Below are 72,089 nucleotides of genomic sequence, written 5' to 3' on the forward strand. Positions count from 1 at the left end.
TTATCCTCTTGTAAGTTGTGCTAGACTTAATATAAGTTTACTATTTTAAGGGAAATAGATTCATAAATTGCTAAGAGAAGGTTGAATTGCAATAAAACAAATTGGCTAGGAGATTTTAAAAAATGTAGAAATTTTCATAGGTTTATTTTTAAATTTCTTTGTTGGAGAGAGCGACAAGACGTGTTGAGGATTGGAGCGACAAGATGTATTGAGGATTGGATCAAGAAGAGGGGAAACAAGGAACACAAGATTTGATAAGAAAAAAGCATGAAGGCTCATGAAAGAAAGCAAGAAGGGAAGGTAGGCTCTATGTCCTTTCACCGAATATATTTAATGTTCCTACCATACTAACTTGTTGCATGCAAGTTACCATTAGACATACCCATCTTCAAACCACCTATGTAAAGTACACACGAGGAGAAGGCATAAAATGCAAATGTCTTGGTTTATTTTAACTTAAGATATAAATTTTCTCTTACAATGTATTATGTAAATTTTCCATTCAAATTATTGCGATCTAAAATGTTATCATTTCAAGGAGCAAATGCATATCTAAGGAATAGATCATTGGCGGTGCAAATCTCCCATGAGTAATGGGGGTTGCAAGATGGGAAAAGGAATGTCAAGTAATCCCACATGCGAAAGACAATGTGGAAGATAAAAGAGCATTTAAGTCCAAATGGACCTCAACTCCCCCAAGCTAGACTTTTCTGGAAGATTATAAGGCCGTTTAGCTTTAGCATACCAACGCTCCACATGCCCCTAGAGACTCGTGTGTCTAGCTACCCTAGATGGGAGCAACTACCAATCTCTTCCGTGGTGTGGTATCATGGGCGGCCTAGTAACTCTTGGCTCCCCAAGATAGTATCAAAGTCATGTTTCATGATCTTGGGGCACTGGTGTAAATCTTGTATGAGTGGTATCAAAAGAGAGTGGAATTGCCATACTAACTCACATGCAAGGAAGTGTGGAAAATGAAATGACACTGCTGATCCAAAGTCCTATCTTTATTTCTCTCAAGCTCATCTTTTGTGGGAGGGAGGGTTGGCTAGATAGAGTGGGGACCTGTCTAGCAAAGCTAGTGTCTCGCGCTAGTCCATGTCAGGTTTGTGCACCTTGTGGGTGCTAGCAACCCTTGTAGAGTTGGGGCACACAAGCCACATCTGGCCGGCTGCTGTTCAACGCATGGTGTGGCAAATCTTGCTTTCCCAAGAATGAATGACAAGATTGGACACGCAAGGCAAATCTGGGCGATTTCCACTCAATGCAACATGCAAGCAAATCTTCGCTACCCCATAATTAGTGACAAGATGCCAAAGCACAATTCAAAGTAAACCATTACATTGTCACTAATTTGGCCAACGAAACTAATGAGCATGGTGCAACAAGAGACCATGACTACAGGTGGCTTGGAAGAGGCTATTATCATAAGATGATAGGTATACAAATGATGATAACACCAGCATCTTTTACTGTTGATGACATTTGGCCTCCAAAGTGTCAATCCTTCGCCACTAGTGTTTGGCCAAACCAATAAAACCAAGAAATCTAGGCTCCTTACAGCTAGTAGAAAAAAGGATAAACCCCATCCTATAGGTAGCCTAGGCAGGACAACCAGGCAAGCACCAACATTAATGTGACTAACATTGATTTAGGTATCCGATACAAACCCTACAGCCATGTTATCCATACAACCCACAGCTGCAAAAAGGAACAAAATTTCCAATCATTGAGAGGAAATTGAGATAGCACCTCAAAGTTCTCCTTTGGGTACAATGTCCATCTCACTCTCTCAATTAGAAGCAGGGACACTACAGCCACAACATGCATAGCCTTGCCATGATGTTTGCACACCCACGCACACCGTGCGCGTGTGCGTACACGCGCATGGCTACGCACGTGTGTGTGTGTGTGTGTGTGTGTGTGTGTGTGTGTGTGTGTGTGTGTGAGAGAGAGAGAGAGAGAGAGAGAGAGAGAGAGAGAGAGAGCCAACTAGAGCTTCAGAAAAAGATTATGACTATGATCAATTAATGTTTAAATGAAACTCCCTCCCCCCCGCTCGCACTCTCACACACACTACGGATTGACCAAAAATTTAATCTTGATTCATAAGGAGTGCTTGGTTGCAAAGTTAAAAAGGGCATGACAGCCAGACAAAATTGGAGAATCCCCACATGTGCTCGCCCTTCTATTGTTTCACATTTCCCATATTGTACAGACATTCCTTTGAAAGCATCCTCTACAAATTTACAATTCAGCCTACCTCCCAACAATGTATGAAAAGAACGGACTTAAGAAGTTGGTTTCACTTTATATATACTATTTTTTTTGCATGCATACAGAAATCTGGGCTCCCTTTGGTCGTGTGCCGTGTCCCTATCTAGACATAGTAAATCATGCCCACTTCAATTAGACTGGTGTGGGGAATGTTCAGCGCTGCAGAAGGACCCCGACAGTTTTTCCTAAGAAAATTGAATGCTAAGTTGATCGCGAGCTTCTTTACCAGCGATGAGCTCCCACTCGCTTTCACATATGAATGCCCCAATATGTAGGCGACACCTGCCTCCTTCGCCTGGATAAGCTCCTTCAGCTCGTCTGTGACTGCTTGGTCCATGTGTGGACTCTCCTCGGGAAGCTCAAACCTGACTTGCTTTCGCCGCCCAGAATTCTGCGTCTGAAGATGGTGGCGGCCCCCGCTAAGGGACGAGGAAACTGAATGGTTGCTTTCATCACCTCCATGGCTCCCACCCACAAGTGGAATCAATTTCATTGCTGGATGGCTCGACGTTCTCACCACTGTCATCTTCTCATCCAAAAGAACCTCACCAGCAGCAGGTGAGGTTGCCACACTCTTCACTTCACTCTTTATGAATTCCCCCATGTTGAGCACAAGCTGATCTTCAAAGTTTACATCATCTTCGTGGACATCCTTGTAGCCATACCTTACCACACACCTGTATATCCTGTACTCTTTGGGCCCGATGCGGCCAAGTAAAAACCTCTCATTTGGAGGAACGTGTGGAACCGGGACTGCCTTTATGCACACAAACACGACAATCTGATGGAATGCTGGGAGATTTGTCACAAAATGTGAAAAAACGGCTGGAACCCCGGAGACCAATTCTGTATAGATAAGACCCATGCCTCGAACCCGCACAATTCCAAGGCTTGGGCCTAGTGTGAGTAGCCATTTCATGGAGACCTTGTTCTGCATATCGAATTCGTACTTCTTTCTGATACCATAGTGCCATATGTACATGACCGCCATGAAGACCAGGGCGAGGACAAGAGGGACCCAGCCACCTTGGTGTACCTTAATCAGGCAGGACGAAGCATACACAGCTTCTATGGATCCAAAAAGAAAGAAGAACCCAAGAGCTATAAATACATTCTTCTGCCAAACGATCATGATGACCAGTGTCATAAGACACGTGGTCACCAACATGACTGTAACAACCGCAAGACCTGCAAAAATTGGAAGACCCGGAAATCAGACATCCAAGGATCCTTATGGAGCTCAAAATGTAAGAGTGCTTGGTTTGAAAGCAGACCATAAGCGTTTCCAATCAGAGTTGTGTTCCGGAAACCAATTGTGATGGACAAACAAAGGATCATCAGCAACCAATTGATCTCTGGCACATAGATTTGTCCCATTATGTTGTTGGATGTATGGACAATCTTCACGCGAGGAAAGCAACCCAAAGCCGAGCATTGCTTGATAATAGAAAAAGTTGCAGAGATGATTGCCTGACTCCCGACAATGGATGCAAGTGTAGCCACCACAAACACTGGCCAGAACACGGGCTCTGCAATCGATATCAATCATTTTTCCTGCCCTTTAGCTAATGTAATACTGCTAAGACCGCTCACCCTTTCTGTATCTAAGAACAGAATCACACTTACTTGGAATTGCTTTGTAAAAGTTCCATTCAACCTCCTCTCTATTTCTCGAAAGAAAAGCCGCCTGTCCCATGTAGGTTAGGATTAAACATGGGTACACAGCAAATATGAAAGCAAGCTGCAAAAAAAGGGGGGAAGTTTAGAATTGCATTTCTAAAAAATTTCTTACATGTACGTCTTAATCTACCAGAAAAAATATATTGAATAATTTTTGGGGAAGAAGCAAAAAAAGGTCAACCTTAATTGATCGTTGTGAGAAATGTCCCAAATCTGCAAACATCGCCTCCACTCCTACATAAGAAACCTTGAGGTTTGTCAAAATTGGTAATTATATCTCTAAAAGGTGTATGTGTGCTGTATTTGGAGTCCGGGTGAAGTCCAGGTCCATGGCTTTCCACCCCAACCCCCACATCCTAATGCTTATAAAATTATACCTCATCAAAAGGTGGTAAATAGGATCTCTCTTTGGAAAAAAACAAAAGGTGCATATGCACGTGGGTGTGTATTCACATGTATACCTGTAATGCAAAGTGCCACGCCTCCTAGAGACATCCATCCATCTTTCCCAGTTTCTCGAAAAAACTTGTACATGTAATACGGTGACAGTCCTTTGTAGATACTCGGATTCCAATGACAGATGTTGTAGATGCCAATACTGCTAATGCAGAAGAGCCATGCAATTACAATGGGCGCAAACATGAATGCAACCCTGTGGGTACCGCATTTTTGTAATGCAAATAGACCAACCAGGATTACGCAAGCAATCAGAACGACCAAATCTGCCAAGAAAAGCACATAGATGAGTAAGTCAAGCAGCAGTGTCTAGATTAACCAATATGTGGCAAGAAAGCGAATACAACTACTCTCAATTTTAAAACTCTGTAAGACTATAAAAATATGAATGGATAAAAATGCCATGTAAGCAAATTATCTTTGAAAATGCACATTTTAAGAGTTCCCATCTCGCACACGTGTGTGCACGCGTGTGCTCGCGCACGAGAGAGAGAGAGAGAGAGAGAGAGAGAGAGAGAGAGAGAGAGAGAGAGAGCTGTATTAATGCCTACTAGAGGCCAAACTCGACCTATGAGACAAATCAATGTACAACTGTCAATGTCTTCCGGATGTCCAGAAAAAAAAAAGGACAAAATGAGCATGAAATAAACTATGAAAGTACTGAGCTAGTGGGGGGGTGTGATGGATGGAGCACTACTACTAGAGGCTCAGTATGCAACCTATATGCGTAGGGTATACAAGAATGCAATGCAGATCTGTCTACCTCCAACCAGTACCATAATGGGGGTGTAATATGTGATACATAGGCGATGGCGAGGCAAAAATACCTTGGAGCATGATCTCCGGGTGTGAGTGTAAGTGAGCTATCCGCTCCTGGATATGGTGCTGATGTCGAGCCCGTATCTGTGTGATCTCCCTCTAATGTAGTCTGGGAGTCTGGTAGCCTGGTGCTCTCGGTCTCCGTCTAGCTCGGAGGTCCGCAACGCGCTGAAGTGTAACCCCCTCCTGTGTCAGGGTAGGCACTGGGATAGATCTCTGGAAGAAATCAGTGAGCTGGAGCTGTCGCCCACCTCTCCCTGTGGTATGAGTCCGTAGCAATGTCTCTCTGTGGCGCTGTGTCTCTAGCAAGAACTGGCCAAATCTGTGCTGGCCTGCAGACTCCATGATCTTGCCAGTTCTTGCTAGAGAGAGAGAGAGAGAGAGAGAGAGAGAGAGAGAGAGAGAGTTCTATTAATGTCTACGGAAGGCCAAAATGGCCTATGAGACCAAATACATGAACGAAGACCATGAAGGTCTTATGCCAAATCTCAGGTCTCGGAAAAGAAACATCAAACCAAACTAAGAAAGAAGTCCAGCGTTGTGAAAAATTTGAATAAGAGCTTATATATACCTAGATGAATCCACGAACATGCCCAAATTCGCCTTATAAGAAAGTGCAATTTATGACCTCATGGTAGTCATCCACAAGACGATAAACCATCAACTCCATCATGCATAGTATGGACTAGATACTACGACATCCCCACTAACGTCATCAATGCCCAATAGTGGGTGTAGAACTTGGTATCAATATACGCTCCCACACACACACACACCCCACGCACACACATAGCATACATTCATACAAAGATCTGTGTACTGAGTTTCTGTCATCACAGCTCCAGAGATACAGAGCAAATTCAACCATAATGAAGCCTAGCACCAAGGATCATAACAAATAGAAAGAATTATTACAACAAAAAGGTAGTTGATAGGGCATATGCACCACTAAAGATAGAAAGAATTAACACAATATCAATTGGCTGCAACTTGGACGAAAACTTCACAATGAGAAATTTGCATGTCCGCTAATACAGATGTGAAATTTGAATAAGAGCTTATTCATCGCGGAAAACAGCCCATTTGCCTGCTTTACGTGCTGCTCGTGTAACTCCATGTTGGACAAAAGGGGTTTCACAAAGCACTTGACCATTAGTAAAATTAAACACTTCAATTGGCCACAACCTTAAAACATATGCCACTCAATTCCACAGAACTGTAAAAGAGAGATGTGCACATTTGACACCACATAGAGGTTGGAATGGGCCGAACGCCCCCACCCCCCCCCCCCCCTTCTCTTCATTTTGAGTATTTTATTACCCAAGGAGAAAAAAATCACGTACAAGCTTTGAGGGCCTTACTTTCCCCGCAAGAGATGCCGGATTATCCATACACAACCATCATTTGACCATACACGGGATATCATCAAAGGAAGCCCCAAAATACCATGCATGTGTGTAAACCACCTCTTCTCATGAGGGTACTGATCTTCCCCATCGCTACAGGTCTTCAAGATGCCATATGTGATGAAAAAACTCAACTGAAGCAAATAATACTTCCACATACCATAATACACAAGCATAAATAAGATTAGGGAAACCAAATAAGAGGGGTGTGGGCGAGCTCACCACCCAACCATAGATTTGTGTCCTCAAACGTCCCCCGAGCCAAGGGCTAAGGTTCCACTCCCACGAGTCCATGCCAGTCAGCCTTAGCATCCCATACCACCAATGCTTGCCCACAGGGGCCCTCGGCAAGACTACCCATGATCCACCATGTCCATGGCAGGAGTAAGCCTCTGTCAGAATACGCAACGGAGATGATGACCAGATCTGGGAACACGAGTAAAAAAAACGCATGCAAAAAAACAGCACAAGAGAGAGAGAGAGAGATGTAGGCGTGTAACTCTACTCTAATATACACAAGAAGGTCCCGATATGATACACTGAGTGGTATGGGGCTGGGGGCCTATTTATATGCCCCCGGATGGGCAGTCAGCCTGCTGAAAAGGCCCTCCACCACTGTAGCAACAGTCGGCCAGCAGCACATGAGGCCCACGACTGCATACATCCAGTCGGCCAACAGTGAGACACTCCACGACTGATGTCTGAGCAGTCGGCCAACTACTACTGGGTCCTCCAGCCACCTCAGGGCTGCCTCCCAAGCCACAAAAAAATGGAAAAAATAAGGGAAAAAATACGAAGAGTGGGGAAAAATGATAAAACACCTCATAAGGGCGGGCACACCCACAACAAAGGCCCTGGTGTATAAATCTGGACAGGAGATGACTTCTAACACCCCCTCTCAGCTCCTGGCTGTGAAACCAACAACAGGGAGCTGGGGTGCCGCCTGAGCAAATCCTGAGAGAGCGACTTCGTGAAGAGATCCACCGTACTGTCCTCCGTCGAACAGAACTCTAGCAAGATATCATCAGCAACGATCTGTTCACGAACAAAGTGCCTCTGGATGACCATGGGTTCCTCCAGTGGAAGCCCAAACCTACAATGCAACCTCTGCATCCTCACCACCTCACAAGCAGCATCACAAGCAGCCCTGTACTCTGCCTCTGTACTCGACAAGGCAAAAGATGACTCCTTCTCACTGCTCCATAAAACTGCTCCTCGGCCTGAAGTAGATCTCCTCGTGTCCGGATCTCCTCCCCAAACTGAGTCACTCCAACCGTGGAGTCGGACTCCATCCAACAATCCCCCTCCTGTGTACAAGAGTCCCTGATCCTTCGCATGCCGCAGAAACCACAGGAAACGCAATCCTGCCTCCCAAAGAGTCATCCGCAACCATGAGCTCAACTGCCTCATCAGGAAGCTCCCGTCCAATCTGGTGTCCATCAACCAGATCAATGAACCATACAGCTTTTGAGTCACAGAGACATCACACTGCTCACAAGGATCAACACCTGTTACGGTGCACAAACAAGTCCTGGAAACCTGATGAAACCTGTCAACCACCCCCTCTGAATCCGGAACCACAAAGCCTTGAGAAACCACCTCCTTCTGCAAGTAAGCACCCGCCACCTGCCTGGCTTTCCGAAAGGTCCCCGTGGAAAGAACATCCTCAACTACTGGAGGTTCTTTGTCCCAAATACTACGAGACATCAGAGCATAAGTGACCTGTTCAGCTTCCTCTGACTGACGAACACAAGAACTACCAACATCAGTACTGGAAAGTTCCTGCCAACTGCTGCCATCTACTTGCAAGCTATCCACCATCTGGTCTCGGAAAGCCCGCACCTGCAGCGTATCCACACTTAAGTGGCCATTACCAGACTGCCACTCATCACAAACCTGAGGACCTGGGAGAGAGAGTGCTGAAAGCCTATAAACTCCATTCTCCACTCCGCCTTCCCAAACCACTTGGCCTGTTGCTTTGTCCCGGAGAGCAACAAAATGCTCATCAAACTCCACCCGTACACCAGTCTTGCAAACCTGATGCACTGACAACAGATGAAAACCAAGTGCCAGAACATACAACACCTGGGAGGAATGCTTCCCCCCTTTGCCATCGGGAACTATCTCCATCCTGCCCTCACTGTGAACTGGGATAGTGGATGTATCACCAGTAAGAATATGACCAGAAAACCTGCAGAGATCCTGTAAACCGGAACGGGAAGGAGTCATGTGCCTGGAAGCACCACTATCGAGGATCCACTCCCGAGTATCTGTTGCGGAGAGTCCTCCAACCTCCTCCCTACCTAAAGAAAATGAAACATCGGTGTCCATCACCTCCACGTGCACAAAAGCCGGAGTCTTCATGATTGCTGCGCTGAGAAATCTTCATCTTTCTCGGTCTTCCGCTTGGGACACTGCCTCCAGTAGTGGCCTTTCTCGCCACAATCATTACAGGTCCTCTCTGCCTTTAGTTTCTCGCGGTCAATAACGGACTTCTTCTCAGAAGACTTCTCCGACGAAGCCTTCCCTTTGCCCGTGTTATGGCCTTTCGACCGTTGGCCAGTTAAGGCCTCCGAACCTCCACCCTGAGGAGGGTTCGTGAATCGTTCCTCCTAGTCCATGGACCATGGGCACAAGCTCCTCCCACGTGATGGTGCTGAGCCTGCCACTGGTAATCAACGACGAGTAAAATGCTGAGTACGAAGAGGGCAAGTGCGACAGCAATGTTATGGCCATGTCCTCAGATGATATCTCCTTCCCAGCCTAAAGAACTTCCTGCTGAAGAGCCTGCAGGTTGTTAATATGCTCCCGCATCGTCGACGACTTTGCAGGATTCATAACCCACATCTGTACTTCCAAGGAAATCCTCTTCATGGGCGATACCCTGTTGTAAAGTGAGGCCAAATGCTGCCATATACCTCTGGCCAGCGTCATATGCTTTACATGATTGATTACCGGTGGTGTGCAATTGAGAAAGATAAACGAACGGACCCTGGCGTTGACACGATCCCACATGTGTGTCTGAGCCTCCCGGTCCTTTCGGGTCGACGGTAACTCCCCTTCCTCAACTTCCGGCCATGGAACCCCAACAATGACTAAATCAGCGAGGTCGTAGGACTCCAGAATAGATTCCATCATAACCTTCCATATGCCGTAGTTGCTCCCGTCCAACTGACGGTCCACCGGGAACGTGGGGATTGTTGGGATCTTCACATGTCTCTCAGCCATCTCAAACAGATTTGCCATTGCGGGGATGTACTCTGAAAAGGGTGGGTGGGTGGGAACAAAGAAGAACTAAAACCTGCAAGTGGCTGTCCTGCAAATCAGCCCGCCTTCCTCTTGCTTCTCCTCTTCCTGAACAGTCCAAAACAGTCCACCAATCAGCCACAAAACAGTCCCCCTCTTCCTCACACAAATCCCAAGAACTATCTAGAGCCTAGGGCTCTGATACCATGTCAGAATACGCAGCGGAGATGATGACCAGATCTGGGGACACGAGAGCAAAAAAAACGCATGCAGAAAAACAGCACAAGAGAGAGAGAGAGAGATGTAGGCGTCATAGTTACCACGGAACGTCGTTCCGCCTTCCTGGAACGCCGGAACGCCGTTCCGGGCGAAGGCACGTTCCCGGAATGTCCCGAAACGTTCCGAAATTTATATTTTATTTTTTATTTTTTTTTAAGTTTTGCTTGCAAAAATGTATGTTCATGTCTTGGGGGAGCAAATATTATAAAGCATATTTGGCTATCCGTATACAAAAAGTTACATTTTTTTGTGTCATATGCTGACATGTCATATGACGTGGCGTTCCGCGACGTTCCCGATCCGCTCCCGTTCCCGTTCCCGTTCCTGCTCCCATTCTAGCATCCGACGTTCCCGGAACGTTCCCGTTCCACAGTAACTATGGTAGGCGTGTGACTCTGCTCTAATATACACAAGAAGATCCCGATATGATACACTATAAGTAGCTCACATAATAGAGAAAATTACTATCACACATTACAAATTTTAAGCCGTGAACTGTAACCTGCTTGTTCATGAATCTGCTAGTTCATGGGTTAAACCTTTCACAAATTTGCTAGTTCACGATTTAACCCTTCACAAATCTGCTAGTTCACGGTTTAACCCTTTATGAATGTGCTAGTTCACGGTTTAACCTTTCATGGTTTAAACCTTTCATGCTTTAAGCTTTCACGGTTTAAACCTCTCATGCTTTAAGCTTTCACAGATTAACTTTCACGCTTTAACCTTTCACGTGCTAAGTTGTCACGTCATGAACTACAATCTGTTACTTCACAGCACAAACTAATTACCTTACTAATTCACCACATCACTCCAGTGTTGTTATTACTCACTTTACTAACACTCTTCCCATCATACGTCACCAATTAACTCACCAGTCACACTCCAGTGTTGTTATTACTCACTTTACTAACACTCTTCCCATCATACGTCACCAATTAGCTCACCACTCACACACGAGCTCTACCAGTCACAATGACTGATGCTTTATTGATAATGTTACAGATGGAATCCTCAGAAAACTTTGACTCGGAGTTTGAAGGAAATCCACTCAAGCCCAGCGCCACGGGGTCTCTACGTGAAAAAACTAAGAAAAAGCTCTCAAGAGCTCTCAAGACCTGTCATATGAAACCACTAAGGGAAAGGAACACCTAACCACTCCCAATCCAAGCAAGGAAATCAGGGTTGCCTCGAAGGCATGGTTCCTTTGTGCTTTTTTTAAGCAAGTACATGGAACTGCCTGATTAATGATGGATGTTGCTTGAGTTGTTTGCACAACTTGTTATGAACCATGCACAAGCAAGAGTTGTAAAGCAAGTCAAGCCATTGTCAGCAGAGACGACGTGCCAGTAGTTTGTGGCATCAGCGGGTCCCGTGCCCTGGTCCTCATCATGAGCTAAAGACAGCTCACCAACAGAGGCAGAATAATGTAAGAGGTGTTGTATGTCTCAACAGAACCCCACCAATCCTGCTGAAGCGGCGGCCTTCCCACAGTGGTGCTCGCAGCTACACCAATATGCCACTTAGACTCTTTATCTTGTTGCTGCAAAGGACTGGGGAGAGGTATTGGATTAAAGGAAAGACAGAATAAGTTTCATTACCTTAGAAGGTAGATATTCCCAATTATATTCTTATCATACAAATTGCCACTCTTAAACAAAGATAGAAAAAGACATACTAAAATCTAACAAGTATGTAGAGTGCTAGCTACTCACGCTCGTTGAGATGCTTTGCTGCAACATTGATGCCAGAGACGGCTGATAACACTGCACAAAACAATTGAGAATATAAGCCCAAATACAAACAAACCAAAGTGTCCCTTCTCGGCAGGCCCATGGCCAAGTGGCTATCGTAGCATGCTGCCCGAAGGGAGTATGAGTTCGAACCCCAACCCTTATGATATACTACTAAGCTTATTACAAAATTTAAAGAAAACCAAAGACTTTCTATGACAATTGCATCAAATCTTTCATTATTAGCATGAAAAAGAAAGCACTTTACCAGAGATTGGTGGCGTGAGTACGCCGTCACCGATAACCATGCATGTCCCCAAAAGAACTATGATAAGGAGTACATTGTGTACCAGCTTGTGTTTCTCTAAAAAGCGTATGATGGCATGTTTGCGACTTGTTCTAGAAATGGGCTCAAGGTTGTAAGTCGATAATTCCTCATCCAACTCTTGTTGATTGGGCAAGTGGCTCAACTTTGTGTGCCGGCATAGAAGCGAATACAGAGCAAATGTGCCACCTATGTCGACAAAGGCATACAAAATATCAGCACCCCTCCCTCCCTCTCTCTCTCTCTCTCTCTCTCTCTCTCTCAGTCTCTCTCTCTCTCTCTCTCTCTCTCTCTCTCTCTCAGCACCCCTCCCTCCCTCTCTCTCTCTCTCTCTCTCTCTCTCTCTCTCTCTCTCTCTCTCTCTCTCTCTCTCTCTCTCTCTCTCTCAGTCTCAGTGAAGATGATATGGGGAGTCCTGGAATTGTATGAGTTGGTGACAAGGAAAGTCCCAGTAACAGGCGGCATGTTAGATGTGATCACTAGCACCATGGGGCTAAAGCAGGGATGACCTCTCTCTCACACTCTTTTGCCTTAACATAGGTGAGATCTCTAATTTCATTGACAGTGTGGGCCGGCAGGCTCCACACTGTGATTCGTTGGTACCCATTTTGCTTTATGCAGACAACATAGTGCTGATCTCAGATTCAGCAGAGGGGCTACAGAGCATGCCTTTTGTGAGCAGCGGGACCTCACAGTTAACCTTTGGCAAGACCAAGGTTATGATCTTCAACAGGTGTGGGCCAGACAAGAAGGCAAAAGCGCAGCTTACTCAGCATTTTATGTGAATATTTGTCCACACAACAAGCCGACAGCAGTTGTAGCTGGCTGACTTGCATCCCAAGCATATATAAAAGCAAAAGTCATCATTCAAGTCAGTTCATCAAGTCCTTCATCATTCATCAGTCTCATAAGTTAGTCAGGCATATTTAGGGCCAATATTTAGGGCCAGAGGTCAACCCCTTTGGGGCTGACCAAGGGCCTCAGCCATGTACATTCATAAGCAACCTTTTTGTACCATAATACAAGAAGGCCCTGACACCAACTCTCTCTCTCTCTCTCTCTCTTCTTCTCTCTCCTATGTCTGAATCACGTTTATTTAGCATCTTGTTCTTAATCAAGCTCAGGGCTGTGGATCAACACAGCAAGGCTTCCGCGCATGCAACACAAGTGGAGCCCAGATTATGCTTATTCCCAAGCTCGAACAGAGTGGCGTCACATGGAGGGTAGGATCCGCGCCCACTGGCGCATCTTCGTCCTAGGACTGACTGTGATTACTCATCGAAACCCACGCCCAAGACTCTTGGAGTGGAGGGTAGTTCCAATAGTTTTGCTTCCCTCAAAGATTAGATATGCAGATTGCTTCATGGAACATCCAAGGTTTTCGGGGGCCTCAGTGCTTTCAAAGGCATGACATCCTTAGAGGAGAGCTTCATAGGCAGTATGTCATGATTTGTGACTAATATTATTATTATTCATTAAGTGAAGAGTTGTGCCTTCTCGAGTGGTCACCAATCAAGGGACACATCCTCTCGAAGGGTCACACCACTTCACAAGGGACATGACTATTAGTCTAAAGACACCTATTCATGAAAGGGCATGATCTTGCATAGGGACATGACTCTTCGATTGTAACTCTTCAGCCCCTATTTAAAGAGGGCTCCCATGTGCAATTCAATCGAACTCAAGTTCTTAGGCTTAATCTTGCAAGTCTTGTCTCTCTAGTTCTTAATCATGTGATTAGAATAGGTAATAGAAGGATTAGGAGATAGAAATCCTCACACAGTAGTTGGGGGACCCATTGACATTCTCTTCCTCCAGGAGCACCATCTTTCAGAGGCGCGTACCCGCCACTGTGGGAAGATTCTACTAGGTAGGAGTCACACTTTCTCATCTCCCTCTTTTGGCCCCTCCGGGATGCAAGGGGGAGTTTGTATTTCTATCAGTGAGCAGCTCTTGCCGGAAGTAGTTGGCTCAGGCATCATTGACACTGGTCGGCCTTAGTGGGTGACCATCAAGATCAAGAAGGATTGTGTGGGCTTTTTAAATGTATATGCTCCAAATGCCGCTGCCACAAAGCCACCTTCTAGAGTAGAGTTCGCCAATCCCTTCCATAGGCCGACGTTTGGTGTACGGTGGGGACTTTAACATGATAGAGTCAGCAAAAGATAGACTCTGAGGAGGCATGGCTACAATTTCTGGCTCAGAGTACTCTGCTTGGGAGGAGCTGGATGAGTAGACTTGCGGTCTTGGAGGCATGATCGGTATTTTGGCAGGCACTACTTTCTCCAATCACGCTCCGCTTATTTTGTCTCTGGAGGATCCTTCGAGGCAAAACAGACACTTGAGCACTCAGATCCCTGGCCTCCTCAAGGACTCCGAGATATGCGGCAACATAGAGCACATATCAGAGAGGTTGGATTTTCTCTCAAGATCTGCTGCAAATACAAGCCTAGGTGAGATTAACAGTTTACTGCAAGAGGAAGCTCGAAGCAGATTGGCTGGATTCCATGAGCAGGAGAGGAGCATTCGTCGAGGCCTTGCTTCTCTTCAGCGCCTGCAGGAGAGCTCCCCAGATAGCCCGTGGATTGAGGGTTGGTTGGCTGCCGCCCGTACAAAGCTCAGATCCATAGAGGAGCAGAGGGTGGAGTACAAATACCATGCTAGAGCTTCCTTCTGGACCTAGGCAGGAGACAGGGGCACTAGGGATTCCTTTGAGATTGCAGGCCCCCATAGGCAGAGAGATGGTATCCGCAGGTTGCGAGACCAAGATGGATCTATCATTTCTGACCACCCCACCTCCCCCCAAGCGAGGGCCATAGCCACAGATTTTTTCAAATCCCTTCTCATGGGTGCCCCATATCCGCACAAGTGGTGGATGCGCGAAAGCACACCTAGCAGCACACAAGAGCAATGGTTTCCCCCACTCTCCGGACTTTTCTATTGACTCCCTCCACACCTGAGGAGCTAGTGGAGGCCTTGACGACACTCCCTAGGAGAAAATGCCCGAGAGCAGACGACGTCTAGTCTCCTTTTTTCTTCGTCACTAGGATCTCATATGGAAGGCAGCCTTAGAGTAGCCTTCAACGAGATTATGTGTCACCAGCTTGGACATTTCCCATTATAAAAGGAGTCTGGTGGACTCCAAGGTGTCTAAATATTTGGAAAGTACAAGCTTGGGGTTATCCTGAAATACAAAGGATAACACTCCTTAAATTTAGGAGAGTTGCTATTTTTGGGCCGACTCCAATGAAAATTCTGTTCGCGTCGTTACGTCTGGAATTGAGCAAATGGGGGGACATGTCAAAGCACATTTGGCAGGAGGTCTACCAGTTGGGATATTTTTTAAGGTAAAGATTATGGGAGGACCCATCTCTTAGATTGGGACATGTGGCAAGAAAGTGGATCAAAGTGAGACAAGTGGCCTCACACTTGTCAAAAAGTGGATCAAATTGAGACAAGTAGCCTCACACTTGTCATTTCGGCTATTGTGTGGCTCTCCACTTGTCATTATAGCCTTCTCTTGCTATTTTAGCTCATGGGAGGCCCAAATCTATAAATTGGAGCCCTCTCTCTATGATGGTTGCTTGCATTCTTGTCAAACACTTTATAATGAGTTCCTACACTCCTTCACTCCCCTCAACAGAAGGTTTCTCTATTTCAATAGCCTCTCGATGGCTATACCGGCTCTTGATGGCTGTACCGGCTGATTTGTGTACTATACTGGTTGCATTAAGTGATCTGCTGGCTGATTTGAGGGCTGAACCTACTGTACCAACCACTGTACCTACTGTACCAACCATTGTACCTGCTGTACCAGCCATTGTACCTATTGTACCAGTCCATATACTGACTGTACCGGCTGAATGGAGAGTCGTACCGGCTGTACCAGCTCTATTGCATGAAGACCTCTGGTTTTTGGGGAAGAATCAGCACCCACGTAGAGGTATATGGATTATATTGTTGGCTTGGCATTTCTATAGCCTATGTACTGACTGAATTTTATGGTTGCCTTGTGTTGGGCTGTGTTATGGCATTTGTATATAGATAATCCAGCATCTCCCGTGGGGAGAGTAAGGCCCTTAAAGCTTGTACATGATATTTTCTCCTTGGGTAATAAAATACTCCAAGGAGGGGGGGGCAATTCCAGCCTCTATGCGGTGTCAACTGTGCACCTCTCTCTTTTACAGTTTTGTGGATTAAATGGCATATGTTGAATGCTGTGGCCAATTCCAGTGTCTAATTGCATTAATGGTCAAGTGTTTTGCAAAACCCCCGGGCCCTGCGGAAGTTACATTGGTATGAGAGCATTGGCTCTTTCACACTCTTGTGTGAAGATGATCATGTTGGGGAATAAACATTGACTATTAGTGTAGTTAAATACGGTCAGCCTATCCACTTATGGGAGCAATCATGCAACAAGAGCATGAGCATAAGTCAACATCGTCTATGGATTCGTGGATTCGTGAAATCAATCTTGGCTTTATTATGCCTATTGGGTATTCTCTTCTATATTGATATCATGCATCATTTCATCAAGCTCAAGACAACTTGTAAGGAGATACATCTATTGAGCTTTATGATGAACTGGACAAAAAAAGCTAAGTACTCCTTTCTTTTTCTTGCAAGATTATTACATGGGATTTTTGAGTGCTTTCCCTCGTATCTTTGCAAGGAGAAAATGATATGTTTTCTTGAGTGTGTTTCAAGAAAGCATTGATGAGCTAGGTCTATATGGCTACTATATGGTTTCTTATGACCTTCCACGGATGGGATATGATGCATTACTCTATGAAAGCAATTGTTATTTGAACTGTGGACCACGTTCATGGATTATTTGGATGTTTCTATGGAGATTTCTTTCTTGGACGAGATTTATATAGATATTGGGCTCCGCAAACATTTTCTATGGGCGAACTTGTCCGAGTTTACAAAGAAGAAATATTTGGATATCTCATGGATATGGTAATGGTTTGGTATGACAACTCATTTCCATTGACCATGCCAGTATGGGGATTGCCAACTTTACAAACTAGTATTTTGCATGGTATGGGGCACGCCCAGTAGTGGTCTTACCGCATGGTAGTACTGTGATCGAAAGACTTCATACTTTGGTGAGTTCATTGGAGCTGTGTTGTTGTACATGATTTTCTCACTATGTATATGCATTGGACTGGCGTCCATGGCTATTGGTTTATCCTTATGCATGGGATTGGCGCCTGCCATGTGCTACTGTGGACATGATCTTCCGCTAGGACTTGATGTGTTCATGCCCAGAATGTCATGTTTGGGATTAGACGTTCCGCCGAGATTTTGATGCGTTCATGCTCGTGGACTTGGCTCGCCGTTGGGACTTGTGCCTGTGTGTACATGCCTAGAAACACCTAGGGATTGGCTTTCCATTGGGTCTGGTACCTCGTGTACTTGCCTAGAAACTTCAACGCCTGGAGGAGATTGACTTTCCATTGGGTCTGGTACTTCCTATACTTGACTGGAAACATCCTTTGGTATAGCTTCATGAACAAGGACTTGGTTGGTTAAGTGCATGAGTGTATTCCTATAAGGCCAATTGGCAAGGGATACCATGTCACCTAGTGCAAGATATGTGATGGAAGAAGGATACTTTGGGGACTTGTGCCCAAGCACTCTTTCTATACATTATTTGGTATGCTGTTCTCATATAGTGATTTTATGTGCATACTTGAGTTTGGATATGGAGTTTCCTTGTGGATATCCTTTGGTTATGGGCATCCATCCGTTATGGAGCTTCTTTATGGACAGATGGACTTCCTTTGGATTATGGATCTTCTCCATGCATTGTTGGACTTCCTTATGTAAGTATGGTATACACGTCTATGGATTCTTGGACTTCTTTTCTAGAGATTTGGATCCATCTTCAGGTTTATGGATTATGTTCATGGCTCCCTTTTACATGGATGGATTATTCTTTTTGGCTCCCTTTATTTGGGATGCATTGGACTTATGGAACTCATGGATCGAGGATTTCTCTCTGGATTTCTACTGCTAGCCGAAATGCCTATAAACTATGTATAGCAAAAATGCTTATGGAACACCAAGCTATCTATGCCTACGAGTGATTGTTTATCTTATTACTTGAGCCCACCTCTCATCCAAGATGTGTGGTCAGAGTACCAACACGGAGTGCCAGTGGTAGAGTGGACATGATACTTGGTTGGCAGGAGACTTATGTCTATGCCAAGGGTCATGTGGATTGGCACCTATTTGTGTGCCTTCAGCCTATTGACCATGTCCATGATATATTCATGGATATTGGTTATTGAGACACAGTTGGCTCTTGTGCATGTGTCTTGTGTCTAGCATTATCTTATGGATTCCTAGAATAGGAGTATGGATGATTTGTATTTGTTTATGCTATCTCGACTTGTGGGACTGTTTTTGTCTCGCCCATTTATTTTGGGACGTGATTATGATATTTGGACTTATGGGATTGTTTTGTCTTGCCCATTTATCTCGGACATAATTTTGATATTGATATTATGGAGACTTATTTAATCTCACCCATTTATTTGGGACATGGATTCTTACACTTACATTAGATTTTTGAAACTATTTCGTCTCACCCACTTGATGGAACATGATTATATCTTGGATATATGGCTTGAAGCTTAAAGTTGCCGACAACTTTTAAGAAGCTCGGGAGGATGTCACCAGCTTGGGCATTTGCCAGTATGAAAGGGGTCTAGTGGACTCCAGGACGTCTAAATATTTGCTTTGGGAATGGGGGATTATCCTAGAATACAAAGGATCACACTCCTAAAATTTAGGAAAGTTGCTATTTTTGGGCCGACTCCGATGGGAATTTCGTTCACGGCATTATGTCTAGAATTGAGCAAATGGGGAGACATGTCAAGACACATTTGGTAGACGGTCTACTATATTTTTAAAGCTAAAGATTATGGGAAGACCCATCTCTTAGATTGGGACATGTGACAAGAAAGTGGATCAAAGTGAGACAAGTGACCTCACACTTGTCAAAAAAGTGAGACAAGTGGCCTCACACTTGTCAAAAAAGCTATTGTGTGGCTCTCCACTTGTCATTATAGCCTTCTCTTGCCATTTTAGTTCATGGGAGGCCCAAATCTACAAATTGGAGTCCTCTCTGTTCATTTGGGGGAGGCTCTCTTACTGCAAACTAGCCTCTACTATAATGGTTGATCGCATTCTTGTCTACAACACTTCATGGAGAATTCCTACACTCCTTCACTCCCCTCAATAGAAGGTTTCTCTATTTCTATAGCCTCTTGATGGCTGTACCAGCTGATTTATGTACTATACCGGTTGCATTAAGTGATGTACTTGCTGATTTGAGGGTTGTACCTACTGTACCAACCTTGTACCTGCTGTACCAGCCATAGTACCTCCTGTACCAACCCATGTACTGACTGTACCAGCCCCTATACTTGCTATACCGGCCATTGCACCTACTGTACCAGCCCATGTACTGACTGTACCAGCTGAATGGAGAGTCGTACCGGCTGTACCAGGGTCCAGCTCTATTGCATGAAGACCCATGGTTTTTGGGGAAGAATCAGTACCCACACGGAGGTATATGGATTATATTGTTGACTTGGCATTTCTACAGCCTATGTACCGACTGAGTTTTAAGGTTGCCTCGTGTTAGGCTATGTAATGGCATCTGTATATGGATAATCCAACATCTCCCGTGGGGAGAGTAAGGCCCTTAAAGCTTGTACATGATATTTTCTCCTTGGGTAATAAAATACTCCAGGGGGGGGGGGGGGGTCGGCCACTTCTAGCCTCTATGCGGTGTCAACTCTGCACATCTCTCCGTTATAGTTTTGTGGATTAAATGCATATGTTTAAGGTTGTGGCCAATTCCAATGTTTAATTGCTTAATGGTCAAGTGTTTTGCGAAACCCCAGGCCCTCCGGAAGTTACATTATAACTATGGGTACAATGCCAAAGAGGCTTTCAGAGGGTCTGATACACTTGATTCCTAAGGAGAGTGGTGACAGATTGGAGATTCAACAGTGATGGAGACCCATCACCCTCCTCAAGACGGCCTACAAGTTTTTGGCCATGGCCATCAGTAGCCAGAGACTTCAACCCTTCAGTGGAAGCAGAGGCACTCCGAGGTGGTAGTGGCAACGGAAGATGAGGTGATGCAGGCTCTAGTGACAAGGGTGCTGCTGTACCTGAGGTGGTAGATGAAGAGCAGAGAGGGCTGCCATCCCAAGTGGTGGTGGTGGTGCAAGCTCTGATGACAAGGGTGCTGCAAGACCTGAAGGGTGCAGGCTCTTATGACAAGGGTGCCGCGTACTTGAAGGGTGCAAGCTCTGGTGACAAGGGTGCTTCGTACTTGACAGGTGCAAGCTCCGGTGACACGGGTGCTGCGTACCTGAGGTGTTAAGGAGCAGAGAGGGCTGCCGTCCCAAGTGGTGCAGGCTGAGGAAAAATGCCTAAGTGCTCTACGTATAGCAAAAAGGGCTGCTGTCCCATGAGCTGTGGATAAAACGCTGATATGCTGACGTAAGCGCTGATGTGAACACTGATGATGTGCTGATGTAAAACACTGATGATGTGCTGATGTAAGCACTGAAGTATGCTGATGTAAAACGCTGATGAAGTGCAGATGTAAGCGCTGATGTATACTAATGTAAAACGCTGATGAAGTGCTGATGTATGCTGATGTAAAACGCTGATGTATGCTGATGTAAAACGCTGATGAAGTGCTGATGTAAGCGCTGCTGTATACTGAATGTACTGACTGATGTGAATGCAGAGGTAAAACGCTGATGTAAGCACTGAATGTAGCAGAGAGGGCTGCTGTCCCACGGTGTGGCCTGTAGCAAAGAGTGGGCTGCTGTCCTATGATGAGTGGCTGACCTGAAAAGCCGATGAAGATGAGGCAGATGATGTGCAGTCCCCGGCAGCAGCAACAGCATCTGAAGTGGTACCGGATATGACAATGAAGTGGTACACTTAGGTGAATGATGAGGCAAAGCTATATATACCAAGGGGGATTGCTGGTCGGTCAGCCTAAAGGCAGTCGGCCAGCAGCCAAGACAAAATCCCCAAATAAAACCAAAAATACCCAGAAAAATCCCCTTTTTAGGGCTGGGAAAAATACTGTTTTCACACAGCCTGGGCATCATCGACCCCACCATTCAAAGTCGTGCCCTTTTGGACACGCTGATTGTTAGAGGACTTCTCCCAGGCAGCGAACCATGGAAGGATTTCCTCCTAGCCAGGATATCCACCCGTACACCAAGTCTAGCTTGGCCACCGCAGAGCACAAGATGGAGCTTCACGGAGATGCGGACCCGTGGCTTTAGCCCAACTTTTGGAGGACAGATTTGCACCCAGCCTATTATGGGCCTGGGACTACCTAAGGCCGGCCCTCCAACAGTCTGTTCCAATAGCCTCCGAGGACCATATCTGACAGCCCTTGATTTGGAACCCCCTGATCCGTTTACCTAGCGGTCACATGCTAGGGCTCAGCCTTATGTATCCTGGGGAGCCTTGTGTACCCTAACATCTAGAAAAAAAGGTATGCTAAGGTATGAAACGCAACTATGGGTGAGATGCATCCTAGATTATAGGCAAGATCCCAAGGAATCCCTTGGGGGGAGAAAAAGTCAGCCCACAAGGTTAAGAAACCACCTTACTGAGGAGTTCAAGAAACCGCCCCAACCGCCCTGTATAAGATCACTCACTGAAAGGCCAAGATCCCACGGAAGTGAAGGAGGGTAAGAAGAATTGGTATGCAGTTTTGTAACAACCTTGCAGATTTATTTCTTTTCAAAAATTAGTTGGCAATTTTTCAGCCATTTTTGTCTTCAGGTTTCTGCTGTACTTTTCTTAAAGTTTTGCAACCTTCTTGTGGATTTATTTCTTTTCAAAAATAAGTTGGCAATTTTTTCAGCCATTTTTTGTCTTCAAGTTTCTGCTGTACTTTCTTCCAATATGGTTCCCCTTCTTGAGCTTGTGTTTGCTGCATTATTCCTGCATTGTTTTGGGTCCATTCTCACAGTTTGGCAGGAAAGCAACGCAGAGAAATATGAATCCAAATAAATAGGCAGCAGTATGGGTGATGATAGGTGGTGCTGATGGGCCAGAAATGTGCCTCCACCTAAGTATAGGTTGGGCCAAGAGATGGGGCCCTATATATGAGTTTAAGGGAACAAAAGGACAGAACCCACTATAAGTAGTTTTTTGTTCTCGAAAATAATGCTTTAAAATCATTTGAATACCAACAAAATCAATTTTAATTGTTGATAATTGAAATCGATTATCAAATAAGGTCTAGTAAAAGGCACAAATCTTTAAACACTTCTTACAACTGAATAAACCTTTTAAATACAGTTTAATGCCAAGGGTTTAAGCATAAACCTTCGCCATTGTCATGAGCTCTGAGAACAATAAATGCATACTTGGCCAATGGCACCAAAGTAAGAGTCCAGAATACCAAGGACAAAACACCAAGAATTTCCGTGTCATTGTCAACTATCTTCACAGTACCGGCAAGTGAGCTTTTGAAGACATACAAAGGCGAGATGCTTAGGTCTCCATAGACAACACCAAAGCTTTGATAAGCAAGAGCCAAGGTGGTTCTCCAAGAAGTTCCCTGTTAATCAAGGGACCAATTTTACCATGGTAAGTACCTTCACATGTCAGAATCAAACACTCAAATCTAGCTCACAAGGCACCGAGATGCGTGTACAGAACCCCCAGAAAAACGCCTTCATACAGGAGGTTATCCCGTTCCCATTGCTTATGTCATCAGCGCACTTTGAAGAATGTAAGCATAATTTCCATCACTCAAATCAATCAAGGCATGGTAATAGCTTTGTGTGTTTATAGTCATTTTCCTTTCTTGATAGATCCCTTAGATGTGCGGATGCCTTTTTTATGTGTCAATTAAAGAAGGCAAAAGCAATTTGTAACTGATGACATGACAAAAAGGCAAAAAAAATTCCGTTTTCAGCACTAAATCTACAAGATTACTATCCAAGCTGGAGAATGGCAAGCAGATTCACCCCCGTTCTGTGCAGATGAGCTTCCAGTAAGCTGCAGATTGAGATCATTTGCATCAGTTCTTAAAAATGCTGGTCTTTACAAGGTAGCCTGTAAGATGGACCAATTTCAGCAAGCACAAAATGACTTTTTAAAAGAGTGTTTTATTTACTCCAATACTTATGGCGGAAAAGAAGATCTTGTATAAGAAATATGTGAATCCTTTATAAACCCATGACCTCTTGGGTAGGGTGGGTCATGAGCTAACCACTAGGGCAAGAGCCAACCGTCTAAGGTACTACATTAATAATGGCCCTTGATATAGTCCTCTGACATCTCAAAAGAGACCAAGTAAAGAAAGCATCATCAAAAATGTTAGTGTGCCGCTCTTGACATGTGGACTAATCAAAATGCCTTCGAAAACAAATGCAATCATGCTAGGTATTTGTTGATGGTTACAACCTCAGGGATCTCCTAACGCAAAACACAAGTGATTAATACAAACTCCCTAGGAGGGGTGTAGGCTAGCTCACCACCCAACCTCCACAAACCTCCCTCGAGCCATAGGCTAAGGCGCGAATCCCACGAACCATGCCAGTCAGCACTGGTTGTAATTACACCGGTTGTTGTGGAATGTTTGGTTGAACACAATGCTAATCAATACATTTAAATACACTAAGATTTAGTGGACATCAAGCACAATACAAAATGTAATTTGCTGAATTGACAAGAGATGCACAATGAGCTAGAACAACTAGCCCCTCCCTCAAATAATGTATATTTATCTTGGGAGAATCAAGTACATAGCATCACCGACATTTCTAACCAGAATTCCATACCATGCATATGAAAACAGTATTGCAAACAATATGGTTGTCGATGAAGATCTCCAAGGAGCTACCTTCTAACCCTACCCTCTCAAGTGCCCATGTTTCCTTCCTTCTATTCTATATCGTTCCACCCAAACATGGTAGAACGATCTTCAAGAGAGCACATAGGACAAGAGAACACTACACAGGGTATGTGAGAACGGAGTCCTGCCCTTCCCTCTTGCTACTTGTTGCCATGATTGGTCATGTGAGCTTACCAATTGCAAGTAGAGTCGACGACATCGGAAGTCTTCACAATGAAAGCATTTGGAAAGCTAAAATCTTCAATTTGTCGTGATCCTTCACAACAAAAGTCTTCGAGTAAGTGCAGGGCACCCTGGGAAAGCTTCCCCTATGGTTCTACTTAAGAAAGGATGGCTAAAATTAGGGTTTTCAACCAAAAGACTAGAAATTACAGCAAACAAATGGACTGTTTTGCTGCAATTGAGCCATTGGGAGTGTGTAGGAGGAAGAATCTTGGATGCTTGAGAAACACTCTAGCAAGCTTGGATACAGAGTTGGGAGAGTAGAAGTGCAAATGATACAACCATCTAGCCCTCTTGAAGTAGACGCCCACTTTTGAGAAGGGAGAGGAGAGAGGGAGAGATGTGTCACCTACAAAAGGTAAGTGCAAAGGGGTGCAAGATGGACATGACACATGGGTGCATACTTACTTTGGAAAAAGAAAGGCTAAGGCTTGGGCACCTAGACACTGAGTTGTGACCGCCTCGGGACTTCAATGAGTGTGCACACAAGGCTCGTCATAATTTATAAGTGAGTCTTGGTCGCCCAAAACTTATTAAAGTGTGAATATACTCACTTATAAATTAACACTAAGTTCTAAGAGATAAATTAACGCAATTCGACCAATACTTACTGTCACCATTTGATCCCTCCACCCATTTGGACCAGTGTTATACACACTGGGTGGAACCAAGGTGTGGACAGGGATTTTCCACAGAAGAAAGGCTAGAGCATTTTACTGGCATTGTTTGGCCTGAGAGATGGCCACACAACATGAGCAACATGGGATTCTATTCAACAAAGTGGCTTATAAGTCGGTGTTTTCACACATCATTAGTGAAGGGCTAGACATATTATTAGTTTGGGCATGGACAGGTGGACAAAAGAAGGCGCCGACTTGAAACTTGGCCTACACGCTTGGGAAAAGCATTAAGTTTATATTTTTGGGCTAAAACTTGGAGTACAAGCCAAGAAAAGCATAAAGTTGATATTTTTGGGCAAGTTCATCTATTTTAGGCAAAAAGGGTAAAGTGCAGCAAATATAGCTACTCGACTCTATTGAAGCAAGGTAGAGGACTATTTTTGAAAAGTTGACTTCCTTCATAGCTCCCGCATGGCTGGTCGGCTTCCTCCATGGCTCCTACAGGGCTGGCCGACTTGCTCCATACCTTCTATAGAGCTGGTCGACTCCTTCCAGGACAGCCATAGAGCCGGTCAACTACTTCCAGGCCAGCCATAAAACTGGTCGACATCTTCCAGGGCAGCCACATGGCTAGTAGCTTTCTCCCAGAGCCTAACAGGACTGGTCAACTCATTTATGGGTAGATATGGGACTGTTTTGGGGCTCTTTTTGTTAGCACATTCATCCCCAGTTTTTGTCCATGTTTGGTGTCCTTTTGGTCCCTTTTGCATGGCCCTTGATTGTGGGCTGGCCATCCTTATTTTATATATTTTTCTGGGATTTTTCCCAGCCTGTATGGTTTTTTCCCAGTCGGCCAGCATATGCAGTTCCAGTCGGCCAGCTCTCCCCACCTATAAATAGGTGGGCTGGCCTCTTAGTCTAGTATCTTGCCTTGTATATCTTTTGCTCCCTCACTTATGAGACTGCTTGTGTCTCTTGCTTGGAACTGTATTGCTTCAGTATGTTCAGCATAGTTGCTCCATATCTCTCTCTCTTTTGCGCTCTCTATTCAGCACACTCTAGTGCTCTTTTGCTTCTGCTCTGTGCACTCTTTCATGGTATCATCGCTCCCGGTTCAGTGATTCCATTTGCTGCCCCAGATTTAGCCCTATTTACAGCCCCTTAACCTTTGCGTTTTTCTAAGATTTGCAGTCTTCTTCTTGCTGCGTTTTTTGGACAGCTTCTGCTGGTTGTTCTCCTTCAGTTTGGCTTCATCGCTTGCAGCCAGAAGGTAACTTTTTCATCAGCGTTTCATTCCTACTTGGAGTTTGGATCTAGGCGGCCTGTTTTTTTCAAGACAGCAGCACCTCTTTGGCTGCGTTTTCCTCTCCGGTGGACATTCCCTTTTGCAAAGGGGATATTGTGGTGGTTCGGGCTTTGGTGGCAACCTTTGTACCTGTGGTGGACACTTCTGCTTCTAAGATTGTGCTTTTTTTTCTTGAGGAGAGCCCAAGCTACAGTCCTAGTTGATGCCTTTCCCTCTTGCAACCCTCTTATAGCGTATTCCCAAGCCCTATGTGGCTGCCTTTTCTCTCTATATCAAATCTGCATTTTTTGCTTCCCTCTTCTAGTGGCCTCAAGGTTGGAGGTACAGTCGACAAAACCTTCTGCGTTTTTTGCTACAGGAGGATTTTTGGGGTGCTGTCCAGCCTCTTAGGGCTGCGTTTTGGTGGGAGGAAGGGACCTACATCAGCGTTTTCTAATTTGGACAGTTTTTTTTTTATCTTATGAGGTTTGGTCCTATTGATTGATCAATAATGACAGCTTCAGATTTGGCTCCCATACCACTTTCTTGTTATTTCCTAGATGAGGCAAACAAGTTGGATGGTGGTAACTTTCAGTCATGGAAGTTGCAGGTTACTTCTATTCTGATTTCTCTCTCTCTCTCTCTCTCCTTTGCTCTCCCTCTCTCCTATGTTTTGCTTCCGCATTGTGCTACTTAATCATGGTATTAGTCAGATTTGGCTCCCATACCACTTTCTTGTTATTTCCTAGATGAGGCAAACAAGTTGGATGGTGGTAACTTTCAGTCATGGAAGTTGCAGGTTACTTCTATTCTGATTTCTCTCTCTCTCTCTCTCTCTCCTTTGCTCTCCCTCTCTCCTATGTTTTGCTTCCGCATTGTGCAACTTAATCATGGTATTAGTCGCTTAGGTGACCAGCACTTCAAGGGGGCAGTGAGTTTTCTTTTTGCAAGAAGTTCATCGTTTTTGGGAGCAGAAGAAGGCTTGCTTTTTAGCTACATATGCAGCAGAGTGCTGCGTTTTGTGCAAATTTCCAGGCGGCAGCATTTTCCTCACCACTTATTAGTGGTTGTGATTTCCCCTGGCTGCTGCGTTTTCATCTTGAAGGCTACATTTTTCACATTGGTGGCTGCCTTTATTCTTCTAGGGTACTGTGTGATATGCAGCGGAAGTCTTTGTATTGGTTGATCCTGTCACACAATATGCTCACACCGTCTTCTGTATCCTGAGTTTCGTGAGTTTAGCAATCCATTTCATTTACTTCAAACTTTAAAGAGATGAGAGAGAGAGAGATGAGAACTGTACACCAGATTGGGTCCCGAATTACCCACTGAAGGGCCCCCTATCCCGATAACGAGATAGTATTTGCTTTATTACTTTAGAGAGAATGACTTTGGACTGTAGATAAGCCAAACGCAAGATCTCGGAGGATCGGAGAGCGGCTGATCTGTACACTGCTGTAGAAACACCTCAATGACTTGATCTCGAGCCTATGCACTCCTCCCAAGGGCATGAGGAAGGGCTGCACACCTGAGGCTCAAAGAAGAAGAAGGTGGACTGTTCTACACACTGTTAGAATGCTGAAAACACATATGAATGCTGTGTTACCTTCACCAGATGACTGCTGAATGTGTTGATGATGCATAGAAGGCTGGACACTGATGCAAACAACAATTTCAGGGCTAGAAACTGCTGTAGACTGCTGATTCAGGGCTGGATACTGCTGTGGACAGAAACGCAGGTGTCTGGAGTGCTGATGGACTGAAACGCAAGTGTCTTGGGGCTGCTGGACAGAAGCTGCAGGGTACTGAGGCTGCTGGACAGAAAACGCAGCACTGCTGCTGTACGGCTGTGCAAAAACGCAGGTGAATACAGGCTGCAAACTGCCGTTGAATTGAAGATGAACTGTGGACTGAATCAGGGCCTGAACTGAGTGCTGAATTCAGGGCTGATTGCAAGCACCTAGGGCTGAATGAAGCTAGGGTTTCTCAAGGGCTGGAGAAGCAAGCTTATGGGCTCTAGGGTTGGATTAGTCTTGGGCTGAAAGCAAGAGAGAGGAGAGCTCTTAGCACAATGAAGACTGAATGAGGAAAAGAGGCTCTAGGCAAGCCTATTTATACTAACTGGAGGTTGGTCATTTAATAAAATTAATATTTATAAATGCCCAATAATGCAAATAATGATAAATAAATACTAATAAATATGGGAAAAATACCAGATAAATCCCAGTAAATTCCCTAAGGCTTTGGGGATGTTCTAAATGATGCACAGGCATATGCATATTCAGCCCTGGGCAGCAGTGGAGGTGTTTCTTCCCATGTGCTTCAGCCTTGCCTTCACTTGAGAGGGGTTGTCGGTCTTGTGCTTTCACGGTGTTGGCGTTTGGAGCAGAGCCCTGGACAGCAGTTGGTCGCCCTCTTCTACGCATGTGGAGCGCCACAAACTTGTGGCATCTTTAGCCTGCCTCTTCTTCGATGGATCTACCTCCTTTGTGGGTGTTTTCCGGCAAGTTTTGGTGGACTGTTTGCTACTTTCCAGTCCCTTTCTCTCTCAGTTTTGAGAGAGGGCTGCTTGTGCCTCGTGCCTCGTTCCATTGGAGAAGTGTTGGAGATTGGTTGTGGAGTGTTCAGATCATCAGTGGCACAGAGGCTTGCTTGCAAAAGTGTGTTACTGCCATGGATATGGGTTCCCTCTTGGAGGAGGCATCTATCCTTGTTTCTCAAGAGCAGGTTGGGTTCCCTCCTAGTGGACAGGAGCAAGCACTTATACAGACAGGACAGTCTCACTGCTACTCTTCTGGAAAGCAGGTTCATTTGGCCAAGGATTGCAAGACCAAAGGTACATCCCCGGCCAGGACCATGTTTTCAAAGACGGGCAATGATCATATACAGGATGATGACTCTGATACTTCTAGTGTCCTGCGCCTCCTCATATTCACTTGTTTCATCCATTCCTAGCACATTGTCCTGCACTCTCTTGCTGGGTATTGGCATTGAAAAAGCCTCATACTATAATAAAGGTGATCTTGTCAACAAGTGCTCTCTCTCTCTCTCTTTCCTTGTCTATGCTTCTACCTGTGCATACTCCAACATGGTATCAGATGACTAGGTTCTGGCTGCCCTCATCAGCGTTTTCATTCCCTCCTCTCGTGTTTCTGGCTTCAGAAGGTGGCTGCATTTCTGGCTTCTTTGCTGGCTGAGTTTTCTTCTTTGCTGGCTGCGTTTTCTGCTGAACCTGCATTTTCTGCCTCTTCACATCAGCGTTTTCTCTTTGGGAGGTACTCCTACACCATGCAAATCCTGCACGGTGCCAAGGTGCAAGTCATGGCTGGTGGTGTGGTGGCTGCTGTTTTTACAGTCAGGACAGCTTCTGGTAGTGGTTTATTTGCATGTGGTGCAACCCGACATCCCTGCTTCTTCCCCAGGTCCCCTCCCTCCGATTGGGTGTTTCCAGTGTGTTTTGGTGGACTGTTTTGCTACTGTCCAGTCTCTTTCTCTCTCAGATTTGAGAGGGGGCTGATTGATCCTCGTACTTCACTTCGTTGGAAAGTGCTCGAGAGGAGTCTTGGAGTGCTGAGATTTGTGTTTGGCGTACTTTGTTGTTGTGGATAGTCCCCCCCCCCCCCCCTTCTTCGAACAAGGAGGACAAGTTGGACGAAACCAACTATGCTCATTGGAAGCTGAATATCTGGTTCATCCATAAGGGTTTGTGGGAGATTTGTTGGGGTAAAGGCATAATGCCCACCCTTATAGTGTGTACAAGCCCATAAGTTATAGTACATAGTACACTTAGTACTTTTAATGTACTAAGTGCACTATGTGTACTAGTGCAATATACATGTGTGATAGGGGAGTCACACACTCATCTTGGTGAGTTGACTTATCCCCACAACTCTCTCTCTCTCCCTTCTTTTCTCTGTGTATGTCTCCCACACATGAACCCTGATTCTTCTTCTCCCATTCAACTGGTATCAGAGCTGGAGGGGAGTTTGCACAGACTCAAAGCGCAGAAACGTGCACAATGGTAATCGAGGCCTGTTAGATCTTCTTGCGCATTTGTCTGTCTGTGTCGGGCATTTCGTTTGAGGGCCACCATGAGGCCTCTGCCAGCGGGTGTCATCCTCACCAACGAGCTCTTATGGTGGGAGTTCTTCCTGGATGCTTCGCAATGCTAGGGCAATCGGCTTAGGAAGGCAGCAACGCGTGTAGCGCAAGCCACTGAAGGAGGCGGTGAAGGCACACAACGCGTGTAGCGCAAGCCACTGAAGGAGGCGCGAAGGTTGCAACGCCTACGTGGTGGTGGTCCGCGTAAGTAGGTGAAGGCGACACGCCTACGTGGTGGTGGTCAGGCACAGCCACAAGGCGTCAACAGGCGGGCGGCGCTAGCTCCACGTCACCTTCTCCAAGGCGCCGTCTACTGTGTTGCCCACGAGGAGAGCTACGCAGCCCACACGTTGCCTGCTGAGGAGAGCTACGCAGCCCAACCATCCGTACAGCTGCAAGCGCATAAGCATCAACACAAGCAACTCCCGATTCAGCAACATCAGCAAGAAGGCCCCCCCCTTTCTGCAACAGCATCAACACAAAGAAATTCAGCCTGCAAATCAGAGAAATTCAAAAAATTAAGAGGTATTTGCCTTCAATTTTGGGAATTTCTTATCAATTCAATCAATTGAGCAGGTATAGGTGCCCAATTGCTCAATTTTGAGCAAAATTGGCAAAATTGGGTGACATTGGTCACAATCAGGATCAATTTGCAGGAAATTGGATTTCGAAATTTGGGGCTTTTGATGTAATTGTGCAATTAAGCATTCATACATGCTGTATGATGTGAGAAATCGCACATTCGAGCAAAATTGCAGCAAATTGCAGTGCAAATCAAGGGGCTTTTGTGCCGATTGAATTGATTTGCATGCAGGCAATTGCGTTTGATGCTTTGGGCAATGTGTTGATGCCTGACAAGCACTCAATGTGCCTGTAAATCAAGGGGCTTTCATGTATTGGATGTATATGTGGCCAGGGGGAAGCATCGCGAAGACTCTAGATGCCTTCATGTGCGTCAATGTACCATGTATGATCAGCAATTGATCTTAAATCAAGGGGCTTTTCAAGATTTTATGCTTGTTGAGCTTGGCAAAGCAACAGGCAAGACTTTTATGCCTTGAATCCTCAGAAATCAGCTTGCAGTCAAGGGGCTTTTGCCCAATTTCTGTTCGGGATTGTTGTATGCAGTGTTCGAGACTGTAAAAGTCTGATTTTCACTCTTTTGGATAGCCAGGAGAGCATTTATTGCTACTGTACCTGCTGGTACAGATTTGGCACAGCTTTGTGCAAGTTTTGGCATTGCTGTACACTGATTTGAGTGAGGAAAAGGTTCAATTTCAGCTACTGTACTTGTCGGTACAGGTTTGGTACATCACATGTGAGCACTTGGTACTGTTGTACATTATTTCATGCATGCAGGTGTTTGTCACCATGCTAATGTAAATGCAACCGAGCTGCCGGAAATCTCTATGTGGCATAGCCGGTTGCGACGCATGAGTGTCAAAGGAATGGAGCAATTGTCTCGTTTGGGTTACTTGCCTTCTCTAAAGTTTTCAAGTTTTCAGTTTTGTGAGCATTGTATATATGGCAGGCAACTCCAGTGCCCCCACAAGAAAGCTCTTGGACAGAAAGATGCTCAGTTAGAGCTTGTGCATACAAATGTATGTGAGATGCCTCAGCTTTCTTTGGGAGGGGCAAAATATTTTGTGTCTTTTATTGATGATGCCACACGCAAGGTGTGGGTTTATCCTCTTCGTTTGAAGAGTGATACATTCTCAGTGTTTCAGAAGTTTGTTGCTCATGTTGAGAATCAAACTGGCAAAACACTGAAGGCTTTGCGTTCCGACAATGGGGGAGAGTATATGTCCAAACAGTTTCAGGACTTTTGTGATGCTAAAGGCATCAAGAGGGAGCTCTCTACTCCTTATGATCCTCCACAAAACGGGACAGCAGAGAGGATGAACAGGACCATTCAGGAAAAGGTCCGTTCTATGATGTAACATGCTGCGTTACCTCATGGTTTTTGGGCTGAAGCTGTTATGACAGCCGTTCACCTTATAAACAGGTCACCTGACACGAGCCTTGGTGGGAAAGTGCCAGAAGAAGTATGGACAGGGAAGCCTCCGTCATACAAGCACTTGAGAGTGTTTGGTTGCGTTGCGTACGTGCACATACACAGGGAAATGCGCACCAAACTTGATCCTAAGTCTCACAAATGCATATTCCTAGGATATGGTGACAGAGGTGAAATGGGGTATAGACTTTGGGATCCCGTGAATAGAAAGATTATACGCAGCAATGATGTCATTTTTGATGAAACATGCATGTATAAGGAGCCTGCAAGGCAACAGGAGCCTGGCAGAGTCATCTTTGATGATGATGGACATCATGGACAACAACCAAGGGCTCTAAATCAGCCATTACAGCAGCAAAACCAGCCCTTAAATGGTGCTGAAAATGGTCCAAATGGACAGCCAGAGATGGCAGAAGATATCCCTATGGATATACCACAGTTAGAGGAGATACCGGGCATGATTTTTCAGCCTTATGGCATGGAACAAGAGCCACCAATAGGTGATATGCAGGCTGGACAGCAACCTGCAAATGATGGTCATTGGGTACGGAGGTCCACAAGACCCTCCAGAGCCCCTGACAGGTTTGTTCCAGGGGTTGGCTACTTGATGCTTACTGACTGTGGGGAGCCCTCATAATACAAGGAGGCTTTACAGAGGGCAGACAAGGCTCTTTGTGTTGAGATATCGAGCTCGTCTAGTGAGGCGGTGGACACTGATGACCCGCCTAGGGGAGAGGCCCCACACTTACACCACTGGCATGGTTGGTGAGATCATGGGAGATATGCGGCCAGTGGGATGACAGGCTGTGTGACAGCCATTCTAGAGACTGGCATAGTTATAGCGCCAGCTCATTTAGTCGGGTTCACACTATAGAGAACCCGTGTATGTATTGGTTGAGTACCTTTCATATTATGTGTACTCTTATTCTTGTATATGGTGTGTTGAGTGTTGAGTAGAGAAGAAGAAGATTTTCAGCCTCTCACCTTGTGTGTTCTCTATTAGGGTTTGTGAGTGTGTGTGTGTGCTTGCAAGAGCTCAAGCTCTCTTCCCCCCTGCATCTTTTCAAGGGATAGGCCCCACACTTACACCACTGGCATGGTTGGTGAGATCATGGGAGATATGCGGCCAGTGGGATGACAGGCTGTGTGACAGCCATTCTAGAGACTGGCATAGTTATAGCGCCAGCTCATTTAGTCGGGTTCACACTATAGAGAACCCGTGTATGTATTGGTTGAGTACCTTTCATATTATGTGTACTCTTATTCTTGTATATGGTGTGTTGAGTGTTGAGTAGAGAAGAAGAAGATTTTCAGCCTCTCACCTTGTGTGTTCTCTATTAGGATTTGTGAGTGTGTGTGCGCGCTTGCAAGAGCTCAAGCTCTCTTCCCCCCTGCATCTTTTCAAGGGATAGGCCCCACACTTACACCACTGGCATGGTTGGTGAGATCATGGGAGATATGCGGCCAGTGGGATGACAGACTGTGTGACAGCCATTCTAGAGACTGGCATAGTTATAGCGCCAGCTCATTTAGTCGGGTTCACACTATAGAGAACCCGTGTATGTATTGGTTGAGTACCTTTCATATTATGTGTACTCTTATTCTTGTATATGGTGTGTTGAGTGTTGAGTAGAGAAGAAGAAGATTTTCAGCCTCTCACCTTGTGTGTTCTCTATTAGGGTTTGTGAGTGTGTGTGTGCTTGCAAGAGCTCAAGCTCTCTTTCCCCCTGCATCTTTTCATGGTATCAGAGCCTGGTTCGTGCTAAGGGCTGAGCTGCAAGCAAGAGAACCACAGGAAGCGGTACGAGGGTAAGAGCTTCAACTACTCTTCCCTATTGTGTTGGTGACTACACCCTTGTCGGGAGCTCTACGGGAGGCACCGGCAAACGATCTCTGATTGAGGAGCTTTCTTCGCGGGAGTAAAGCTATAGGGCAACTATACAGTTCTTCGCACTAAAATTTTCGGGCCGAAAACGCGTTTCGGACGCGTCTGGACCTCCGTTTTTCAGAAAGCAGGCGATTTCGAGCACTGCGGGTAAGTCATCAATTCTCTGCAGAACTCTGTTTTAAGTACTGCAGGAAGACAGATTGACTGTGCAGACACTGTGGGTGCTGCAAAGAGGTCTACAGTTGCCATTGGGTGTATGTATGTGCATTGAGGTCACTGGTTGTGACATTTGAGTGGATTGCAGTACCGCTGTGCAGAAAATACAGCAGTTATGCAAGAAAAACCAGAGTGCAGTTTCTGGTAAAATTGTGTGTTTGGCAAGATGTCTAATGATGGCATAACACAGATTGTGGCTGAGAAGCTGGATAAGAATAACTTCCATGCTTAGAGGTTCAGGTTAACGAATTTCCTGATGGAAAAAGGCTATTGGGACTACATAGAAGGTGAGCATGAAGAGGCACCAGAGATACCGGACATAAATCCGACTGCTGCAGATGTGAAAGAGTTTAAAGACTGGAACCAAGGAGCCAGGAAGGTTATGTATTGGCTATCCATTAGTATACAAGACACCATGATTGGGCACATTCAGGATGCCAAGTCCCCCAAGGAGGCATGGGACACCTTGGTAAAGCTTTATGAAACAAATACCAAGGCACGCAAGATACAGTTGAAGAATAAACTTCATACTGTGGAGAAAAAGAGCATGTCTGTGAATGACTATGCGCTGAAGATAAAGGGTATTGTGGAATCCCTTGCATCTATTAGTGTGTCAGTAGATGATGATGATAAGGTGGAGGTCTGTCTACGTGGTCTCGGGCCACAATACAAGGCGTTTAAGACGTCTATTCAGACTCGGGAAAACATTCCCAACTTTACAGATTTGGTGTCTATGCTGATTATCGAAGAGAAGAACTTGGGTGAAGACCAACAGTCTTCACAAAGCAAAAACAGTTCAGAGCAACAGGCCTTCTACACGAGTTCAGGAAGAGGACGAGGTAGAGGAGGCCGTGGACGCGGTCAAGGAGGTGGCCGAACAGGTAATCAGAATTATGGCCAGCAGCAGCAACAACAACAACAGTCCCAGAATCAACAACAACAACAACACGCAGGTAGAAGAGGCAAATTCAGAGGCAGGGGGAGTCAAAGAGGCCGTGGAAATTGGCAAAGGAAATATAATGATGCACGTGAATGCTATTATTGTGGTAAGCCTGGACATGTGCAGTCAGAATGTTATAAGAAGCAGGCTGACATGCAAAATGGGAAAGTGCAGCAAAACAACTATGCATCCTCAAGCAGAAATAATGAGGATAATGAAAGGTTGTTTGTTATGCAGCATGTCGTGAATGCCATGTCTGAAAATGTTGATGCAGCACAAAAAGATAATGTATCGTATGTGGATTCAGGCGCTTCGAACCACATGACGAGTCATGGGGAGTGATTCAAGGAGATGAAAAACCCGGAAAGACCAGGTTTTGTGGAAACAGGGGATGACACTGCTCACCCAATTGCCCACGTTGGAGATGTGCCATTGTCTATGCAGGATGGCAAAGTGAAGTACCTTGCAGATGTACTTCATGTACCAAACATAACAAAGAATCTGGTTTCAGTTGGCCAGATGATTGAGCAGGGGTTGCAGGTTCGGTTTAACCCCGATGGTTGTTATGTCGAAGACTTCAAAGACAAGTGCAGGTTGGTTGCAAAAGGCAACAGAGTGGGCAGGATGTTTACGTTGAATGTAGACATGCCTGAAATGAATGCTGCGATGTTTGCAAATGGTTCAGGAGTTGTTGCAGACACAGACATATGGCATAAAAGAATTGGACATGTAAATGTGCAGAGATTGAAGTCTATGCAGACAAAGGGAATTGTGACAGGGCTGCCAAAATTTAAAGTGGAAGGTATGCAGAAAATATGTGAAGCATGCCAATTTGGGAAGCAAACAAAGCATGTGTTTCCACGTAACAGATATGTGAGCAGAAATGCACTAGATGTTGTGCATTCAGATGTATGGGGTCCTACGAAGACCATATCTATGGGAGGCTGCAGGTACTATGTGACTTTCATTGATGACCACACAAGGAAAGTGTGGGTATATTTCATGAAGGAGAAGAGTGAGGTGTTCACTCACTTTCAGAATTTCAGAGTTTTGGTTGAAAAGCAAACAGGGAAATATGTAAAGTGCCTAAGGTCAGATGGAGGGGGAGAGTACTTCTCCAATGAGTTCTCTGAATTTTTGAAGAAGAATGGTATTCGGAGACAGTTTACATGCAGATACACTCCGCAGCAAAATGGAGTTGCTGAGCGGAAAAACAGGCACATTGCTGAGATTGCGCGAGCATTGATGGAAGAGAAGAATATGCCGCATTGCTATTGGGCTGAGGCTGTTTCTACAGCAGTATACATAATGAACAGAACTCCAACTGCAGCCATACATGATGTAACTCCAGAGGAGAGGTTTACTGGTCGAAAACCAGATTTGTCTCATCTGAAAGTTTTTGGATGCATTGCATATGTGCATGTGCCAGATGAGCTGAGAACCAAGCTGGATCCGAAAGCTGAAAAATGTGTGTTTATTGGATATTCCCTTGAGCAAAAGGGATACAGGTGTTATAACCCTGCTACACGTGAGTTGAGGGTAAGCAGGGATGTTGTCTTTGATGAGATGAGCAGCTGGTATGCTGCTGAAAAAGAAGCTATTGGGGTGATGTGAGTGGAAGTGTGGTTGCACAGAATGCAGGTCAGCAATCACAGTCTTTGAGTGGACCAGGAGAGTCCTCTTCTAGTGGGTCTGTTGATAGACCATGGAGTGGCAGGCTGCGTCATAATACCAGTCCTGCAAATGTGATTACTACATCACGTAAAGGAAAAGAGAAAGTGATTGAGCCCCTTGGTATGCCTGACATTTCTGCAGGGCATTCTCATGTTGATGGAGAGTCTAGTGGCTCAGATATGAGCCTTGATGAGGAGCTTGGGATCCCAGCTATGAGAACACCTGGTGTAAAGAAGGCTATGGAAGCCATGAATGAAAAGCTGCGAAGATCAGGGAGAGTGAAGAACCCTGTGCAGAGATTTACATATGATGGTTATGTGGCACATCACTATGCATATATGGCAAAGGTTGGGCAGGTTGTTGAGCCCACATGCATTGATGAGGCTGTTGGAAATGTGTGTTGGGAGAAAGCTATGGATGAGGAGATGGATGCACTATATGGAAATGAAACTTGGGATTTAGTGCAATTGCCTGAAGGCAAGAAAGCCATTGGATGCAAGTGGGTGTACAAAGTTAAACATAACAGTGATGGAAGCATAAACAGGTACAAGGCTAAATTGGTAGCCAAAGGATATGCACAGACATATGGGATTGATTATGAGGAAACTTTCAGCCCAGTTGCCAAGATGGCAACGGTGAGAGTTGTGATAGCAGTGGCTGCGTCAAAGCAATGGTCTTTACATCAGATGGATGTAAAGAATGCATTCTTGCATGGGGATTTGCAAGAAGAGGTGTATATGTTGCAGCCACCTGGATATAAGGATGTGCGTCACCCCGAGCATGTTTGCAGGTTGAAGAAAGCCTTGTATGGCTTAAAACAAGCACCAAGAGCATGGTCTGACAAGATTTCTGAATATCTTGTCACTATTGGCTTTCATGTAGCCAATGCAGATTTCTCGCTGTATGTGAGACATGGTGATAGAGGAGTTGTGCTTGTTGTCATCTATGTAGATGACTTGATCATTACGGGGGACCATGATGCAGAGATCTTTGATGTAAAGATCTTGCTAAGACAGAAGTTTGAGATGAAGGATCTGGGGGAGCTCAGATATTTCTTGGGCATTGAGGTGATTAGGTCACCACATGGTATTAGATTACTGCAGAGACAGTATGGCTTGGACATGTTGTCCAAGTATGGTATGACAGGCAGTAAGCCTATTTCTGTGCCATTGGATCAGAATGACAAGTTGAGTGCAGATTCAGGAGAGATCTTGGAGGATCCTACTATGTACAGACGCATAGTAGGAAGTTTGATATACATGACGATCACCAGACCAGATTTGAGCTATGCTGTTGGGTTGGTGAGTCAGTTTATGCAGGTTCCACGAAAACCGCATTTGGATGCAGTGAGACGCATACTGAGGTATGTGAGGTCTACTTTGCATTGTGGACTATTCTATGAGACTGGGACAGAGATATGTGTACATGGATACACAGATGCTGATTGGGCGGGTAGTATCTCAGATAGAAGATCTACCAGTGGTTTTATGTTTTCTTTGGGGAGTGCCGCTGTGACTTGGAGCAGCAAGAAGCAGCCTACGGTTGCTCTATCTAGTACAGAGGCCAAGTACAGAGGAGCTGCTATGGCAGCATGTGAGGTAGCTTGGTTGAGAAAGCTACTTGCAGATTTAGGTCTATCAGTGGATAGACAGGTTGTCATTTTCTGTGACAACATTAGCAGTATACAGTTGGCCAGGAACCCAGTCTTTTATGCTCGTACGAAGCACATAGAGGTCCACTACCACTTCGTCAGAGAGAAGGTCTTAGCAGGAGACCTTGACCTTGTTTATGTCAGCACAGAGGATCAGGTAGCTGACATCTTCACCAAAGCATTGGGTACAGAGAAGCTCCGCAGATTCAGGGTTTCGCTTGGTGTGCATGAGATGGAGTTGAGCTCGAGGGGGAGTGTTGAGATATCGAGCTCGTCTAGTGAGGCGGTGGACACTGATGACCCGCCTGGGGGATAGGCCCCACACTTACACCACTGGCATGGTTGGTGAGATCATGGGAGATATGCGGCCAGTGGGATGACAGGCTGTGTGACAGCCATTCTAGAGACTGGCATAGTTATAGCGCCAGCTCATTTAGTCGGGTTCACACTATAGAGAACCCGTGTATGTATTGGTTGAGTACCTTTTATATTATGTGTACTCTTATTCTTGTATATGGTGTGTTGAGTGTTGAGTAGAGAAGAAGAAGATTTTCAGCCTCTCACCTTGTGTGTTCTCTATTAGGGTTTGTGAGTGTGTGTGTGTGCTTGTAAGAGCTCAAGCTCTCTTCCCCCCTGCATCTTTTCACTTTGGGAGCGTGCCATGAAGTCAGAGATGGATTCTCTGCACAAAAATGGACCATGGAAGTTGGTGCATTTGCCTGCAGGCAAGAAGGTTTTGCCATGCAAATGGGTTTACACGCTCAAAGTTGCACCAGATGCAAAGCCAAGATACAAAGCCAGGTTAGTGGCTAAGGGCTTCAAGCAGGAATATGGTGTGAACTTTGAGGAGATCTTCTCTCCAGTTGGTCAAAATGACCACACTTAGAGCTGTGTTAGCTTTGGTTGCACATGATGATCTGGACTTGATTCAGATGGATGTGAAGATTGCTTTTCTTCACGGTGATCTCCATGAGGAGATATATATGCAACAACCAGAGGGTTATGCAGTGAGTGGAAAGGAGAAGCTTGTATGCAAACTGAAAAAGAGTCTTTATGGGCTCAAACAGGCACCAAGGGAATGGTATCATAAATTTGATACATTCATGAAATCACAGAAATTCAGGAGAAGTGACATAGATCACTGCTTATACACCAAGAAAGCTTTGGATGGCAGTCTATTGATCCTCATCTTGTATGTTGATGATATGTTGATTGCTGGAAAATCTCGTAAAGAGATGGATGCCTTGAAAAAGAGGCTGCATCAAACCTTTGATATGAAGGATTTGGGTGATGCAAATCACATTTTGGGTATGCAGATACTTCGGGACAGAAATCAGCATGTGTTGTATTTGTCTCAGAAGGAATACATTGGCAAAGTTTTGCAGAGGTTCAATATGGACGGGGGAAAGAAGACTAGTACTCCTTTGCCTCCATATGTGAAATTCAATGCTATGGACAGCCCACAGTCAGATAGTGGCAGGGCTGATATGGCCAAGATTCCGTATGCTTCAGCTTGTGGCAGTCTCATGTATGCCATGGTTGCTACTAGGCCGGACATTGCATTTGCAATGGGAGTGGTTTCTAGATACATGGCCAACCCTAGCAAGAAGCATTGGGAAGCAGTGAAAGGTGTCATGAGATACCTGAAGGGCACACAGGATATGTGCATTTGTTTTGGCAAACAGGATGCATTAGTGCATGGTTACACGGATTCGGATTATGCCGGTCATCCAGATAACCGGAAGTCTACTACCGGTTATGTGTTTACATTCACAGGAGGTGCTGTGTCATGGATATCCAGGATGCAGAAGTGCACTGCCTTATCTACTACAGAGGCCGAGTATATTGCAGCCACAGAGGCTTGCAAGGAGGCATTATGGCTATCTCAGTTAGTGGTTGATTTGGGTTATACAGGGGATATTCCATTGTTGCATTGTGACAGTCAGAGTGCCATTCAATTGGCAAAGAACCCTATCTTTCATGCAAAGACGAAGCATGTGGATGTGAAGTATCACTTCATTAGAGAGGTGATAGAGAACAAGCAAATTCAGCTTTTTAAGATTCATACAGATGACAACCCGGCTGATCTGTTGACAAAGAGTTTGCCTCCGGAGCGGTTTGCTCATTGCAGACACTTGATGGGCATTGGATGAGGCCAGTTTCAGCCTTGATATGGCCTTGTATATTATCATGTACATGCTGATTTTTCTTTTCCTTCATTTAGGGGCACTTTGCCTTTAAGTGGGAGGTTGTTGGGGTAAAGGCATAATGCCCACCCTTATAGTGTGTACAAGCCCATAAGTTATAGTACATAGTACACTTAGTACTTTTAATGTACTAAGTGCACTATGTGTACTAGTGCAATATACATGTGTGATAGGGGAGTCACACACTCATCTTGGTGAGTTGACTTATCCCCACAACTCTCTCTCTCCCCCTTCTTTTCTCTGTGTATGTCTCCCACACATGAACCCTGATTCTTCTTCTCCCATTCAAGATTGTTCAGGGCAGTGAGAAGAACCCAAGCGTCCTTAGAACTCCATGCATTGGACCCAAGTTCAAGAGGATGAATTCCATGTGGAATTCCAAGACTGGGAGGATCATGATTTGAAGACGCACTCCATGCTTGTGCGGACCATTACAAAGGAGGTCTCACCGGCCGTGCAACCAGTGCACATCAAGTTTGGTTCGAATTGGAGGATCTCTATGCTCGAGATTCATCAATGCGGGCAATTACTTTGCAAGGGCAACTCTACGGTCTGTTATTTCCTACTGGTAGTTCTCTGCAATAGTTCCTTATGAAGGCCAAGGTTATCCATGACAAATTACTGGCCATGGGGTCCTCCGCTCAATTGGCTGAACTTATCCTCACCAAGCTTCCTCTAGAGTATGATGTGGTTTCTCGGGCTGTGAGGTGCCAGGTCACAACCACTCAACTGGATTTTGATGACCTCAGCTCCCTTCTCTTGGAAGAAGAGTCCGTCCTCATTTCTCAGGGTAAGATCAAGGTGCCTCTTAACAGTTCACATCAGGCGCTTGCTTTAGTACAAAAGAAAGGTCGGAGTCGTTTGCTTCTCATGTGGGAAGAGGGGACATTTGTCTAAGGATTGTTTGTCCAAGAAGAAGGACAAGACCAAGGGCAAGTCTTCATCTCACAAGAAGGGCAAAGACACAACACAAGACAGTGATACAAATACTTCTAACTCATCTGGGGCTCCCAAGGCGCTTCCAACTTGGGAGAACCAAGATGGTATTCTTCTCTAGTATACATGAAGTTTCCCCCATGTGCTTCCAACCAGAGGAGACTTGTGAGTGGGAGAGGGGGCTGTAAGCAACTCCATTTACTGGTGTATGGGAACCACGAGTCAGAGTTCTTGGCAGGACAAGGTCAGTTTTGGTGTAGCAGAGACTATGGACAGGGCATTAAGAAACTAGCAGGACAAGGTCAGCTTTGGTGTAGCAGAGACTACGGACAGGATCTGTTTTGAGTTCATTGTTTGAGGTTTTGGGACGTGATGTGTTCACAGTCCATAGTTGGGGGATAATGGGCACGGTGTGTTCACTGCACACTGGTGTGGGAATTCGGAGCCAAGCAAAGTTCTTTGTTGTTCGCGGTGACATTGTGTTTTCTCCTTTTAGTGGATTGTGGAGTAGTCGGCCAGCTCTTTGCTTCACTGTATAAGGGGCCTCCTCATATTCACTTGTTTCATCCATCCCTAGCACATTGTTCTGCACTCCCTTACTAGCTATTGCCATTGTAAAAGCCTCATGCTATAATAAAGGTGATCTTGTCAAGAAGTGCAGACCTCCTTTGCTCTCTCTCTCTCTTTCCTTGCCTGCATCCGCCTGTGCATACTCCAACACTCTTGTCCACTTGGATCTTGTCTTGAAAACCTTATGCTGCAACCTTGGATTGCTCCAATCTCTAATGCTATGTTCTGTATTGAGAAACGTCCACCTGTTCTTCTTGTCCCCTCCTTGGGCTAAAGACCTGTACCTTTATTGGGTTGAGAGTTGGATCCCTTCTCGAAAACCTACAACCCCTTGTTCCTCCGCTCATCATTGTACCATGGTTGACAAGCTGAGCATCTAGGGACTTCATACCCCATGATACACACCTAGGGGCTCTATATCCCATGGCTGCCCTCACTCTTGCACCACCGGGATACATGATGTTGAAGGACCACTTGGCTGCGTATTCCTATCTGGACCAAAAACAGCCACCTTTGTACTCTTTGTTTTCAAAATCTGCACCAATTTAGCACCTCTAGGACTTCTACTACGCTCTGAGTGGAAGAACTGCCTATACTAAGAACTGTGCAAAAATGCAGCGATGAACAGAAAGAAGAGAGAGAGAGAAATTGCCAAAACAGTATTTTCTGTATATATGTATCAATATGTACATAGATCCTAGCTAACATGGCCTCCAAAAGGAAAACACCTAGGCACTTACTCAATGCCATGGTCTACTTTAATGAACTAGCTATGGCCACTCAATGCATGGAGTGACAACATGGGTATAGGAGCACCATCCATGAGTAGGGAGAAGGGCAAGATTGCCACGAAAGCTGATTAGCTTGTAAATTTAATTAGTATGAGTTAATTGTGATTGCTATTTACATTTGCCTATATACCATGGCCCCCTTTTCACACACTTATTAGTGTCCACCCCCACTTGGCCTTTGGCCCATAAGCCTATGGCCCTCAATTACAATTGGCCCTTTGGCCCAATACACTTATGCTTGGCCCTTGGCCTCATATGTAGAAGTCATATCCACAATTATGTGTCCACCGCCTCATTACATCTACTGTCCTCCCAAGAGGAACACCATTGGGCAACTCACTAGGAAATACAACATTATACTTCGCAAAATTTGATCCAAAAGTTCTTGTTCTTTAGGGATCTCATTAGAAGCAACAATATTGCATCAACACCCTCAAAGAACAGGGGGAGCACCTCACCAAAGACTCAAACCGGTTGCAACAGCATCGAGCAACCTTCTTGCGCACATGAAGCCCAAGCCCTTTCTTCACAAGGGGGGGAGCTCTAGACTTGTTCGGCAGTACAGACCCCAAGTGTGGCATTTTCCTCCCCCCAATGATGTAGCCTCCCTCCGAGAGCAGCTAGCAACAGAGGGAGAGCCCCCCTTTTTTAGTTCTTTGGAATCTTCACATCATCTGAGGGGTTTTTTATAACCTTGTTTCCTATCTAGAGCATTGTAGTCTATACTAAGCAAACGCTTCTTTTTTACTAATATATGTATATGTATATATATATATATATATATATATACATATATATATATACATATATATATATACATATATACATATATATATATATATATACATATATATATATACATATATATATATACACGTAATCTTATATATATGGGGAAAGATTACGTGTATATATATATATGTATATATATATATATATATATATATATATATATATATATATATATATATATATATATATACACGTAATCTTATATATATGGGGAAAGATTACGTGTGTGTGTATATATATATATATATATATATACGTAATCTTTCCCTATATATATATATATATATACACGTAATCTTTCCCCAAACCGCCATGTGCTCACTTAAAGATACGTACAGTCTTTCCCTAGTCAGCCAACCATTGGAGTGCTCCCATCAAAAAAAAAAAACTGCTAGTCCTAGGCTCTCATACACTTGCCAAGCTCCCAATGTGATTAGAAAAACAGGTAAGAGTGTTGTATCTTATTCTTTTGCTTACCAAAAGAAGGAGAATAGTATCATCTCAGCCCAAGTTGCAGATGAACACCATTGTTCAAGCCAAACCTTGGCTGCTATCTGTCTCCTTGCTTCTCCAATGGCATGTAGACCTGATTCCGTGGGGGTCCGAGTGCCTATTTATAGACAAATTCCTGCACCTAACACAGTCTGCCAGCCTTTTGCAAGCCCTGCAAAGAAGTGTCATAAAAGTCACTTGATGTATTCACACTGGACTAAAAAGGAGCCCAGGCCCCAAACCTTGGCCCTTGTCTGCACATGCTAAGGCTGCCCAAATCTGCCAAGTGGGCTGCCCACGATGAGCCTTGGCTGCTGTCCACCTTATACTTGCAGGTGAGTGACCGCAGGACTAGCGCTTGGTCCTATCAAAAAAATACTAAGCCTTGACCTCCTGTGTTTGTAAGGACTGTGCCCAGACCGGTGGCCTCTCAAGCAAACCAATTTTATCCAGATATGCTCAGATGTACCCATTACTATAGGTATGAATAAGCTAAAAAAATAATTTCTGTCACAACAAAGACATGATGCTGGTACATGCATGATCCAAGTGATTTTTCTTGCGACAGTGTAATTGGATCCTGGGTGGCAAGGGCCAAGAGGTCATCCAAGTCAGCCCAGCTTAGACTCCTTGAACATAAGCATTAAGATGCATGAGTGTGTGCTTTGCCATAGTTACAGAAAATTTTGATAGAACGTGCATAATGCTTGTAAGAGAAGTGTCAAAGGAGACCCGTAGTATGGCAAAAGTGAAACTCAAAGGTTTGGGACTATGCTACACCTACACCACTGTTATTGAGCTTGATTCTCACCAGCTTACAAGCATAACAATAACCACAACCTTAAAACTTTCAACCATGAAGAAACTCCACAACAATCAAAACACTGCATCAAGAGGGTCCTTTTGACCATTAACAAAGCTGCAGTTTCTACAGCCATTTAAGAAGGACTTACCCCATAAGCGTTCGGATGAAGGCCTGCTTCAAGATCCATGAGGAATCACGTGACTGTCAAGGCAGAGCAGCCAGGGCTTCATCAATAGGGGCTCCTTTACACCACAATGGGCATGGGCAGGACAGGCAGAGACCCAAAAAAAGCACAATTGGGCAGATGGGGCAGGGACCCAAAAGCACAATGGGCAGGGAGCCAAGAAAAAAACACCCAGAAACCAATATGAACAGATGGCCAGGAACCCAAAAAACACCCAGAAAGCAACACTAGAGGCAGATGGGCAGCGACACGAAAGCAGAACCCCAAAGAGCAAAGTGGGCAGATGGGCAGGGAAGCAAAAGGCAAAATGGGCAGATAGGCAGAGAAATGTTGCAAAGTTTTAGAGCGCCACGCTATCCCTGTTGTGGGCGTTCCGCATATAGAGCACCTGTATCAGATGGCAGAGAATTCCACATCACTGCAAGCTCCGCGAGCTGGGAAATGATAAATGCTGGAAAGTAGAAGGACCCAACTCACCCTCAGAAAGGAGGGGTCACACGTCAAAGGGTTGGAAATACTAAAAAGGTCCTCCCCATGTTATTAATAAAATGGTTTCTTAGCAAATTTATAAAGCAAGGGGGAATTGCATGCAAGCAGCGTGTGAAGGTTGACAGTGATATGCGATAAGAAGTGAAAGAGAGAGAAGAGAGAGAGAGAGATCTTTTGAAATCTTATAGCTTGTTTAGAGTAAAACTACCACGTAATTGGGCTCTTGGGTTCTAAAACTCTTCCCTTGTCTAGTCTGAGGTCCCCATGTACAATCTTGGAACTCACAAGGTACATCTCTGGGTACAAGAGTGGTCATAGATTAAAGAGGTAGGGTCCCTAAACCTTGTCTTCAACCACCATCCACTTCCTTGTAGAAAACCCTGCAAATTTTTAATAACATATTTCCACTTTTTGGTAGTCATTAAGGAGATATAGCATCAAGTCTAGCAATATTAAGGCATAAGGGTTTAAGGGGGAAAGAACTTAGGGTTAGGGGAGCGAAAGAGGGTCAGGGGGTGGTGGAGCAATATTAAGGCATAAGGGTTTAAGGGAGAAACAAGGCAGGGTAGAAATCAGGGTAAGGGGAGAGCGGAGGTAGAAGTCAAGGTAAGGGGAAATGTAGAGCTCCAAGGAAGTTGAGTCATCCGAAAGAGATGCATTTAACATGGTTGTTTGCAAGGTAATTCAACCTTTATAGTGCAAGAAAATCAAGATAAGATTATATACACTTCAAACCTTGGTGAAAGTATGAGCTCCATGGAATGGGTACATGTAAAAACAAGGGGGTAAGGGGGTAGAATCTTATTTTGAATGTTGTGCCACAAGGTAAAGGTCATGTGTCAGCTACCATCTAACACCCTTCACAAGATTTAAACCATGGACTTCATTGGACGTCTTACACAATGCCTACATGTGTGTGTGTGTGCATGTGCGTGTGCGTGTGCGTGTGCGTGTGCGTGTGCATGTGCATGCTGCATGTACGTGTGCGTGTGTGCATGTGTGTGTGTGTGTGTGTGTGTGCGCGTTCATATGTGTGTGTGTGTGTGTGTGTGTGCGCGCGCGCGCGCGCGCATGAGAGAGACAGAGAGAGAAGCACTACAAATATTCATAATTATGAATGAATGAGTCAGGAATATATGTAGATATTTTGTATTTACAAATGAAAACTAACAACTTTGGTCTCTAACTTTTCATAAACTACAAATCCAAAAATGAAACCTTGCATGGCTTCAAGTGGCAAACAACCAACCTCTTCAAGTACTTAAATATACTACTTGGATCCACATGGCAAACCATCAAATTGCTTGAAATGAGTGGGCTCACATGGCAAACCACCAAAAAGTCTAGTCCAACTAAGGACTAGCATTTGACCTCCCCTAAGCTACTTCATTTTTTTTATCACCTACCTCACTCAACCCTTTACAATTAGGTGAAATCTCCTTCACTAATCTTATAGCTAAGCACCCATGCATTTTCAAGGACCTAATTCACTTCTTTCTTTGGAAATTTAAAGCAACATCAACTTGCCAAACACATTGCATGTTCATCGCATTGGCACAATGAGTTAGAAAAGTTAAACATGCTCATAGTTGACTTTGGACTTCATTTAGGACCATGGATAATTATACTTTAATTTATTTTGGATGAGAATTCCAATAAACCTTATCCAACCAAGCTAGCTATACACAACCATTATTACTTTCTCATATAAACATGAATAAGCATGTGATGAGCCTCTCATAGGAAGAGATTAAAGTAAATTTCAAACACGATCATTATTACTTTCTCATATAAACACGAATAAGCATGTGATGGGTCTCTCATAATAAGAGGAGATTAAGGTAAATTTTAAAATGGTTTAAGAGTAGAGGGGTCTTTAAAACCTTGGGCTTTGATCACACCTAACACTATCAAAAAGGTTTAAGAGAAAAGGGGTCTTTAAAACCTTGGGCTTTGATCACACATAACACTATCAAACATGCATTCAAGCAAGTTTAGACCCATGGGAAAACCTTGCCAAATGTGCTATCATTGAAAGTTCATTTTTCCATCACCAAGCCTTTAATATTTTACAATTCAAAAAGATGTGTGTGTGTGTGTGTGTGTGTGTGTGTGTGTAAGAGAGAGAGGGAGAGAGAGATGCAACACTCACCGTGAATATAGTCCCTTGCTATTAATATGGAAATGTTTTTCGAGACTAGTCATTGAAACAAAACACTAAGGTGGGCTTACATGTAGTTCCCTACTTTGCGTTTAATTCTTCTTTTTTAGGCATAACCAAGCATTTTATGTTAAAAGATGTGAGTATACACGAATGATAAGAAGATGAGGGTTCGCGACGATGTGTCATATTTTATAAAACATCATTTCAATGGACACATTTGAGAAGACAGGCACCGCGGGGGGGGGGGAGGTTTGTTGCTCAAGGGAGAATGATAGGGTTTAGATTGGTGTGAGGGACTTTATAAATTGTGATATAAATAAAAGAAACATTTCAAATGGCCTAGACTAGTGTGGAAGAGTGTAGGCTATGATACATTAGGATGGAAGAGTGTAGGGTGCAATACACTAGGGTAGGGACCTATACATTATCAAAAAGGAACATCTCAAATGGTCTAGACTAGGGTGGAATAGTGTAGGGTACGATACACTAGGGTAGGGACCTATACATTATCAAAACATAAATAGGGCAATTTGCATGTGCAAATAGGGAAACCTATACTTTATCAAAACATAAATAGGGTGATTTGCATGTGCACATAGGGAAACCTATACTTTATCAAAACATAAATAGGGTGATTTGCATGTGCACATAGGGAAAGGAATAGATAGCCATCATGTACACAAAACCCTTGAATTAACAAACATGTCAAAGATGGTTTTCAACTTTAAATATACATTTTCTTCCTTTTTTCACTTAGCAAAAAAACTAGAATGATGTTAAGGCATTCTTTTACAAAGGCAGCCCACAAAAATAATATTGGCTTACACCTCATCATGATGAAATTGAATAAAAGCAAGGTTGAAACAAAGAACAAGCCTTGTAGGATTGACAAATTCATTATTTGTCTTAGTCTTTAAAATTTTAGTTTATTGTTGCATTTTTTGTTTGGGCCCTTCAATGCTCTACCAAATACCTCCTTATAAAAAACAAAAGTGTGGTTTTAGTTGGAAAGGAGCAGTGGCGAGACACACACATACGAAAAGGATTGGTGTGGCTACGTAATTGTTGTGAGGAAAGGACATCCCAAATCAAGGAAAGAAATCCATGAGAACTTCTTTTTATAATTTTATGATAATTTCTAGCCACATCATAGATGTGACATAGTGAAGTTTGAAAAAATAAATACAATATCTATTGTTTATTTAACTTTGTTCCAAGTTTTATGGATCTCCATAAACTTAATATCTTGAATATAATACAAAGTTTCCTCATTCTAAAACCTCCTCACACTAGACCACTCTCAACTACTTGTGTCACATGTACATTATTTTATGTCCCTTATCACCTCTCAACAAATCATTCTTCACCGACTGCATTTTTCATGTGTGTTATAGATTCTCAATGTCTTATTTATCTCATTTAATAATTGATGAAATGTTTAAAAACTCTAAAAACAATGTTACCATCTCTCCTTGATTATTTTAATACCCTTTCATAAGAATCTAAAAAAGAACTTAAGTACTACATTTCATTATGAGATTAGCTTATTAAATCACAGATAGAAAGATACCTTTGATTTTTTAATGACTCGAAGTTATGTAAATACCAAGCCTACTTGTATTTGAAAGTTGATAAGGTCTATTGTGCCTTTATCCTAAATTTTTAATAAAAACAACTTCTCTTATCATTATTAATGAAGTGGTAAAGTTTTTTTTATGTGACTCATACCCCTTTATCAAAAGTAAATGTAAGAGCTCCTTGAAGTCTCTCACCTTGACTATATTAAGAGCTTCATTTAGCTTACAAAAACACTTTTATTTTCTTAACACAATGTAGGACTTAATACTTTCTAATTTTTATGAGTTGCAGATATCTACATTGCATGCACTATGTGCTACAACATTGCTTTATTTTTTCTTTCTATAACTTGGATGCATTTACATGCCATTTCAAAAGGTGGCAATTTTGGAATATCTTGATACAATGTCTTTTCCTCATCACTAGGCAAAAAATTTCATGTGTTCTAAATTTTTATTATTTATATTAGGTTAGAGAGTGTTTTCAGCTTGTAGAAGTTCTTGATAGGGACTTTGATGAGAAGGCCCCTTCAGTCTCTATTTGCTTAAAGATGATATATCTTTATCCTCTCTAATGTCATTGACAAATTTGTATTCTAGCTCCTCACGTGTGAGTTGTCCAGTTCAACACAAATGAGTGAGCTGGCTCTTAAACGCTTTTGATGGTGTGGATTCAAACTTAGAACAAGCATATTAAATTTGTATCACAAAATATTACATATGATAATTACAAGAATCCCTCTAGTATATGTTCACTAAAATCATATAGCTAGAAAGCAATCAATATGCTAAGCAATGGCTTTTTAGCAAGAGTCTACTTTTTTAGTCCACTACAAAAATGGTTCTATAGAAATAACCTTAGTTGAGAAACCAATTATGTTACCTTGCCTAGAACACAATTTAGAGACATTTCAAAAGGCTTCCCTCAAGAATTTGAGTGTATGTCTTGGGAAAATGACTTCATTAGAATCCTAAGACATCTATATATCAAATTTATATTTGATAAACTCTATAATAAATGTATACTTATATAGAAAATCATGTCTAAGCTATGGAATTTAATATTATGTATACACAATTATAGTATATTTTTATGTGTGTTGAGAAATTATACACAATGCTACTCATGTATAAGCTTAATTGAAGAATGGCGTCAAACAAATGATAACTACCACATTAATGGCCATGAAGGCACACGACAAAGTAATATAAGAGCAGCAGTTGTTGATAGCAAGAGTAACAAAAGATGGTAAGAAAGTGATTAAAACGTGCTTTAAGAGGGCACTAAAAAAGGTCAACTTGCATTGGTTAGCTGCTACTCAAAGCAAAGAGCCAGATCTAGAGGCTACAAAAAGTGACCCCTTGAAATATCATGAAAATATTTATCCAAACCTGGAGAGTATGCCATTTGTCAAGCAATTGAGCTATGGTAACATAGTCTTAGTCCTACATGTACTGCCACATCCTATAAAGAGAGGCCACATAAGTATCTTGCCATCTCATCATGCCACCTCAACAAGGTCAACAAGGTTGACTCCCTAAAGCCTACATCGTATGCGACATCACATGCATACATGTCATTGCCATGTAATGAAGAATCCTAATATCATCTTGCCACCTTAACACAGTCAACTTGGTTTGCCTACATGACATGCCACATCAAATACATGCATGGCACTGCCACCTCACCTTTGAGCATGAGGAATGCCCACGTGGAGGTTCCATGTTAGCAAATATTTACCACTTGGCGAAGTGCGCACCACCTCACTATCATTTTCTTGGTTTTTTTATTTAAATAATAATAAAATTATTATTAAAATTTAGATTTAAAAAAATGAATGTATGTAAATATTAAATAAATAAAAATTATTTATTCAATAAATAAATACTACTAATTAAAGAAATAAATATGCATATGGCAATGAGGAGTAGGTGTGCTAATACATTTTGCGGTGCACTAGGCTCAAGTGCACCCTTGAGTGCAATGTGACTGATGATTATAGATTCTCATTTGATACCCACAGCATAATAGTTGTAGGTCACTACTATGCACATGGTCAGATGCACAAGGACGGCATTGAGTTTGTGTAGTATGAGTGGAGCAAGGAGGTGATTATATAATCTCATATAGTTCTTGTTGTGAAACTCACACTTCCACGAGTTAACACACCAAGAATGGAGGCCCCCCACGATGGATCCTAGCCCAGCACGACCATGTGAGCGTCTTGGAAACCATTAGAGCTAGAGAGACTACGGATTGATATTGGCCCTCTCTTTTATTTTATGTAGGTCCCTTCATTTTGTATCTTTATCTTAGTTTGTATCTTTTGTTGCCCATATATATTATGAGTTGGCCTTTCTTTTGCATCCATATAATTTGTATCTTTCTCTGAGTGGGTTTGGGTAGGACATCACACCCATCCCCGATGGGGGTGAAAATTTGCAAGTGGGTCCATGGGGTTTCTCCCCCACTTGGCAAAGTTTCATCCCTTGGGTGTGATGGTATATTGCCACCTGCTCTTTTTTGCATATGGCCCAAGGTGTCTCGTACAATATTGGATAGGACATTACACCCAATCGGCATCCGCCGATGGGGGTGAAACTTTGCAAGTGGGTTCATGGAGCATCTCTCCCTGTGCTTGTAAATTTTCATCCCCATCAAATGTCTAATGGATGTGACGGTGTGTTGCCACCCGCTCTTTTTGCATATGGTCCAAGGGGTCCCGTATGCAAAAAGAAGAAGAAGAGGGGGTTTGGGTATAACATCACACCAATGGGGGGTGAAACTTTTCAAGTAGATCCTTGGGGCTTCTCTCCCCCTACTTACAAAGTTTCATCCCTATCGGACACCGAATATGTGTGACGGTGTGTTGTCACATGCTCTTTTTTGCATATGGCCCCAAGGAGTCCTGTATGTAAAAAAAAAAAGAGTAGGTTTAGGTAGGACACCACACCTATACGATGTCCAATGGGGGGTCTGTGGGACTGCTCTCCCCCCATTGGCAAAGTTTTATCCCCACCATCGGACATCGGATAGGTGTGATGGTGTGCTGCCACCCACTCTTTTGTGCATATGGCCCAAGGGGTCCCGTATGCAAAAAACAAGAGTGAGTTTGGGTAGGACATCACACCCATCTGGGGGGGTGAAACTTTACAAGTCAGTCGATAGGGTTTCTCTCCCCCTACTTGTAAACTTTCATCCCCATCGGATGCCGGATGGGTGTGACAATGTGTTGCCACCTGCACTTTTTTGCATATGGCCCAAGGGATTTCATATGCCAAAAAAAGAGCAGGTTTGGGTAGGACATCACACCCATCTAGCATCCAATGGGGGTGAAATTTTGCAAGTGGTGTTGTGTGGTTTTTCTCCCTCTACTTAGAAAGTTTCATCCTCACTAGACGCTGGATGGGTCTGACGGTGTGTTGCTACCCACTCTTTTTTGCATATGGCCCAACGGGTCCCGTATGCAAAAAAAAAAAAAGCAGGTTTGAGTAGGACATTACACCCATCCAGCATCCGATGGGAGTGAAACTTTACAAGTGGGTCCATGGCTCTTCTTCCACTCACAAAGTTTCATATCCAGTAGTTTGACGTCGGATGGTGGGTGCGACAGTGTGTTGCCACCTGCTCTTTTTTGCATATGGCCCAAAAGGGTCTAGTATATAAAAAAGAGCAAGTTTGGGTAGGACATTACACCCATTTGGCATCCGATGGGGGTAAAACTTTGCAAGTAGGTCCATGGGGCTACCCTCCGCCCCACTTGTAAAGTTTAATCCCCGTCGGATGTCGGATGGGTGTGGCAGTGTGTTGCCACCTGCTCTTTTTTGCATATAGCCCAAGGGGCCCCATATGCAAAAAAAGAGTGGGTTTAGGTAGGATATCACACCCATCCAGCGTTTGATGGGAGTGAAACTTTGCAAGTGGGTCCATGCAGCTACTCTCCCCCCACTTGCAAAGTTTCATCCCCATCAGATGATGCCGGATGGGTGTGATAGTGTGTTGCCACCCGCTCTTTTTTTCATATGACCCAAGGAGTCCCATATGCAAAAAAGAGCAGGTCTTGGTAGGACATCATACCCATCCGGCATCATCTGATGGGTGTGAAACTTTGCAAGTGGGTCCATGGGGCTTCTCTTCCCCCATTTGCAAGTGGGGGGCTACTCTACCCCTAATTGCAAAGTTTCATCCCCATTGGATGCCAAATGGGTGTGGCGGTGTGTTGCCACTCGCTCTTTTTTGCATATGGCCCAAGGGGTCTCGTATGCAAAAAAAGAGCTAATTTGGGTACAACATCACAAAACATGATGGCATATACATCTACATGATGTTTAATCCTCATCTAAGAGGACTTGGTAAGCTCTAGGATGGCATGCCCCTTGCTACCTCCTCCTCGGCTCCTGTACAACTCGCTTTTTGCAATGGTCTTCTGAGTGAGATCCGCCTCTGCCATGGTTGAGGACTCACCACGTGTAGAAGTAGCGGCATTACTAAGATCTTAGTCAACCGGCTCTGTCCATGCCTTACCCCCCCTAAGTGAAGGCCCCTAGCGAAGCTCAGCATACACCCTTGTAGCAAAACGACCATGTGTAGATTGCTCCATTAATCTTAGGCATGTCTTGAGCCCTTGGTCCACCAAGCTCCTGTAAATAGGGTACGTAAAGCCACCTATCTAGCTTGGAAAACAAGCTCATCGATGCGAGCCCATCATGCTCTCTATGTCTCCTCCTCCTTGGGTGATAAACCTATCTTTACATGAACCTCAAAATCCACAGGCAAATCCTCTCTAACATATCCATTGGGCAGCCATGATATCTAGGATAGCTTGTCGTTGATGGTGGTCAGTGCTACTGATGGGCCTCTATGTGACAAGATCCACGGTCACTATTGGCTAATCCTCGGTATAACTCGTCTATTATGAGGATGGGTCGGCAGTCATCACCAAAGAGTGGACAAGGCAGTAAAGATGAAACAGGTGGTGGCACCCTAATGTGTACCACCCCTAGGTGTTAAACTCGTCCGGGAAAACTTTGCAAACTACAGAATCAACATCCACACGTCACAACTAGAGAGTCCAGTGGTAGGGGATAGGTTGCAATGCTCAGCATCACATATGATGGCGGGCTGCATCTCTACCAAGTTTGGCCCAATCCTTCATATAGTGCTCCACACGATAGTAGGTGATCTATCTCTCTAGATCCACCTCACGAACCAACTCTCTTTGGTTAGGCACTCCAACTCTTGGTCATGCTCCTTCAATTCCAAAGTGAGCTGAGACACCTATCGATGCAGCTCATCTAGATCTGCATCCTCAAAAGTGAAAGTGATAAATATTAAAACAAATGCAAGAAAGCATACTTGAGCAAGGGAAATTAATTAGAACAATGTACTCACGTGGCTAGGGGGTGCAAGGGAAGGTGATGATGACCTGAAGTGGAAGCCTATAAGTGAAATATTGTGGGGTCCTACATAAGTAAGATAAAATATTGATGAATAACTCCCCTACGTAGAAATACACATCATAATTGAATTAATCTAGAAGGGTTTGGGGGAATACCATGGTAATGGTTGGCTTCGATACCCATCACGTGTCGAATGGACTTTGTAGCATGATAAAGTTGGTGACCTATCTGTACACCAAGCTGATGCACTGTGGGGTGAAAAGGAGCAACTCCAAACCATGTGGTGTAAGAAGTGCATGAGGGAGATGCCTAGCTTGCCCCCAGGCCTCCTATCATGGCCCTAAAGCTAGCCTACATCATGGTGGCTAGTGCTATGTCAATGATCATGGTAGTCTACCTCGAGCCCCAGCATGAACTCGACATGGTCTGACAATTTGAAACAACTTGTCAGAAGAGTTAAAACCTTGTTTAACTCATTTGAAGAAGTTCAATTGGTAAATATTCCACGAGTTGAAAATCAAGAGGCTAATTCATTAACTAAACAATCAATGGAATAGGGTACTAAAGATGTATGTGTTCTTTCCAAAGTTTCCCTTCAAGAGCCTAAATATCAAGACATGGAAATGCTTCAGGACATTGTTATGTATTTCCAATCTAGTGAGTATCCAGTCGGTTGCTCAAAAATGGAGAGATACAAGTTGGCCAAAAAAGCCATGTCTTATGTTTGGTTGGGAGACATGTTATATCAAAAGAGTTTAGATCTGATTATGAGAAGGGTGCCCAACAATGCTGAAATTCCCAGAATTCTCAAGGGTGTGCATGATGATGTATGTGGTGGTCATTTTTCTCATGACCTCACAGTGAAGAAAATTTCACAAATTGGATATATTTAGCCTAGTATGCATGTCGATGTTGGAAATAAGTGCACACTAGGTGTACTCTTTTCCTAGTCTAGTATAAACTTTTGTCTTGAGTCTTGTGTGTCTGCCATGTGGCATCTTATTTGTCCCACATATCAGCGTGGCTACTATCTCTTGTACTACACACCTATATATTGGGGGTGTCACATCATAAGAAGTATCTAGCTTGTGTCTTGTCTACACTCATCTCAAGGTAACTCTTTGTCCCTCAATCTTGTTCTTATTTCACTTCTAGTTTTCTAGTTTCTAGCTCTTGTTTCCATATTTCTACATGGTATCAGAGCCCTGCGCCTGGAGCTCCTCCCACTTTCATCACTATCGGGCTCATTAAGGAGTGTTCTTTTGCTTTAGAAGCATCACCAACTGCTTATATGCTCTCCACTCAACGGCACTTCCAGCGCATCATGACAGTATAGCCTCCGTGGTGAGTGGAGTATCTCCTACGACGGCTACATCCAAAGCTCTCCAAGGCGGCACAAGCAAGCTCCCGCACAGTGGCCTTCATCATCTTCTACATCGAATGTCTCTGTGACATTGCCACTCTACTCCGCCTACTGTGGTGCTGAGTGCAACCTTAACTTCTCATTGTTACCTTGCTCGGTCTCATTTTACGGTAGCAGTTCCTCAACTGTAACCAACCGCCACCATTTGTTTTAAGCGCAAGGCCACGTGTCATGTTCGTCTCGGCTACGGTCGTCCTTCCATCCCGCACCCGACTCTCGTCACCAGCCGGGTTGCCTCTGTGCATCACCAACGCAAGCCTCTCTCATCACAGCGTCGTCTATCTACATCACGTCTACTTCTACTCTGTGGCCACCTTGCCTTACAATCGCCCGCTGTACTGTTGCTGCTCTCCTTTGGCTGCCTTCTTCATCGACTCAAGGGACTGTCTCTGCCTGGGATTTATTGCGCATCATCTAGAGGTAGTTGCAGATTGACTTTCCTCATGTTAACGAGCTATTTGCTGCATTCAGTTCTGCCATCGCTTCCTCTTGAAGAGTCTACAAGGTACTGTGCATTGTCTCCTTCAGTTTGCTGGGGTCAGTCCTTTTGTTATCCTCATATCTGCAAACTGTTGGTTCCTCATGCTTCGATGGGCTGTCACATGCTATGGCCTTGACAAGTGGTGAGATAGCCAGCTTCTAAAAACAATTTGGATCTCCTCTTTCATTCATTTCTGCAATCTTGTAAGGGAATAGACACTGCCCTTGCATTTTAGCAAGAGGTAAGACCTTCCCACATGGCCTCTTCTACTCATTCTCTCATGTCTATCGACAAATTCAATGGGTCCAACTTTCATACTTGGCAAATCAAAATCAAGTGCCATCTTATGAAAGAAAGACTTTGGGAGGTTGTTTACCATGCTGCTCTCGAAAATTCCGACATTGAGCAAGTTGTCACTTATGCTCCCACTGCCAAGAATGACAAAGCCTATGCTATCATCTTGCTCGGTCTTGGAGATGATTACATTCATCACATCTCTGACATACAGTCTGCTTCTCGAGCATGGATCACTTTGGATACCCTTTTTGGACCCCGCTCTAAAAACTCTAAGATTGCACTTATGATCTCATTCTTTGATCTACATATACAAGAGGGAGCTACTATAGCCTCTCATGTCAATTATCTTCGCAGTCTTATGGTTCAGCTTGCATCAATGAAGTCCCCCATCTTCGAAGATATTGCTATTGCTGTACTTCTCAAAAGCTTACCTAACACCTATGCTACTCTTGTCACTACCTTCAAGTATCACAATAATCCTACTCTTGAAGGTATCATCAATGCTCTCCAAGAAGAGGAAAGAACTCAACAACAAAAGGTAACTGACACTGAATTTTTAGCAAAGAAAGGAAGTTCTAAGGTAAGAAAGCCTTGCACCCATTGTGGCAAAACTAATCATATGGAGAAGGACTGCTTCAAGGCTCATCCATGCACCATTTGTGGCCGTGATAATCACCGGGAGAAGGACTGCTACTCCAAACCCTCTACATCAGCCCCTGCATCTACCTCAGCCCATGTTGCTGCAGCATCTCCATCAGCAGATCTTGCTGTTCATTCCTCATATGATGAAACATGGGCTTTCTGATTACTTCATCTTTCTTGTCTACCACTTTGACCACCGATGATGTAGGTCAAGGGGTTCTAGTGTCTTACTCATTCTGCTTTTGGACCTCTCTCTTGTCCCTATCCAAGAGGCAAAGATTGCCCTTGAGGAGGGGATGTCTTCAAGGTCCATCTGTTTGTCTACAGTCAGTTTATCTAGTCTTGTCTGTCTGTCTATTATCTAGTCTTGTCTGTCTATCTATTTGTCTATCAATCTGACTATGTCTTGTTTTAGATCCATCTTGTCCCTACCCTTGTGGACCCATATGAGGATATCACTTGAGGAGGGGTGTCTCAGGATCTTTTCTATCTTGTCTTCTATCTTGTCTTTCAGTCTTGGTCTTGTCTTGTCTGTCTTTCAGTCTTGTCTTTTGTCTTCCTCCTAGTGTCCACTTAAGGAGGGTGTTGGAAATAAGTGCACACTAGGTGTACTCTTTTCCTAGTCTAGTATAAACTTTTGTCTTGAGTCTTGTGTGTTTGCCATGTGGCATCTTATTTGTCCCACATATCAGCGTGGCTACTATCTCTTGTACTACACACCTACATATTGTGGGTGTCACATCATAAGAAGTATCCAGCTTGTGTCTTGTCTACACTCATCTCAAGGTAACTCTTTGTCCCTCAATCTTGTTCTTATTTCACTCCTAGTTTTCTAGTTTCTAGCTCTTGTTTCCATATTTCTACAGATGTGCAGCATTGGTGTAGATCTTGCCATGCTTGTCAAGTTGCAAGGGATAGAAGACTTACATATGGACCAAGATAGCCTATTACAACTATGGGACCTTTTGAGAAATGGGGCATAGATTCTATAGGGCCATTACCTAGGACTCAAAATAAAAAAGTATATATTTGGCTTAGAGTGGACTACATGACTAGATGGGCTAAAGCTATGTCTACTACCAGAATCACATGTAAGGCTGGCCCACAGGTTTATCTACACTCATATTTTTTGCAGGTTCGGTGCCCCTTTAGAAATTGTATCTGACAATGGTCTTGGATTTTTCGGGGAAGAGTTGGATGAAGCATTGACAACTCTCAATATCAGACATAGACATGTGACTCCTTATTATCCTCAAAGCAATGGGTTAGTAGAGAAAGTTAATGATATTGTATGAAAACTTATTACTAAACTGGTTGATGGCAATCCAAAGAATTGGGATAAGGCATTAGATGGTGCACTTTGGGCTTACAGATGTACCTACAAACAAATTATTGGATTTACTCCATTCCAGCTAGTATATGGGCAAGAGGCTTCAAACCCTGTGGAGTTGGATGTATCTAGTATGTGGTACCTTAAGAAGATTGGTGTTGTGCCTTTTGAAGAGGTATTAGACATAATGCTTAGCTTGGTTCATTTATACTTGAAGAGACAAGATACCATGAGTCAAACAAAGGCCTTGCAACAACAGAGGAAGAGGAAGTTTGATAAGTTGTTATCAAAAGGTAAAAACATAAAAGAAGGGAATTTGGTGCTCAAGTATAATAACAAGTTGGATAATAGACATGATGTGAAATTTTAGCAAAAGTGGGAAGGTCCATTCAGGGTTCCTTCATGTTATTATCACTTAGAAGACTTGGATGGTACTTTGCACAAAAGAAAAGTCAATGGTTAGAGGCTTAAATCCTACTTCCAGAGATTGTGGCCAGCTAAATGGGATTCAAATGATACTAGAAATCTAGATGGTTTGCTACCAAGATTGTTTGTGGATGCAATTGAAACATCATCAAGTTGATATGGTACATGTATATATCATCTTCTAGGGGGATGGCTGTCTATGATGCAGTTTTTTTTTGCATATCAAGTTCTTCTTCTCAATAGTGTAGATGATAGTAGTAGAGCTACTTGATGTGATCTCACCTAGATGTGCTTGGATTCAATAATGTCTTTGCATCAGCGGTACCTAGTGGGCATAGATAGTTATCCAGTAATTCTTTTTTTGGCCCATATAAAAGGACAAAAGGGTAGAGGCCATATACATGCTGAATTAAGATGATTTGATCAAGAAGATGCAAAGAAATCCAAAAGAGCAAAGGCGACGAAAAAAGAAAGGGGCAATGGAAGTTTGAAGATATCAGGCAACAAATCCTTTTTTGAAGGAAGGAGGTAGAATAAGTCATTGCTTTGGACTTTTGTATAAAAAGGGTTTTTGGCTGAGGGTCATGGGGGAGACAAGAAGGAAATAGAAAAAGAAGAAGGAGCGACATATAGTGAGTAAGAGAGTTTTTTTTGTAATAAACATATATATATATATATATATATATATATATATATATATGCATTATAAGTTTATGGTTTGGAAAGAGAAGGGTTTAAAGAAGATGCAATAGTTATAGAGTTGAATTTGTGAGCACAATGTTATATTTCAGTCTCATCTCTTTCGTTGCGTGTGTGAATATGTATGAGACATAAGGTCAGCATAATCAATTTAGCAAAAGAGTTTTGTTTGAATCTTGGGTCTTGTCTATCTCATTTACTAAATGACGAGTATTGAGCACCTTCATGTTTACTTAGCCTCTTTGAGAATCTTTCTAGTTTCATGGTGAATTTTGCCTATAAGTTTTCAGAATGATTGTGTTTGGGTGAGTTGGTTGTTGGTTATTGAATTTCTATGAGCCAGGGGCTATTGGGTCAAGGAGGACTTAGATGCCTGTGGTTCAGTGTTGGTTGTCTTTATGAGTGTGGCGTCAGCTGAAAGGTAAGAGCAAAGAATTTCAGTGTGAGAAGAGAGTCTAGAGGATGAAATTCTTACAGGTGCAGGTTTATCTTTTAGTGACGGTGTGAAAGACAGGGGTCAATCATGGTGTCTTTTGCCGGTTTAGTCTGACCTAGTCCTCTTATAGTGTTAGCCACATGCTGCTCCACATCCTCTCATAGTCTGGTCGAATTAGTAAGCTGTCACATCATGAGCTGTTTGGGGTAGGACTAGTTGGAGCTAGACTGGTTAGATAAGGAGCTGTTCAGTTCTGAAGAGTGAGATCTAGAGCTGTCAGACTAGTAGTTGTTCAAATCAAGAGAGCTGATGGATTAGGGAATGTTCAGATTTGGAAAGAGTTGAATCAAGAGTTGTCTTAGATAAGGAATTGTCAGATTAAAAGCTCGTCAGATATGGAGCTGTCAGATCGAGAGTTGTTTAAATCAAGAACTGTTGAGTAGGACTAGTCAGAAAAGAGAAGAGGTGGATCACGAGTTTTTCAGTTCTGAAGCTCTCAATCTAGGATCTATCGGATCAAGTCTGGTTGGAGCTAGACTAGTTTGATAAGGAGATGTTTAGTTCTGAAGAGTTAGATATAGAGCTATCAGATTAGTAGTTATTCAGATCAGGAGCTAACGAATTAGGGGCTGTTTGGATATTGAAAGAGTCAGATCAAGAGCTTTTAGATGAGGAATTGTCAAATTTAAAGCTATCGGATTGAGAGCTATTCAGATCAAGAACTGTGGAGTATAACTAGTAAGAAAAGAGAAGAGGTGGATCAGAAGTTGTGCAGTTCTAAAGCTGTTGGATTAGGTCTAGTTGGAGCTAGACTAGTTGGATAAGGAGCTGTTCAGTTCTGAAGAGTCAGATCTATAGCTGTCAGATGAGGAGTAGTTTAGATCAGGAGCTCATAAGACCATAAGCTGTTGAATTAGGAGATGTCAGATTAGGATAGGTCAAACCAATAATGAGTCAGATTAGGAGCTGTCAGATTAGAATTGGGACAGAGTGGAGCTAGTCCTGCCAAATTAGGAGTTGATTAGAGCTTAGACTATTAGGATCATAAGCTGTCTAAAGTAAGAAGTGTCAGGATGAAAGCTGTCTAGATCTGGAAGGTATTCGGATCAGAAGATGTTTAGTTTGGCATAGATGAAATCTACACTGAGAGATTGTATAGTTAGCTTCCTAAAGATTGTGAGCTGTTTGGACACCCTAATGGCCCCAAGGTTTTAAGGGGGTTTAGGAGCTGGCTAAATTAAGAAGGTGTTTGAAATAGAATCTGAATCATAGGTATTCGAGGATAAGTTGTGTGAATCAAGAAGAGGGTCTTTAAGATCCTTTTGAATCAAAAAGGTGTTTGGAGAGCAAGAGCTATCTCAATCAAGAGGGTTTTAGAAGTGTCTGGAGCAAGAGCTATCTCAATCAAGAGGGTTTTAGAAGTGTCTGCAGCAAGAAATTGGCCGAACCAGGGAAACGCAATTAGTGTGAGAGTTAAGGAAGCGAGGACCACTCAACTGAAGAGAGTGACAAGTTAAGAACTTCATATTAGTGTTTGTTTAATATTAGGGGATGGCATCTACTTTCTAAATAAGAACTGGTCGAAGCAAGAAGCATTAGGATAAAAAAAACATCTGAATCATAAGCTGCCTAAATCAAGAAGAGGGTCCGAAAGGGTTTAGGAATTGTTCGAATCATGAAAGTATTTAGAGCAGGAGCTGCTTGAATCAAGAAGAGGGTCTTCTGGAGTTTGGGCGCTATCTAAATTAAGAAAGTATTCGAATCAGGAACTATTAGGATCAAGAGGTGTTTGGAGTTGCATTTAAACAAAGACCATTGAGCTAAAGAGAGCAAGCCAAGACCTTCAGTATATGTGGTTGTTTCGTGGGGTTTTGTGTGGTGTTTCATGTCAGCTTCCCTAATCAAGCCTTCTTGTAGTGCTAGCTAGTTATAGCTAGTGTGGGAGTTGAAAAAGCTCTCAACGGATTTGAGTTGTGTTGTGCCCAAGTGCCCCCCCTCTCCCTCTTGCCTCTCATTACCCATTCTCTTCACTCTCACACACGCAACCACATTGAGAGAGAGAATGACCGAGTGTGTGTGTGTGTGTGTGGGGGAATAAGAGAGAGAGAGAGAGAGAGAGAGAGAGAGAGAGAGAGAGAGAGAGAGAGAGAGAGATGACCTTTTGGTTACATGGCACCCTGTAATTTTTATCATTATTCATGAGGCATGTCTAGAGACCATCTCCAAGATGATAGTGCTCTCAGAGGCTTCCTATGGTTAGCTTCATGGATAGAGAGATATCCATCCCTTCACCATGCATCTTGTTGCATTCTTGGAGAGCATGCTTGAGACTCTAAGTTCCCTTGATGATGTAGAGTCTTTGACATCATGGCTAGAGATGCAACATGGTGGACGTGTGCGTCTCACAACTTATCTCACCGAGAGGTTTCCAGAATGCTCGCTATCAAAGAGAGGACATTGTAATTGTTCTTTCATGAGGATGGGCGAGTCGTGATTGCAAGGCTTCTTAATGCAGCTTGGTGCACCCATGTAGCTATGGCGGCCCACATTCTATCACGATATATGGCATATTATGGTGTTGCCATGCCCCATCATCATAATGAGATTCATATCTACTTTGCACAATTTGGTCAATACTTACATGACCAAATGCCCAATACTTGCTTCACCAATAATAAGCTTCACCTTTGACAATCAACCTCTAGTTTTTTTGCTTTTTGCACTCCGTTTGTTAGGGCTGAGATTAGAATTGTATACTCAGCATTATTGTTTTGCTGCTGACATCCTTTAGCACTACTTGTTTATTGCACACTATTACACCTCTTGGATCATACACAACAAAACCTCCACCTGCCATTTGTGTCACTCTCTTGTAGGCTCCATTAAAGAACAAAGTATAAGAATTTTCCAAAAGCTAAAGGGGTCTGAAATGTGTTAAGATTTTTTCCCAAATTTGATAAGTCTTTTTTCTAATGTTCTAGGTCAACAAATCAACAAGAGATGCCCTAGTACTATCCTCCACCTGAAAGGTATCTTCATAGCTCTGCAATTCCAAGAACCATTTGGCAATTTTAGCACTTGATTGCATATGTTGATGAATTAAAGTGAATATTGGTTCCACAATGATGATAAAAAAGGACATTGAAAGCAAATAAGACCTGAATTTTCAAATGGCAAAAAATAGAGCCAAGTATATTTGTTTAACCTAGGTATAGTGCTTTTCTCCTTTTGTCATGACTCTAGAAGGAAAGTAGACAGGCCTTAGCATACATGATGTTTTGTCCTCCAAATCTATTTCTTCTTCACTTTCTACATACCACTCACTCTCCCCTGATGACCTTGACTCATAATCATACTTTTCTTTTGTCTTATCCTCATTCAACTCACTCACTATATTGCACTTTCTCCTTCAAGTCATACACAACCCTATGCTCATCTTTTTTAAAAATAAGATGACCTTTAAACTAATCTTGTTCCCACTCCATGTAGCCACTACCTAAAATGAATGCATAGCCACCCCCCTTGATGGTTATAACATAGAAATCCACTTTCCTTTTGATTCCACACACATACACTTCTACTTGTTTGATCACACCTAGACATTTAAACTTGTTGTTGTTTACCATGTTTGTCTTGATGTAGGGAATCTCGTGGATCTTCAACCCTAACTTATGCATAAAAATCTTAGACATAATGCATATCTATGCTCCTCCATCCACCAAGGTATTGGGTAGAATCTTTTGTTTAATTATATAGTATATAACCACACCTTCATCCACATCTATAGGAGCAACATTTATGTCAACCATAGGTTGAGGATTTGACTTATGAGACCTCACAATCAACACACCTAGCAAATTCTTTTGTTAAGGTTGGCACCATAGCAGTAATTGAGGTAAGGAGATATTAGGCTTAAATTGTTGAAGATCTTGTTTTAAATTATATGGTTCTACACCTTCTCCCAATAGAAAACTCCTCAAAGTAATTCTGCCTCTCCTTCTGGCTGTTGATCTCCCTTCACTTCGTTTGCCTTTCTTTCGAGCACCTTCTGATGGTCCACCTTCATTTGTAGGCTCTTTCCCTTTACTCCTAGTTTTTTTGCTAGCTAAAGCATCCAAGTGCATTGCTTCCATGGGCTTCTCCAACTCAATCAGGTGTACCACTCTCTCTCATGTTTCTTGTGGTGGTTCTTGAGCTCATGGATTCAGATTTTGGGTTGTAGCAATACATTGACCATTACCCCTTTGCTGATTTCCTCCTTGCACTCGCTGATTTCCCCTTGTTAAAATATATGGTGCTTCTAGAACAACCTATGGATAAGTAGGGAAATCTTGACCAAGCTCCATTATAGGCCAAGGACAAGTACACTTACCATGTCGTAGCTCCCCACAATTCCAGCACTGCAAAGTAGGGATCCTTCCTCTTCCTCTTCCCATTCCTCTACCTTTACATACTCCACCTGCTTCACTTGCTTCGTTGTATTCACCTTCTCTCATTCTTATGCCCGATGCCAAATTAATGTGGAAAGATTTTGCATATTCTCATTTAACCTATCAACCACCTCTGGAGTAATTGTTTGAATTACCTGTGGATGACATCCTTGCATTCCTTGCCTTCTATTTCTAGTTCCCCCCCTTTTGCTATTGATGGCCCTTCATCCTCCAATGCCCCTTGCATGTATTTTCTATGCTTGTACTTCTTTTCCTTGTATTAAGCCCTGGCTTTTGCTTCTTCAAAATCAGATGGTTCGACCTCTTCTACTTTGGCCTTTAACCAACTGATGCAAACCTGCTATGAACTTGTCTTTTTTCAAAAACTCTACCACCTCTCCAGGGTTAGTTAAGGCCCTGATCCACTTGCCCCATAACCTCAAAAAATTGATTTATATTCAGCATACTCCCTAAATTTCCTTTGTTTCAAGTCAAGAATCTTCTGACATATCTCTTCCCTTGCAAAATTAAACTTTGAAAGCTGTTTCTAGCAGCTAATGAGGATCCTGTTGTACCTGTCTATCCAAACTATTATACCACTCCTTAGCCTCTTTCCTTAGTCCCAAAACCAAGGTAGTCCTCCTATTTGCTGGTTTATCTTTGTTGCTTAAAATGCATGACGTAGCCACATTTTCTAAAAATGTATATGCATCCTTCCCTTGTTAGCCTAGAAGTCCCTGGTGTGAACAACCCTACACACGGGTACTTTTTACCTTGTGCTGGGGCAAGGGATTTTTCCCCATGTGAACACACTCTTGTGTGTTAGCCACATCAGCCCCCCTAGGGCTAGGGCTATTTGTACTCTTGCACTTCATTCATTCCTTATCATCATCGTCGAGCCCTTTCCAATATCAAGCTTCATCTCTCTCGCTCTCTGAGCTTCTTTGTCATCACTGTGTGTGCATGTGTGAGTGTGCAGAGCATCTTCTCCCTAACCCAACATTAGTATTAGAGCTAAGGTTTACAGCTTCTTCGATTTTAGTGTCTTGGTTTTGGAGCCTACGTGCATTTGACTGTCAACACCTACCACCATTGACATTCGTGTCTCCTCCTGCCTCGACTTTCTTCCACCATTGGCCTTGTCGCTCTCATCGTTGGCATGGCCACCTGTTGGCTTTTCAGAGCTTGGTTGTAGGTCATTAGCTCCTTGCCATTAGTCTTTGAAGTGGTGAAGCTTGGTGTTTTACATCTACATCACCGTACATCCATTTGTCTTTGCTCCCACAAGCTTGAGTGAGCTCTTGCACTTCTTACTTTACACAGAACTAGGGTTTCCTTGCTGTCGTACAATCATGGCAACCCCACACACTAGCACTACACTCAGCTCAAGATTTCAAAAGCTTTTGCAATTGGATTTCGGTATTCATGGAGTTTTGTTGTTTCTGCTGTTTGAATACTTGCATTTGAAAAGATACAGGGAGAAGAGAGCTTGAGCTCTTGCAAGCACACACACACTCACAAAACCCTAAAAGAGAGCACACAAGGTGAGAGGCTAAAAATCTTCTTCTTCTTCTTTCTTCACACAACACTCAACACACCATATATAAAGATAAGAGTACACACAATATGAAAAGGTACTCAACCAAATACATACTAGGGTTCTCTATAGTGTGAACCCAACTAAATGAGTTGGCGCTATAACTATGCCAGAATGGCTGTCACACAGCTTGTCATCCCACTGGCCGCATATCACCCATGATCTCACCAGCCATGCCAATGGTGCAAGTGTGGGGCCTATCCCCCAGGCGGGTCATTAATGTCCACCGCCTCACTAGATGAGCTCGATATCTCAACACTCCCCCTCGAGCTCAACTCCATCTCATGTACACCAAGCGAAGTCCTGAATCTGTGGAGCTTCTCTGTACCCAACGCTTTGGTGAAGATGTCAGCGACTTGATCCTGTGTGCTGACATAAACAAGGTCAATGTCTCCTACCAAAACCTTCTCTCTGACAAAATGGTAGTGGACCTCTATATGCTTCGTGCGAGCATGAAAAACTGGGTTCCTAGCCAATTGTATACTGCTAATGTTGTCACAAAAAATGACAACTTGTCTATCCACTGATAGACCCAAATCTACAAGTAGCTTTCTCAACCAAGCTACCTCACATGCTGCCATAGCAGCACCTCTGTACTCGACCTCTGTACTGGATAGAGCAATTGTAGGCTGCTTCTTGCTGCTCCAAGTCATAGCAGCACTCCCCAAAGAAAACATGAAGCCACTAGTAGATCTTCTATCTGAGATACTACCAGCCCAATCAACATATGTGTACCCATGTACACATATCTCTGTCCCACTTTCATAAAATAGTCCACAATGCAAAGTAGACCTCACATACCTCAGTATGCGTCTCAATGCATCCAAATGCGGCTTCCGTGGAACCTGCATAAACTAACTCACCAACCCAACAGCATAGCTCAAATCCGGCCTGGTGATCATCATGTAGATCAAGCTTCCTACTATGCGCCTATACATAGTAGGATCCTCCAAAATCTCTCATGAATCTACACTCAACTTGCCATTTTGATCCAATGGCACTGAGATAGGCTTACAGCGTGTCATACCATACTTGGACAACATGTCCAAGCCATACTGCCTCTACAGTAATCCAATACCATGTGGTGACCTAATCACCTCAATGCCCAAGAAATATCTGAGCTCCCCCAGTCCTTCATCTCAAACTTCTGTCTAAGCAAGATCTTTACATTAAAGATCTCTGCATCATGGTCCCCCGTAATGATCAGGTCATCTACATAGATAATAACAAGCACAACCCCTCTATCACTGTGTCTCACATACAGCGAGAAATCTGCCTTGGCTACATGAAAGCCAATAGTGACAAGATATTCAGAAATCTTGTCAGACCATGCTCTTGGTGCTTGTTTTAAGCCATACAAGGCTTTCTTCAACCTGCAAACATGCTCGGGGTGACTCACATCCTCATAACCAGGTGGCTACAATATATACACCTCTTCCTGCAAATCCCCATGCAAGAATGCATTCTTTACATCCATCTAGTGTAAAGACCATTTCTTTGACGCAGCCACTGCTATCACAACTCTCACTGTTGCCATCTTGGCAACTGGGCTGAAAGTTTCCTCATAATCAATGCCATATGTCTGCACATATCCTTTGGCTACCAATCTAGCCTTGTACCTGTTTATGCTTCCATCACTGTTATGTTTTACTTTGTACACCCACTTGCATCCAATGGCTTTCTTGCCTTCAGGCAATTGCACTAAATCCCAAGTCTCATTTCCATATAGTGCATCCATCTCCTCATCCATAGCTTTCTCCCAACACACATTTCCAACATCCTCATCAATGCATGTGGGCTCTACAACCTGTACAACTTTTGCCATGTATGCATAGTGATGTGCCACATAACCATCATAGGTAAACCTCTGCACAGGATTCTTCACTCTCCCAGATCTTCGCAGCTTTGCATTCATGGCTTCCATAGCCTTCTTTACACCAGGTGTTCTCATAGGTGGTATCCCAAGATCCTCATCAAGGCTCATCTCTGAGAGCCACTAGACTCTCCATCAACATGAGAATGCCATGCAGAAATGTCAGGCATACTAAGGGGCTCAACCACTTTCTCTTTGCCTTTATGTGATGTACTAATCACATTTGCAGGATTGGTATTATGACATAGCCTACCACTCCATGGTCTATCAACTGAACCACTAGATGAGGACTCTCCTGGTCCACTCAAAGACTATGATTGCTAACTTGCATTCTGTGCAACCACATTTCCACTCACATCAGTCCCAACAGCTTCTTTTTCAGCAGCATACCAGCTGCTCATCTCATCAAAAACAACATCCCTGCTTACCCTCAACTCACGTGTAGCATGGTTATAACACCTGCATCCCTTTTGCTCAAGGGAATATCCAATAAACACACATTTTTCAGCTTTTGGATCCAGCTTAGTTCTCAGCTCATCTGGCGCACATGCACATATGCAATGCATCCAAAGACTTTCAGATGAGACAAATCAAGTTTTCTGTCCTAGTAAACCTCTCCTCTAGAGTTACATCATGTATGGCTGCAGTTGGAGTCCTGTTCATGATGTAAACTGCTGTAGAAACAGCCTCAGCCCAATAGCTATGCGGTATATTCTTCTCTCCCATCAATGCTCGCGCAATCTCAGCAATGTGCCTGTTTTTTTGCTCAGCAACTCCATTTTGCTGCGGAGTGTATCTGCATGTAAACTGTCTCCGAACACCATTCTTCTTAAAAAATTCAGAGAACTCATTGGAGAAGTACTCTCCCCCTCCATCTGATCTTAGGCACTTTACATATTTCCCTGTTTGCTTTTCAACCATAACTCTGAAATTTTGAAAATGAGTGAACATCTCATCCTTCTAATTCATGAAGTACACCCACACTTTCCTTGTGTGGTCCATCAATAAATGTCACATAATACCTGCAATCTCCCATAGACATGGTCTTCGTAGGACCCCATACATCTGAATGCACAACATCTAGTGCATTTCTGCTCACATTTCTATTACGTGGAAATACATGCTTTGTTTTCTTTCCAAATTGGCATGCTTCACATATTTTCTACGTACCTTTAACTTTAAACTTTGGCAGCCCTGTCACAATTCCTTTAGTCTGCATAGACTTCATTCTCTGTACATTCACATGTCCAATTCTTTTATGCCAAATGTCTGTGTCTGCAGCAATAATTCCTAAACCATTTGCAAACATCGCAGCACTCACTTCAGGCATGTTTATATTCAATGTAAACATTCTGCCCACTATGTTGCCTTTGCAACCAACTTGCACTTGTCTTTAAAGTCTTCAACATAACAACCATCAGGGTTAAACCGAACTTGCAAACCCTGCTCAATCATCTCGCCAACTGAAACTAGATTCTTTGTTATGTTCGGAACATGAAGTACACATCTACAAGGTACTTCACTTTGCCATCCTGCATAGACAATGGCACATCTCCAACATGGGCAATTGGATGAGCAGTGTCATCCCCTGTTTCCACAAAACCTGGTCTTTCAAGGTTTTTCATCTCCTTGAACCACTCCCCATGACTTGTCATGTGGTTCGAAGCACCTGAATTAACGTACCATACATCATCTTTATGTACTGCTTTAACATTTTCAGACATGGCATTAACAACATGCTGCATAACAAATAACCTTTCATTATCCTCATTGTTTTTGCTCGAGGATGCATAGTTGTTTTGCTGTAATTTCCCATTTTGCATGTCAGCCTGCTTCTTATAACAATCTGCCTACACATGTCCAGGCTTACCACAATAAAAGCATCCACGTGTATCATTATGCTGCCTTTGCTGATTTCCACGACCTCTTTGACTCCCCCTGCCTCTGAATTGGCCTCTTCCACTTGCGTGTTGTTGTTGTTGTGAATTCTGGGACTGTTGTTGCTGTGGCCATAATTCTGATTACCTGTTCGGCCACCTCCTTGGCCGCGTCCTTGGCCGCGTCCATGGCCTCCTCTACCTCATCCTCTTCCTGAACTTGTGTAGAAGGACTGTTGCTCTGAACTGTTTTTGTTTTGTGAAGGCTATTGGTCTTCACCCAAGCTCTTCTCTTCTATAATCAACATAGACACCAAATCTGTGAAATTGGAAATGTTTTCCCGAGTCTGAATAGATGTCTTGAATGCCTTGTATTGTGGCCCGAGACCACGTAGACAGACTTCCACCACCTTATCATCATCATCTACTGAAACACCAATAGATGCAAGGGATTCCACAATACCCTTGATCTTCAATGCATAGTCAATCACATACATACTCTTTTTCTCCACAGTATGAAGTTCATTCTTCAACTGTATATTTCATGCCTTGGTATTCGTTTCATAGAGTTTTACCAAGGTGTCCCATGCCTCCTTGGAGGACTTGGCATCCTGTATGTGCCCAATCATGGTGTCCTATATATTGATAGAGAGCCGATACATAACTTTTCTGACTCCTTGGTTCTAATCCTTGAACTCTTTCACATCTACAGCAGTCCGATTGATCTCCGGTATCTCCGGTGCCTCTTCATGCTGCTCACCTTTTATATAGTCCCAGTAACCCTTTTCCATCAAGAAATTTGTCAGCCCCTGAACCTCCAAGCATGGAAGTTGTTCTTATCAAGCTTCTCAGCAACAATCTGGTTTATGCCATCATTTGACATCTTGCCAGACACACAAATTTACCAGAAACAGCACTCTAGTTTGTCCTACACAAACTGCTGTATTTTCTGCAGTGGTACTATACTACACTCAAATGTCACAACCAGTGACCTCAATGTGCATACATACACCCAATGGCAATTGTTGACCTCCTTGTAGCACACACAATGTCTGCACAACCAATCTGTCTTCCTTTAGTTCTTAAAACAGAGTTCTGCAGAGAATCGATGACTTACCTGTAATGCTCGCGAAATCGCCTGTTTTCTAAAAAACGGAGGTCGTAATGCGCCCGAAACGCTTTTTCGACCCGAAAAATGTTGTTTGATAGGATGGTATAGTTGTCCTATAGCTTTACTCTTGCGAAGAAAGCTCCTCAATCAAAGATCGTTTGCCTATGTCTCCCATAGAGCTCCCGACAAGGGTGTAGTCACCAACACAAATATGGAAGAGTAGATGAAGCTCTTACCCTCATACCGCTTCCTGTGCTTCTCTTGCTTGGCAGCTCAGCCCTTAGCATGAACCAGGCTCTGAT

General features: G+C 43.6%; 1 protein-coding gene across 1 annotated transcript; it reads right to left on the minus strand.

The window, feature by feature from the left end:
• Positions 1-2,083: 2,083 nt before the first annotated feature.
• LOC147615719 (putative potassium transporter 2) lies at positions 2,084-46,021 on the minus strand. The gene is made up of 9 exons (XM_086778296.1): positions 45,500-46,021; positions 22,611-22,845; positions 12,162-12,407; positions 11,876-11,926; positions 4,419-4,679; positions 4,139-4,191; positions 3,904-4,018; positions 3,552-3,806; positions 2,084-3,465 (listed from the first exon to the last, which is right to left on the minus strand). Exons 1-9 carry the CDS (start codon positions 45,536-45,538, stop codon positions 2,381-2,383), a joined length of 2,340 nt encoding a protein of 779 aa, XP_086634422.1. The 5' UTR covers positions 45,539-46,021; the 3' UTR covers positions 2,084-2,380.
• Between the last annotated feature and the right edge of the window lie 26,068 nt (positions 46,022-72,089).

This window comes from Cibotium barometz, chromosome 39 (assembly GCF_041138505.1).
Source record: "Cibotium barometz isolate CiBa-2024 chromosome 39, ASM4113850v1, whole genome shotgun sequence".
Taxonomy (NCBI): domain Eukaryota; kingdom Viridiplantae; phylum Streptophyta; class Polypodiopsida; order Cyatheales; family Cibotiaceae; genus Cibotium; species Cibotium barometz.

Coding starts and splice junctions, on each gene's coding strand:
- LOC147615719 (XM_086778296.1), bottom strand. CDS start 45,538: ATGGATCTTGAAGCAGGCCTTCATCCGAACGCTTATGGG. Junction 4,019..4,138: donor TCTCACAACGATCAATTAAG/GTTGACCTTTTT, acceptor CTTTTTTTGCAG/CTTGCTTTCATATTTGCTGT. Junction 3,466..3,551: donor TCTGATTGGAAACGCTTATG/GTCTGCTTTCAA, acceptor CAATTTTTGCAG/GTCTTGCGGTTGTTACAGTC.